The following is a 72,089-nucleotide window of genomic DNA, read 5'->3' as shown; positions in this document are numbered from 1 at the left end:
GATACGCTGTACACTCAGCGTTACAAACGTGGGGATTTTGTTCCTGCTCTGTGGCTGGGGCAGCTGGGGATACTGTTTTCAGTTTTTGTTTTATAAATAATAATAGAATGGATTCAGTATTGCTGTTCTGCCTGGGCCACAGTACATGTTTCCATATAGGTACAGCCCTAGAGCTTCTGGTCAATTGTTGGCCAGCCTTACTTTGGTGGTCCATTTTCCACAATATGGGCTAATCAATAGACTTCACATTTTTTCCTTATTGGCTAATTAATAAAATCTGGAAATTTTCCTCAGTTAGTTATTATCACATCCTCAGGCAGCTTTCCTTAGAATGTAGACAACTTGTTAATAATTGGTTACATTTTGCAGTTTTTTACTGGACACAGCCACCTTTCTTATTTCCATATAGAGTGTCTCATATTGTTATTACTTAGAAGAGTTGCCCAGTTCTCCTTTGGCCAGAACCAATGTCTTTTTATTTCACTCCACCTAACTCTAGATATCTCTTGTTTTATGTTAATACAGGATGAAGAACCTAATTTTGATTTACAAGTTAAGGATGTGAGAAATCTATTCTGTTAAATTCAATTTTTACCAAAACTTACAATGATCTTTTCCACTATCTTACTTTCTAAGCACTGTTAAAGTATCATTTTCTGCTACTCTTGGGCAGTTGCTCTTTTTCTTATCTTAGTTTAAAAAATAAGTAGAGTGAATGAAAGAAAGAAAACAAAGGAAAGCAAATTGATTGTCTTATTACTTGGGCCTATTTAAAAATCTTGTGCAACATTTCCCTTGAAAAGCTTTTCCTCATTGAATTCTAATTTTAATTAATATCTCTTGCCTAAAACTCCACAATGATACAATATCGATTCTGTTCCTTTGTTTTATTTCTACATGAATTTATCTAATACAAGGAATAACATTAGCAAAACTTTCAAATCAATGAAGCCTTACCTACATGCAACAGTGCATATTTCTTAAGAATTCATTAGTCAGGGCAAATACAAATTTATTTTTAAGGTTTAAAATCCCTAATTGTAAGCTAAGTGTTACCTATATGGGATAAGTTGAGGTTTAATTTGAGTCTGTTCTTTGGTTTATAGATTTAAAAATTGTTATGTTGTTCAGTATGAGGTGTTAAATGGATCTGATGCAATTTATTTACATTTTCATATTTGTCATTAATCTCCAAACTGGGGAAAAAACAGATTTAATTTATTTTACATTTTAGTTCTATAACAAACATTTAGTGAAAAAATAATCATTATCTGAATATTAAAGACAGTTTTAATTCATTCACATGATTGATCCAAGACACATGGGAAAAACAGGAGCACTTTTCCCTGAGGTGGTACACTGTAAGTTACAGATTATTCTATCACATTCTTGATATTGAAAGAATGAGACTTCTCTAACTTTATGATATCACGGGATTCCTCAGTATAGCAAGTATTATTAATCATATTCATTAGCAGCTGATTATAGTTGAAAAAAACAGAAATAAAATTTTGTTTTTATCAAAAGTACATTTGAAAAAAATGATACACAGGGAAAAATACTTTTCAACCTTTTTCTTCTAACAGTGTACTTTTTAGGTTTATAAAAACCAGTAGGTATTTTCTCCTAAATAATTCTCATTTGTTGAATTACTCATGCAAAAATAAGTTAAGAAGGAAGAGCTTGTTTTTTCATTCTTTCCTCCAGAGAATGACTTTTTTTTTGTTTCCATAATATGGCAGCTCAGATCCATAAGATCCATAACATTTCATTGTTATGTATGATGGGCCATCGTAGAGATTAAGTCATACAGGGAGCTGGCACCTTGAATGGATCACTGCCACCAGCAAAGATATTAATACACCTCTATATTATTTATGATTTTATAACAGTTGGATTAATTCCTAATATTTTATTATTAAAAAACCCCACACATACTATTCAATTCTATAGACCTGATTCTCACTGAAATAGAAACCTACTTTTGAATTAGGGAAACATTTTATAAAAATTGACATCCCAACCCTATCCTTCCTACTCCCCTTCTAACAGATAACAATAAGAATAGTTTCATGTGAAGACCAGACTTTCTTATACTGAACTCACAGAAAAATCTCCTATGTCTTTGTGTAGTAAAACATATTGATCGTGATCAATATGTTATTGTTCCACTTATTGATGTGTACTTTGGTTGATTCTTATATTTGCCCTGACTGGGGATCAAATCCATAACCTTGGCATATTGGGACAATACTTTAACCAACTGAGCTACCTTGTCAGGGCCAATATGTTATGATATAAAAAGGCAGATAAAAAAACATACTCCCTGATAAACTAATCAGATGAAACAAATAATCGACTGCGTACTGTTCCTTTAAGTGAAATTAGATTTTGAAAGAAAAAATGTTATACAAGTGTGATAGGAACACTATTGAAGACAATTGGGGCAAACTGTGGAATGCAGTGGATACAGTGGAAAGTAGAATAACATCTCTCTTACATTGCAGGGCAGTTAGAACATGTTATTACAGTCAAAGCATCTCATTTTGCTTGGCATCTTCATAGAAGTTTGAACAAGTTTGCCGTAGTTTATTAAACTAAATGTGTTGCTACAGAGTGCTAGAATCAGACATTGTGGACAGATAGCAAGTCTCATGGTGTGTACTTTTCTCATTCCTGTGGAGTTGTCACATTAGAATTGTGATACTGTCCATCAGATGGGGAAGTGGTCAAATGATTTTCCTCCCCATCAAATGTAATTTCTGCAAAACCATGTCAACTGAAGTATCCAGCTAAAAACTCTTGCTTTTCCCCACCCTCTCTCTGACATGCTAAATTCTTAGATATAAATTAACTTTGCACTTGGTGCCAATGTTGTCAAAAACAAATGCATCAGCAAAGTTAGCTGATGGAGCACTGTGTGGGTGGTATTTTTTTCCTTTTAAGAAGCATCTTGTGTTCTGAGACAAGTGTATATTTTTCCCCAGATCAATTCTTGGCCTCATTTTATAATTCTCCTCATGTTCATGTATTACTCTGTTTAATGGTGGACTTTTCACAGCTCTTATGTGGTAACTTCAGTGTTTTAGGACAAGTTGGAACAGTATGCAGTTTCAAGTCTTTATGGTTTTCAATGGACTAGACTGGTGAATAATTGTAAGACTGACTAAAACAACTGGCAGGAAAAATGCAGATTTCTCAGGGAGATTAATGACCATGAGGATTTTTCTTTGAATGGTCCTATCCCTGTGCCTCTGGCCTTAATCAAAACAAGTGAAAACTTTCAGCAAAAACAGAGAATCAGTGTTGGTGGCTTTATAATATAGTTGGAAAAATTATAACACAGTTTTGAGTCCCTGCTGCTTCTGATGATTGATTTATTAGTTCATTCATTCATTTAACAAACATACCTATATGAGGTACCAGGCATGGAGAGACAATGAAAAATGAAACAAAGAATTGTTCTCTAGCAACTCAGAGCTTGAAAGGAGTGACAGGTGTGTAAACACATGGCCACCACACAATATAACAAGTGACAATAAAGTACAATGGTGTTTCCAATGGAGACGATCAGCTTTTCTTGGACAGAAGAGAGGCCTTTACAGAGTTGGAAGTTTTTGAAGTATCAGTGGGAGTTTTCCATGTTGATTGAGCAGAAGAGTCTATTTCAAATAGAGAGAAGTCTTTGAAAATGGATAAAAGCAGAGAATAGCTTGATGTGCACACAGACTGCTAACAGCTTGATGTGGAGCGATTGTTCAAGGGTCAGGGAGCATGCAAGGTGGGCAGTGGGGGATGAACCTGGAGAAGGAGAGAGAGGGCAGATCATCACAAGCATTGCACACTCATGGAAGCTATTGGGAATGTTGGAACCACTGAAGGGTATTAAAGCAGACAGTGCCATGGCACTATTTATGGTTTTGAAAAGCCACTCAGGCAGCAGAAGGGAGAGTGAACTGGGGGGTCTCAGGCTGAAGACAGGAAGGTAAGTAGGGAGGAAAATAAAATAACCCAAGAGAAAAGTGAGTCTACGGTGTAGCCCTCTATACAACTTGCTGTTCTGGTAGCATAGAATACTTACTCATGAAGAGGAAATTGGAACCATGACTCATAGCTTCATGTTTGGGAGCCTTAGAAATGTTAAGAACAGTCCTTCCACTTATATGGAGTGGACAGAACCTTGGCAAAGCAAGATAGAAAAGGCTGTGTTGAATTATTAACACATTGGACTGGTTGGTTATGCTTAACCATATCATTCATGCATGAAGTTTCATACAAATAAGATCTTAGAAACAAGAACATTGATATAGCATGCATAAAAGATAATAGACAATTAGAGGGACATGAAGTTCCTAATTAATAAAATTAATTAGGTTGGTATATTTGAAAGAACTTTGTAAACTATAAAGCAGTATACAAATATTAGGTGTTGCTATTATCTTCCACATGTTCATAGAGTCTCAATATTATCCCCAGTCACAGAGAGATAGATTATTCTGTTCCATAGCCACATAATTGAAACTTTAAAAAGTCTTAAGCTCATAAATGCATCATCACAAAGCATGTGCCTTAGTAATAATATGGCATGAATTTTGCCTTCATGTATAAAAATATCATACAGGTATCTTTGAATATTTTGGTAAATTTTTATTCAATTAGACCCACTTTTCTTCATTGAGCCTTGCTCTAATGGAGTGCACCACAGATTAGTGGGAATTTCAAGTACGTATTCAAGGGGGAAAACAGGGTGTAGGCTGACTGCATGACATCTAGGGAGCACATAGCCAGTCTGAAGGGTCAAACAAGAGAGACATATCTAATCTGAGACATTAGGAGAGGCAGGAGTTAGCCAAGGAAAGGACTTGTACATTTGGAACAGAGGATAAACCTATGCAAATCCTGGAGGCATGAGAGAAGGTTTCTCTGTTGGGAGAGTAGTACTCCAGGATCAGACCATCAGAAGGAGGAGCTGAAGAAGAGGAGGACCAATGCATACAAAGCCCACTCTGTACAATGTAGAGCATGGTCTGGAGAAAACCCAGACTGCATAAAGAAAAAAGTACCTAAGAGATGATAGTGTCCTGTGTAAGTGATGGTGGTAATGGATAAAAGTGGATTGAAAGGAAAGAGATTTAGGAAGCAGCACTGGCAAGACTTGGTGACTGATGGGATGTGGGGGCCAGAAGTGAGGAAGGTGTCCAGGGAGATATGCTAGTTTTTGGCTTATGCAGCTGGGTGCAACAATACACAATTGACAGGAGAGCATCTGTTAATTTACTATAAATGTCACTCTTTCATATTACACTCAGTTTACATTTTAATAGGAGGTTTATTTTCGTTATGTAGGTGATATAATAAAATAACCTAACTTGCTCTTTAAGATGAAAGAAAAGTATATACGATATAAATGGAAGCATGGGATGAGAGAAACAAGCCATTTCCATAAATGGAGGAAAATAACGCAGGAGGAAGAGCAGGTTTGACAGAGAATGAAGGGTTCAATTGTTTAGTTAGAGGCACTGGTGAGAAAGAGGAACAGTCTCTGGTAGATAGTACAGAATCTGGGACCAGAGAAAATGCTACATATAGGGCCTCATTGTGGGGGCAGGGGAATGGCGGGGATTCTGGCTCTCCAGACTAAAAGAGGGGCTGGTCCTCTATGCTTAGCCTGTGACTCTGACTTTATCTGTAACCTGAATCTTAAGTGGGGATTTTAAATACACCACAAGATGCTGCTTGATGTTAGGAATAGGAGGATCTTGGGCATTTGGGAAGGCCCTTCAGGGACCTTCACTTAGGGCTGGGCTCAAGAGGATGTATCTATTTGGGGGCTATACGCTGCAGGAAATAAAAGCCTGTCCAGCAGGGATGGTTGAATGCCCTCTTTGGACAGTATATGTGTGGCAAGCAGTGGTAGTCTTGGCAGGTGTCAGATTCAGGAAGGACCATGAAAAATGAACATCAAAACAGGGTGTTCTAGACAAAGCCATTACCAATGTGTGTGTCAAGTTCAGGCAAAGAGCTGGGTCATCAGTCTCTGGAGAGTCCTCTAGGTCTCTGTTTCAACCCCTTCCAAATAGTTACTTGTCCTTTGTATGCTGGAAATAGTACAACAGTTCTGCAAATTAGGGTGCCTCCTCCACTTCCCATTTTTCCTCTGAGCTCTAAACCAACATATCCTAATACGGGAAGTTAGGCAAGGAAGGAAGAGGTTTTTAAGGTCAGAATTTTTCTCATGAAGTTTGAACTGAGATCAAGTTTCATTACAGAGTATCAATATTTAAGATTTAAAAGTTCAATTGCTTCAGTTCCATCTCAGTTTAGTTCATGGCCTCATAGAGACCACCTGTGCAGGAGTCAACATCAGGAGTGAGAGGACCTCTTAGTTTCTAGAGTATGAGAAGATCCAATGTCTATCTCTCTCTCTCTCTCTCTTTCTCTTTCTCTGAATGTTAGCCCTGCTGTGGAAGAGTTAGAAGTGGAACTCTAAAATTGTGTCATATTCATGGTAATTTCTATAGCAAGAATGAGGTGTTTGGTGTAGACTTAGTGTCATCAGTAACACAAATCTCTCCCTTAGCACCCGTGAGCAGAAATACTTGATGATTTAGTGAATTTATGACCTGGGAGATCATTTATTTCAAATAAAATTAGAAAACCCAAGCACTACTTTGGGATTTTGGAAAACTTTAGTGTTCAATTCCCAAAGTTGAAATACTTGAAATATAGAAAGTGTCAATTCACAAAAAAACAATGGATTAATTTGTACCTTTGAATTAGAGCCAAGATAAAGAATACTGAAAACAGAAAAGTCACTCTTGGAAGATATTGCAAACTGTTTCTTGCTTCTAGAATATTCACATACCCACCTGGATATATAAAGCCACTCAGACATTTTTTGACATCATCATTTTTTTTGTCTGTAATAGATATGTGTAATAATAATAGATATTACTAAATGAGAGTTTACTATACTGTGCTGAGGGCTATGCTCTATGGCATTTTGATTTCATCAAGTCTTCACTATAATTTTATCAAGTGACACAATTCTCTTTTACAGATAAGGAAACAGAGAGGTTATATAACTTGCTGAAGGCTACACAGCTGGTAGTGCAAGAACTAGATTGTTTTATGGTGTGAGTTCTTCCAAGAATACAATGACACCTTCACAGAAATTGTCGGAGTTAATGTTTTTGGAATGGCATACTTGGAGGAGAATGTTTACAAACTAGAAAACATCCAGACAGCAGTGAAGAGGATGGCAGTCATCTGGAAATGATGGCATAAGAGTAGAAGTTGAAAATACCAAACTTATTTAAATCAGTGAAATAACCACTTTAAAAAATAGCTTTCTTCAACTATCTGGAGAGCTGTTGTGTATAAGATTGGACATACTCTGTGGAACGAGAGGTAATAGGTAGAAATTAAAAGAGGCATCTCTGACCCAAAGGAGGTCAGAGCTTTCTGAAAATAGCTTGCCTGGAGTTTATTCTTAGGAGAGGATTGTTTCTCAAGCATGGATTGCTATATTTTTAGAAGGTTGGTCTGTATGGTACCTGATATATATTTCAATTCTAAGAACAAATAAATTCCAATTCACAACACCTTGGTACAGATAGATTTGCCAGCTCCTTCTCTATGTGATGGGGGAATACCAGACAATGTGAAAGCATTGAGTGCCTAAAGATGCAAAGTCTTGAAGACACTTTGTCTGTTCAACAATTCCATTCAGGATTGACAATTAACATTTCTCATCACAGAAGATCATGAAAATTCCCATAAATAATTTTCTCAAAAATTCTGTTTCTGAATTTGAAGAAAACTGCATTTCCATTTTTGTCATTGTAATGTTATTTTTAATGGATTTGGGAGTTCTTCTGACTAGATGTTTAATGGGTTACAAAGAACCTGGTGGGAGGTTTTCCATGGTGGTAATGGGTGCAATTGAGTTGTGACAGAATATCAGAAAGGACTCAAAATATAGGTAATTCATGGCAGATAAGAAAGATTTTCTCCATGAACTCTCAATGTTAGTAAGGTGTATATGAATCATTGGTGTTGGTATAATAATATACTCTCTTCGGATATATGTTAGAAGACTGCATTATAACTGTTTTTAAATGAATGTTATGCTCACAACATTCTTCAAAGACTAAAAGAATGACAACCCCAAAAATGCTTTAAAAATTTTGGGAAAAAATTCAGGTTTAATTAGTTTATGAGAATTGTATAACTTTGAAGCATGATTTTATTAGGTTAAGAAAACCAGCCATGACCTTTCTCTGGAATAGCTAGGGGTTGTGGGAACAGATTAACTCTCATGACACTTATTTGCTAATTTTACAAACACTTTTAACTGGTATGAGTTGATCCCTCAATTCTTGATGCATATGTGGACACATATTCCTTTTTTTCTGGTTACTCTCTTGGGTTCTTAATGTCTTCCCTGAGCTGAGGTTTCTAGAGGAACGGATCATTCTTTTTCCCAGATACTAGTGACTACCATTTCTTTTTTTCTAGACAGAGTGTCATTTTAGGTATTGGCCTACCCCTCCTCCCCGGGCACTCCCATCCATACTGCAGGGAAGCCATTACTGGGCCAGGTTCTTGCACTGGCCAGATGGTACCTTTCTTTGGGGTAACAAAGATAACCACTCAATTCTTTGCTTTTTGTTGACTATGAGCCACCAACATAGACAAACATGAGAATTTCACTCCAGTGTTCTCTTTGCTTTTCTTTGCCAGTGAGAGCAAATCTTGATTGGGACCACTCTGGTCTACTTTCACATCTCACAAAAACTTTAATCATCAAAAAATAAGTGTTAAAATGGGCCCATTCCATAAAGAAGTGATTTGCCTCTTCCTCAGTGATTAGTTTTGTCACCAATTTATGCAGACTTTGATTAATTATTTAATAAGGGATCTGCAATGCCCTATTCTTTCACCTATACATAAACAATAATACTTACATAATATACAAAATAGGCATACATGTGTGTACTACTTATATAATAAAGGAACATTCAAGTATACTTTTATAAGTAAAAAGATGTTCTTTATGGTGACTATGTTTCCATGCATAGAACATAAAGGAGGTTGACATAAATTTAAGTAGCTCCTTCAAAGGGCATCCTGCTTGTTTTAATTTTAAACATTATACATGAATAGTCCTGACTGGTGTGGCTCACTGGATTGAGTACCAGCCTGCAAGCTAAAAGGTCACAGGTTCGATTCCCAGTCAGGGCACATCCCTGGTTTGTGGCCCGGGTTCCCCTGCTGAGGATATGTGAGAGGAAACCAATCGATACATTTGTCATACATTAATGTTTCTCTCCCTCTCTCCTTCCCTTCCCCTCTCTCTAAAAAGTAAATAACTAAAATCTTTAAAAAATATTATACAGGTATGGAGCCAATAATAGTTATTGAACATTTACTGAGTACTTCTCTAATAGGCCCTATAATAAATATTTTACATACATTAAAGCATTACAACTGTTTGTCATAGGTACTATTAATACTATCCCTTTTTACAGATGAGAAACTATATCCATACGGGTTAAAGGGCTTGGCTAATGTCAGCATCAAGAATTGAAACCAGGCTGTGAGACTTTATATCTGTGCCTTAGCCACCATGAGGGATGTCTTGATTACCCTGCTGGTGAGTTTATAATGTATGATGGTCTCATATAGTTTTATTTGTATAAAAGCACACAAAATAATTCTTTTTCAGAGTCCTTTGTATCTAGAAATTCCTTTTGGTTGATTCCACACATGAAAGACAACTTGGCTATGTAAAAATTGGTGTATCACAACCTTTCTCAGAGTCCAACCATTGTTTTGTGCATGTGTTGTCAAGAAATCCATGGTGATTTTAATATGTGTTTCTTTGCAATCATGTTCCCTCCACCTCAGTTTCTACCTAATGTTTTCAGGAATTATTTATTTATTATTTTTGTCATTAACTCTTGGAGGCCAGGAAGTATTTAGGTGTAATAATTTTTTGGTTTGTTTGTTTTTTACCTGCAATTCAGTAAATACTTTCAACCTGTTGTTGCAGGCCTTTTTAGCTCAAGGGAATTTTTCTCCTGATTTTTCTTTCCTTTCATTGTTTAAAAATATTCTGGAATACTAATTATCTCTGTTATATCTCTGTTCTTGCTTCTGCATGGCTGTTTTTCTGTCTCTTCTGGTTTTCCTCTCTGTCATCTTTCTCTTCATCTTGGACAGGTTTTCAAGCAGTTACATATCAGTAGATGCTGAAAAAGCATTTGATAAATTCTAACATTGATTTATAATAAAACTCTCAGAAAAGTGGGAATAGAGGGAGAATAATACCTCAACATAATAAAGGCCATATATGAAAATCCTACTGCTACATTGTGCTCAATGGGCAAAAACTAAAAGTGTTTCCCTTAAGATCAGGAACAAGAGAAGGGTGTCTGCTTTTATCACTCATGTTCAACATAGTATTAGAAGTTCTAGCCACAGTGATCAGACAAGAAGAAAAAATAAAAGACATCTAACTGGAAAAGGAGAAAGTAAAACTGTAATTATTTACAGATGACATAATAGTGTAAATAAAAAATCTTATAGATTTCATCCAAAAAACTATCTGACCTAATAAGTGAATTAAGCAAAGTAGTGGGATACAAAGTCAATATTCAGAATTCAATGGTATTTTGTATACCAGCAATGAACTATCAGAAAGAGAAACTAGAAAAAATTCCCGAGAAGCAACCACACATTGATGTTTCTCTCCCTCTCTTTCTCCCTCCCTTTCCCTCTCTAAAAACAAATAAATAAAATCTTTAAAAAAAAAAGACACTTAGATCAATGGAACAAAATAGAGAGCCCAGAAGTAAATCTGTGTCTCTATGATCAATTAATATCTGACAAAGAGGGCATGAGCATACAATGGAATAAAAATAGTCTCTTTAATAAATGGTGCTGGGAGAACTGGACTTGTAGAAGCAAAAAAATGAAAGTAGACCGCAAACATATCATACACAAGAATAAACTCAAAATAGATAAAAGACTTAAATATAACTTGTGATACTATAAAAAATCCTAGCAGAAAATATAGGCAGTAAAATTTCAGACATCTCACATAGCAACATTTTTGCCAATATATCTCCTAAGGCAAAGGAAATAAAGAAAAAGAAAGCAACTGGAACTACATCAAATTAAAAAGCTTTTGCTCAGCTAAAGAAGCCATCATCAAAATGAAAAGGGAACTGACTGTATGAGAAAACATTTAGCCAATGATACATCTGACAAGGATTTGATCTACAAATCATATAAAGAACTCATATGACTCACCCCAGGAAGACAAACAATCCAACTAAAAAATGGGCAAAGGACCTGAACAGGCACTTCTCCAAGGAGGACATACAGATGGACTATAGACATATGAAAGGATGCTCAACATTATTAGCCATCAGAGAGGGGAAAATTAAAATCACAGTGAGATACCACTTCACACCAGTCAGAATGTCTATCATTAATAAATCAACAAATAAGTGCTGGCAAGGATGTGGAGAAAAGGGAACTGTAGTGCACAGGTAGTGGGAATGCAGACTTGTTTAGCCACTGTGGAAAACAGTATGGAATTTCCTTAACAAATAAAAAATGGAACTACCTTTTGACCTAGTGTTTCTACTGTTGGGACTATACACTAAGAATCCCGAAACCTCTATTAGAAAGAACTTATGCAGCTCTATGTTCACAGCAGTACTTACAATAGCCAACAGTTGGAAACAGCCTCAGTGTTTATCAGTAGAGGAGTGGATTAACAAACTGTGGTACATTTACACAGTGGAATACTGTGCAGCAGAAAAAAGGAATTCCTGCCTTTTGTGACAGCATGGATAGAATTGGAGACTATTATGCTAAGTGAAATAAGCCAGTTGGTGAAAGACAAATACCATATGATTTCACTTATAAGAGGAATCTAAAGAACAAAATAAACTAATGAGCAAAATAGAGCCAGAGGAATAGAATCATGGAATAGACTGACAGCAGTAAAAGGCAAGGAGGAAGATGGGGATTTTTTGAGAGAGTGTTAAGGGATTAGTCAAGGAACATATATGAAGGACCCATGCTCATGGACAATGGTGCAGGGATTGACTATGAGAGTGGGGCCCAGGGGCTGGGTGGAGGGAGAGGAAGGGGGAAAAGTTGGGAACACTGTAACAGCATAAACCATAATAAAAAAAGATAAAATGCTTTGAGGTTGTTAAAAAAATCCAAACTTTTAATTATTTAGATTTTTAAAAAGTTACTTTCTAAAAAATTCAAAATTATCCATTAGATAAAAATATAAAGTATAACTATAAATATAAAATTTTAATACAATTATTTAAATAAAACTAATCTTTTAACATTTCTGTTTTGGAAAAAATTGTCATTAATTTTTCAAAAACCTAGACCTATGTACATACAACACATAAATTGCTTAATCTGGCATGATATTACTCAGCTACCATGTTCAAATGTAGCAAATAAAAGATGAGCAAGGATATTGAGAACAAGTGGATGGATGCCAAAGATAAGGGGGCAGGAGGATGGGAATAAAATGAAAGAGCAAATAAAGATGAACAGAGAAATGGATGCCTGCTTCCATCAGAACACGACACTTTATTGTGCAAGAAACTGATGCATTCATAAGCCATTGAAAAGGAAGAAATTGGCATTATTCAGTTTTTTTCTTTACCTAACTGCTCTGCTGCCTACTTCTTCCTTGGTACCTTCAAGCTTTGCCTGTCTTGGATGAGAACAAAAGTGTACCTCACAAACCACTACGACATTCAGATAAAATTGATTTTTGTTTCAAGGACACAGGGCAAGAGCTGTAAAGAGTTTCTAGGGAGCCCTGGCTGCTGTGGCTCATTTGGTTGGGCACCATCTTGCAAACTGAAAGGCCAGTGGGTTGGATTCCCAGTCAGGGTACCTGCCTGAGTTGCAGGTCAGGTGCCTAGTTGGGGACGTGTAAGAAGCAACTGATCCCTATTTCTCTCTCCTATTGATGTTTCTCTCTCTCTCTTTTTTTTCCTCCTTTCCCCTCTCTCTAAAAATAAATAAATAAAATATATTTTTTAAAAAGAGTTCCTAGGGAGCTGTTATAATGTGATTTATGGGCAAATCCCCAGTAAGGAGCTTCTGTGTGTGTTAATGTATGAATTATTTCAGTGTGTGTGTGTGTTTGTGATACGCAGGGTCCAGGGCAAGCTCTCTGTGACTACTCCCATTTTCCTTGGCTGGTAGAGAAACCAGTTTCTGAGTTAGGCAACAGATCTCAGAGGAGTTAGGAAGCATCTTGCTACACTTTGGGAAGTTTTTTGTGTTATGCTATCATTACTATGCCCAGGGAAAAGATTTATATCCTAGAGGAGACAAACATTTGACAGGAACACAAGAAATAGGCCTTGAACATTTATTATATTGTTAATTTAGGAATAGAAATTCTTTAAAGACACAATGCTGTTTTTTCCCAGCAAAAATTTGAAAACTAATTTGTAACATCTTTATAAAGAATGGCTACAGACCTAACGCTTCATATCATATATACTTTTCTGGAATGAAGATTCACTAAAGCCTCACATTCTGATTGCCTCATATTTAAATGATTTCTTATTGCTAATCACTGATCTTCAGATGTTGCTTTTACTATAAAAATAGCAGGAAATTACAATGTGGATGCATTAAATAGAGTTTAGAGAAGTAAAAGGGTCAGCTAACCAAGCCTGTTAGGCTCAAACAAGAGCCAGTGTAAGTACTGAAAGAATACCTTTATTAGAGGACAGTGACTAATCTGAAATAACCACAAGTCTCAATTTGTGTTGGTTTTATATGTACTTTTTCAGTTTGCAGTTTCATACCTATAGCATATAATCAAGAAGTTGCTTTTAATTCAATTCTGACCAAACTGTTATTTTATGCAAATGATTTCATAAAATGGCTTCCTTAGGTGATAATCTTTGCTGTGCAGAATATGTCATTCGACCATTGACTGAGGCCTGAATCTCCACTGCAAACAGAAAGCAAGGATATGTGGTTAACTACCAGACAATAGAGAGATTTTAATAATGTAGATGCAGTGACCAAAATGCTTAAAAATTCCAGAACATAATTTTATAAACCACTTATATGAAAGACCTTCAAAAAAATGGTACTTAATACTTTTTTTTGTAGCAAGAAAAAGTCTCTGAACTTTTTTAAGTGCTTATACTATGCAGTTTTATTCTTTCTTATTTTTCTTTACCTATTTCTATGTCTCAGAATTTTAAAAAAGATAGTTGTGATATTTTTAATAGTGGGAGAAAGAAGATTGAGATAAACATTAGACTAATAAACATTTTTAAAAAACCATTCTGAAATAAGAAAGCAAATTCTACTATTTTCCTTGAGCACTTAACAGAAAAAATGGCTTGACAGTCTCAGCAGGCTTCCATAATTCATGCAATAGACTCTGATTGGTTTTCATGATTGGAAATTGATCTAATTTTTATTGTTTTCACTTACATTATGATTTAGGACTTTTCTAAGATAAATCATTCTCATGTTTAATTTTTTTCTTTTGGAGATGACTACTTCACACAGATTTTTTTGTTTTTGTTTTTTGGTATCACTTTCTTTTTCAAGGAGTGTACTGTATAATCACTGAACTCCTCTATAATTACATGGCAAAGACTATGTAAATACGTAATTATGTTCATGCAGATTACTTGATAATTATACTTCCAGTTACCAAGTAATGAACAGAATAATCATCATGCAACTTGCAGCTCTTAGATTTTCAGCTTGGTCTTTGTTTTAAAAAAAGGAGAGAACTAGGTAATTACTCTGTGGTTACATGGCACTTACATTGTCAACAGTCATGTATTTATATTGCTATTACATTGTTATTTTTTACCTTGTGAAATAAAGTGGTACTGCCTTTCACAAAGTCCTTCTCTTCTCTTTTCAGTAGGAGTTCCAGGTCTCATGATGGTGAATAGCAAAGCTGAGCTTCTTTTTTGTATATACTTTAATACATGGGGCAGCACAGAACCAGAACTGGAAAGGTCTCTGAACTTATCTTTGTCCAGACAAAAGTAAAAAAAGAGAGAAGACAAATATATATATTTATATATAAATTAACATAATAAATTATTTAATCGATTATATATATTTATATATAAATTAATATAATTGATTAAATAATTGATTATATATAATTATGTAATATATATTATTAACTATATATATAGTTTTATCAGTAAAATGTGAAACACAGTTTTTAACTCCAAATCCAGAAGACTCATCTTTAGCTAACAAAGATTTTTTGTTCGATTGTTTAGCTTATCCACAGGGCCATTTAACTCCAGTTCCCTCTCTCTGGAGTGCACGTCCTCCATTATTTCAGGAACCGACTATTGTTTATCTATCAGCAGGTCATTCCCAAACTCTTTGTGTACATCCTATGTTCTTTCCTCTAATCCTGTGCACATACCTTTAGGGTGGCACTGTTTGTGTTTTATCATAGTAAATCTTTACTCAATGTCCTGAATAAAAACTGATGAAAGCCTCTGTGACAGATTGCTTTTCATCTCATCAGATTCTAGCACATAACAGGCATAAATAGTTTATGAATAAATTTTAAAAAATAAATTAATTAAAAGATAAATGCATAGATAGAAAAAACAGATCTATACTATAGTAGTTATATATAACTGATTAATAAATTTCCAAATCATGATCTTTTGTTATTCCATTAGTCTAGTCATGTGTGGATGCAACAATGAACAACATTTTTGACAATTTTGTATAGTTATATTTAAAGTTTTTTCATAGCATGCTTTGTCTTTGACTTTGGGAGTTTGACAAAGTTTGAAATAAAAGTATATCGCATTGGATCCATGCATGCATATCACTGATCTGACATTTACTTAACACACATTATATTCAATGCACTGTAATCAGCACAGGGAGATTCAAAGATAAGTAAGGTGATTTTTTTTTCTTTAATAACTAAACTCACTACTCATGGGGGAAAGAATAACATTCATTTTAAAAAGAATTACAATATAAAGCAGAAAAAACTAAGAATTATAATACAGAGTAACAGAACTGTGAATACTGCTTTCCTTGTGATTCCAAGTAATTATGTATTTTAGCAGCCACCTTTATTTTTCCAGAGCGAATTGGCCCATGTCCGCTCAAATAAATTAACCTCTCGTTTTGCATGACCCATATGTTGAGAATTTGTAATTAATTTTGCAAGTTCCAAAAATTACAAAACATACTATTGTGTTTCTATGTCAGCAAACATTAAGTAAAAATAGCAATTTTGTTTTTTTCCTTCAGGGAATGTGAACTTGTATAAAAAACTCTCTCTAGTTTTTGAACAATAATTTTATAATATGATAATTTCATGACCATTTGAAATTTGTATGAACCTTGCTACAGTCTTTTTTTTTTTCATTGTTCAAATACATTTTGTCTCCATTCTCCTACCACCACTTTCCCCTGCCTCACTCACCCCCATCTTCCACCTTCAATCCTTCCCCACTTTGGCTTTGTCCATGGGTCCTTTATACATGTTCCTTGATTTGACCCTTCCCCTTCTTTTCTTGTTACCCCCTCCCTCCTTCCCTCTCGTTACTGTTGGTTTGTTTTTTCTGTCAATGTTGGTACTTATATTTTTTCTTTTAATTGAAATTTTAAACTCAAATTCACAATGGCATCTATAGGTGTCATATCATTTTTATTATTTTATATAAAAATTATCAAACCATAAATAAACTAAAGCCAAGAATTTGTTCATGAATCAAAAGATAGAAGAAACAATCCAAATAGACATGGGAGTTTAGTATGCAAAGTTTGCATTTAAATAATCAAAGAAAAAATAGCCACCTGGAAGAGGCTATAACTAAATTTCTATATCACTTATTCCAGTTACATAAGTTAAATATATCCCAAATATTAAATTTAAAATATAAGAATATAAAATAGCTGAAAAAAGCACTTGAAGAAACTAATATTAAATAGCATGAAAAATTCTATTATATGTTTGATTATACAAGTATTAAAATGTATTTATAGAATAAAAATAATTTTCTCAACATATAAAAGTCTTGTAACTCACTAAAAAGATAAGCAATATGAAGGGTAAAACAATAGTTCACAGAGAAAAAACACATACACCTACAAAACTTGTAAAAACTACAAAAAGATGCTTTAAAACCATGGATCTATACATATCAACTGAATGGGATGGGATAACATGCTTTATAATGAGGGTATCAAGAATCTGGTCATTCCTGAACACTGTTTTTTGGAGTGTGTTATGACTGGAATGTTCCTCATAGCCTGTCAGTCTCAGGGTAGTGAGACTTCTTACATGACATCTAATTTCCAAGGACAGGAAGCAGTTAGTTCCCTCAAAAGCTTTAGCCCAGAACAGTATTTGGTGTTCTCTGTAATATTCAATTGGTTAAAGCACAGACAGGACCATCCAGATTCAAAGAGATGGAAAAACAGACTTCACGTGTGCATGGGAAAGTAGCAAAGAATTTGCAGCCATCTCTAATCTTATCTCTCATTATCTCTCCATACATAGTTATATGAGGTGGAGAAAAAAGAAATTTTACAGTCATGAGTACACAAAGCACAGAGTTTATCCTTGCATTATTATTTGTTACTTACTGGATTATTTTCCACATGAACAACTGTAAATCTAGTTTTCCCCACCCGGAATTTATATTAGTTCTATTTAACAACCTGACCAATGACTGCCTCTGGGCAAAGGGACTGAGAGACTAGAGATTTGAGACTAGGGGGGCACCTAGTTTTCACTTTATTCCCTTACCCAAGGATATGTATTGATTTTTTTTTTTAAGAGTGAGAAGGGTAAAAGAGAGGGAGGGAGGGATGGAGGGAGAGAGGGGGGGGGAAAAGACATCAATTTGTTGCCTCTGCACACATCCTGACCTGGAATCGAACCTGCAAATTTTTGGTGTACAGGATGATGCTCCAACCAACTGAACCACCTGGTCAGGGTTATGATCTTTCATTTTTTAAAAAATAATATGCATGATTTATCCTGTTAAGTTTTTAAGAAAAGACAATTTAATTTATATGGTGCCAATATGGAAAAATCTCCAAGATGCATTTTAAAGTTAAAAAAAAGCAAAGTACAGGACAGTGTATATAAATTTCTTATATTTATCAAGATATAGATGCTGATATGTTGCGTGTATGTGTGTGAGTGTAACCATGTAATACCTTGTGAACATACACACTGACAAGCAAAGGCCTTAAGCATAATTGTATGGGAAAACAGATAAAGAAAAGAGTAACATATATCCAGTGAGGTAAGTCCTCACTATGTTGAGCTTTACTATCTTCATCAAAAGTCTTGCCATGTTGCAAAGATCAGTGAACCTTTATTTTTTAGTGGAGTGTTGCTATGTGCACACCCCAGAGGCTGATAAGAGCTCAGAACTTGCCAGACTCAGACCCACAGCTCATTTAGAACACAAGGACATAGCACACAGATATGCTTGGGCACTTTCTACAAAAATGATAAGCTTCTTATCTCCATTACTGAGAATTTTAATGTCTATCTTAAAGTTAATTCATCAGTTTGCTTCTGGTTTAGGAAGTAAATTCAAGTCTATAACAGATTCCTGAAAAATCCAGGTTGTAAAATACAATAATGAGTAAGTCATTCTCACCTCATAAATCTGTACCTACAGACTACAAATGGGTTGTGAGGAGAATCCAATTTGTGGGTGAACTTGAGGTTCCTCTTCACCTTTACCATTGGGGAGGTACTTTGTTTTAGATCAAAGACTAAAGATCAGTATAACGTTCTTACCCCTAGTCACAAAGCTCTGGTGCTGCTGCAGGACCAGTGGAAATCCTCTAAGTACTTAGGTTCAGCCTAAATAAAGAAAGCAAATCTCACAACTGGGCAACTGTTCTCTGCATTTTCTGCCATTGAGTGATCCAACAGTTCTGTTGTGACTTAAAGATGACAAGTTACAGTCCCCACTCCTCTTACTGTTATTTAGCACTACTTTTGTCTCTTCCTCCTCTGTTGTGGCTCTTAAGTGTAGCAGTTCTAAAATTATTGTTCATATGGAACATTCAAGTACTGGGGAATGAGAAGAACATCTCATTCTTTTGAAGAGCTAAAGGTAAAAGATATAGAGATCATTAGAGCTTATCCTATAACAATTGCATAAAATGAAATGTGTGTTTGATTATTTTATAATTTTTTCTTTTGGTTTGGATTCCCAAACCTTTCTAAAAATATTGATGGGTAAGATATGAAATATTTTAATGTGTTACAGAACCATAGTGAAGGTAGAAATATCCTAGAATGTTAATGTTAAAATTCTTGGCCAGGAGTCTATCATGGGCCATAGTTAGCCTGTTAAGTCTCCTATCATTATGTGCAAAGTATGCACTTGTGATTACATGTAACTTTTTGAAGAGACAATTGCTAACTTTCATTAAATATTTAAAGGATATAGTTGCCCCATAAGAGGTTAATAGAATTCAGTTCCTAAGTATTTTATGCCTCATAATAATTTTTGTTCAAGTGAAATAGCAGAGTAAAGTATTTGACAAAGTCCTCTACACAAATAAATTGTTAATACTTAGGCACAAGGTGCTGTGCATATACATGTGTATGTGCATTTGTGTTGTGTGTACGTGTATGTTAGTGGTATAAAATCACTAGTTCTTTTTTGTGTGCAATTCAGTTTGAGACGGGTCTCTTGGAGACAGCATGTATATGGGCTTTGTTTCTTATCCATTAAGTTACCCTATTTTTTTTTGTTAAAGCATTTAAGCGATTTATATTTAAGGTGATTATTGATAGGTGCGTGTTTATTGCCATTTCTTTTTCTTCCTCTTCTTCTTAAAGCATGCCCTTTAACATTTGTTGCAGTACTGTTTTGGTGTTAACAAACTTTGTTAGTTTTTTCTTGTCTAGAAAGCTCTTTATTTCTCCTTCAAATTTAAATGATAGCCTTGCTGGGTAAAGTAGCCTTGGGTATAGGTCCTTGCTTTCCATCACCTTGAATATTTCATGCCAACCCCTTCTGGCCTGAAATGTCTCTGTTGAGAAATCAGATGACAGTCTAATTGGAACTCCCTTGTAGGTAACTAACTGCTTTTCTCTTGTGGCTTTTAAGATTCTCTTGTCTTTAAGCTTTGTCATTTTAATTATGATGTGTCTTGGTGTAGGTCTCTTTGGGTCCATCTTGTTTGGGACTTTCTGTATATCCTGGACTTGTGTATCTTTTTTGTTCACCAAATCAGGGGAGTTTTCCATCATTATTTCTTTAAATAGGGTTCTCAATCCCTTGCTCACATTCTTCACTTTTGAGTATTCCCATGATGCAAATATTGTTATGTTTCATGTTGTCCCAAATATTTATTAAGCTGTCCTCATTTTTTAAAATTCTTTTTTCTTTTTGCTGCTTTGCTTGTGTGTGTGTTTTGTTCCTTGTCTTCCAAATTGCTGATTCAATCTCTTCTTCATCTAACTAAATGTTTATTCCCTCCAGTGCATTACTTATTTCAGATATTACATTCTTTATTCCTGACTAGCAGTTTTTTACGGTTTCTATGTTTTTTTTCATGCTATCAAGTATTCTTATAATCATTACTCTAAAGTCTATATCTCATAAATTGATTGCCTCCATTTTATTTAGTTCTTTCTCTCGAGAATTCTTTTGTTCTTTCATTAGTGGCCTGTTTCTTTGTCTTCCAATTTTTGCTGCTTCTCTGTATTTGTTTCTATGTATTAGGTAGGTATGCAGACTCATATGTAGACCTTTGTCAGGCACTGTCTGTGACTGGCCCTGGGCAACCTGTTTGGAGCTATCAGTGACCCATAGCTTGTGGTTTCCTCTGCTGGGCCTGTTCATGTGCACACAGAACAAGGCTGTGCACCAAAGCCAACTTTTCCAGTATTGGACCCAGGGGAGGGTTAGCTAATGTCTCAGAGCTCCCAGAGATTTGCCCTTACTATTAGGCCTAATTACTGAAATAGACTCCAGCTGTACTCATCAGCCTGGCTTAAGGTCCACAGGTTGGTAAGAGGGATTCCTATTGCTTCACCTCAGGCTGATGCCACTTGGAGGCAAGTGCTCTGCCTGAGAAACCTGGCATCTGCAGTATGGGCGATGGCTGAGCACAGGGATCCTGACAGTTGATCCTTCAGCTCTATTCCCAGAGCCACCAACCCCAGACTCTCCTCATGTTCTCTAGTCCACCCTGCCCTTCATCCTCCAGAGTATAGGGCAAGTGGCTGCAAATTAGATTTTGTGTGTTGGCTCTTTAAGAGGCGTTCTGCATCTCCAGCCATCTCTCCCTGGCAGATAGAAACCTTGCTGCTTTCAGAGCTGGATGTTATTTGGGTCCCTTTTCTGGTTCTTGTGCTCTATGCTAGGGAGGCCAGCTTAGGGTTTAGACGCCTCACTTTTCAGGGGGAACCACTCTGACCACTGAAATATCCCTCTGGAACTTTAGCTGCCCGCCTTGGGAGCCCAGCCAGCCCTCTCAGGCATCCATACTCCCTACCAGTGCCATTGTGGTGAAGTGGTTTCTTATGTATGTCCTTGGTTATAAGGCTTCTCTCAAGCTAGTATTCAGTTAGTTATTTAGGACAATTATTCTTTTCTTTAGCTGTAATTTCAGTTTGTCCTGGGAGGAGGTTAGTGTAGCTTTCACTTATTCCTTTACCGTCTTGGGTCCTACTCCTGTGTACAATTCAGTTATGTGCAATATGTGTGATTACATGCTGTAGGAACTACTATGTGATATTACTTTCACTGGAAGTCAAACTAGTTGGCATTACTGGAATGAGTGACTATTAAGGGAAAGTGGTGACTTTATATGCAACAATTTTAATGCTAGAAGAATTCCAAAGGTGAACCAGTCTGGTCAGACAAGGTTATGCTGTGGTAACAAATAATTATCAGTACTTAGTGGCTTAAAACAACAGCAATGTTTTTCCCTGTCTTACTACTCATTTACACATCCATTTTAAGTCATACAGAGCCCTGCTCCACATTGTCTCCACTCATGGATTCAGGTTGATGGGGGCTTCTGGAACCATTTGAAAGGTTGCTCATTACTGTGTTACTGGAAAGAGAACCAGCAAATCTCACACTAACTCTTAAAGTTTTCTGCCTCAAAGTGGCACACGTCATGTTTGCTCACATCTATTGTCACATCAGTGACATGGCGATCACCTAATTTTGGGAGAATGGGAGGTACAGTCAGTTCTTTTATGTGTCCAGATGAGAACACTGGAACATTGCTAAGCAGTGGAACTGCTTTAGCAGAGGAGATACTATTTTGTTTTATGAAAGGGAGAGCTAAGGATCAGAGTATGAGTAACATGGGTAAGATGGGTAAGCTAGAACTTGGGCAACATGCTGCATAATGAAGACAGATGTTACTAATAAGGAATAATTATTTGAAAATATGAAAATACTATGAAAATTAACATTGATTTAATAATTTTGATGATTTTTACTTGAAGTTATTAAATTGTTCAGATTTCAGTGTAGCAATTAATTTATAAGTGCTGGAGCATATTGTAAGGTGCCTCAGGACATTAATATTGGGTTCTTTTTTCCTTCTCACCTCCCCTAGCTAGCTCTGCAGTCTTGTGCAGTCACGTAACTTGCCTGAGTCTTAGTTTGTTCTCTCAGGTAAGGTTTGGGTTTGCTGCTCTTCCTTCCTGCACCGACAAGCTATGTAGTAAGTTGAGTGCTTAGCTGCCAATCAGCTCTGACTTCTAATTCTACTTTTTCTGTTCAATTGATCAATGTACCTGATATCCAGCAAGTAGATTAGTAATTTAAGTTGATTTGCAATTCTAACATCACTTCATAGAACTCCAGTTTTGATAGCCTTTTTAAAAATCTCAAAATATTCTCAAAAGTTTTTCCACTCCTCAAAATAATCCTCCTCATGATGATTTTCATAAATGCAATTCAAAATGAATCTGCTGTGTTTTGAAAGTATTTAGTCATTATTGAAAAATTGTCTTCTGTTCAACAAAAAATTCCTGACTTATTATGTGGAAGCACTAAATTAAGTGTGATAGTGTTGTGATGCTATGTGGATCACATTCTACCTGTAAGAAACTTAGTTCATCCTAGAGAAAATAAGAAAGTCATAGAGCTATTGATTATTTAGAAAAATAAAGCATTGACATAATACAGAGAGTTTTGACCAAAATTTTAGAGATTTAATATAGAGTGAAAGTAAATCTGAAATACACATATGGGTATATGTGATGAGGTCTATACAGAAAGCATCCAGGCATGTAATGTGAAAAATAGAGACAGTTATTGAAGACGATACAAGATACAAGAAACATTGTACATAGGACAATGATGTCTCAGTCCTCTTTAAAGACATCACCTTGGGACCTCACTCAGTTCTCCCAATCGCCATTAGCTCCCCCTTCATATTTTCCTGAACCTCATGGTCTGAAATCTCTTTGCTTTCAAAGGTGATTTTATCTTTGAGAAAAGGCAGAAGTCTCAGGGCACCAAATCTGGGCTGTAGTGGGGCTGAATCACCTGGGTGATTTGTATTTAACAAAAAAACTCTGCATAAGACATGATGCATGAGCAAGCTGTTGTCATGATGAAGCTGCCAATCACTAGTTGCCCATAGCTGCGGCCTTCTGAATCATACAAATAGTTTCCATGGAGGAATGTTCAAGCTTAACACAAAATTTGATGCAGATTAGTTGCTTTATTTGCTTAGTCATTTTGAATGTGATGACCATAAAGTACATATGCTCGCTCAATTATGTCTACCACCCCCATGAACTAGTATGGTGAAGGCATCATTGTTCAAAAAAGTGCATTCCAGTCCACTCTCCTTGGCTGCCATGTTACATCAATGTCGTGCAAACCTTTTACATTATATTAACAATGGTTGGACTTTTTCTGGACAGAACTTGCATATCTTCAGTTTTCACAGGAAATATTTTTAAAGCACAGTTGACACAGATATAGAAGCAAAATAAACCAATGATAACACTTTAGAGCAAAGATTGCATTTGGGTTACATTTAAGTTATAATCCAAGAAGAGTGTAATTCAGAATTATTTTTGGCCTTGCCACACTCCTTTGTACCAAGAGTCTCTTGAGTCAGTACTGCCTGTTAGTTGATGTCTCCTATTTTATTTGGATTAAATATTGAGTCTCCTCTCCTGTTCCATTTTCCTACATTAAAGGGTTCGCAGAGGAGCCTCAGCCTTAGCCCACGTCACTTGGTAACAGGTCAAATGATTGAGAGCCTCATGGTCGCCTGCCTGAAGGTTCTGATACATCTCTGATGAATTTTACATTAGAGACAGAATGTTCATCAGCAGAAGTACTCAGCCAAGGGAGAGTGTAGAGTGTCCTAGGGAAAATCACACAGAAGAATACTGCATCTGGCAAGCTGTCTTTAAAATGTGGCAGTTTTGTATGTGGAAGTTCCTGAAAGCTGACCAGAATTTCTAATTTCAAGACATATTTGAAGGTACTTGGCAACTTTATTGCATTTTACATTTTTAATCAGTGACTGCCAAAAGATACATAATAAAATGACCCATTCAGACAAACACATTAAGATTAGAATCAAATAAGATTAAATGATATAAAGAAGTAAAAGTACTTTGTAAACTTTTAAACAATACCCAACAGTGTATTATTTTATGATTTGACTTATAGTTTTGGTTTCCGTTGTCTTAGATAAAATACCATTTGGCTGAACACAAAATGAACCTTCTTGAATGTATATGAAAGGGCTGTTGAAGTACCCACATTCACCAAAACAAGAAAATGTATTGTCTGAGCAGAGATTATTTTTCAGAGTTGGCTATAGATTAATTTTTCAGTATTATGATGAGCATACACAGGTTCTGCATGTGTCTGGTCATCCTGTTTCTACTGCTTTGTCTTTGCAGAGAACTCTAACTTTCACTAAGTGATTTTATATTTATGGTTTGTATGTCTGAACTTCATGATAATATCTTAAGATAGATAAGACAGGTGATATTATAGCCCTATTTTATGGATAAGGAAATCAAATCTTAAACAATTAACCAAGATCTAGCTGATACTACCTGGCTGATAGGCAGGTCAGACCCCATTATGCTAAATTCAAAACATTCTCTCTAGTAAATAAATTTATTCTCCTCTGTATTTCCATGACTTAGCATTGCGATCACCCAGAGAATGCACAGTATAAATATTCACTGATTGATTATACTCAGATTGTCATTTCCCTTAATTCTATGAAATTAAGTGTCTGAAAGAAAGAAGAATCATCATCATTGAGAAAGTGCTTATCTTTAGGGAAATGCAACTTCTCTAAAAAAGGACCTGGCACTTGCATAGTTTTTCATTCCATAAAGTATTTTATCATTAAGTTATTCAGTTGATAGTGGTCTTTTATACATCTAAGTCCAGGAATTTTTTTTTCCAAAACGTATCTCATCTGTCAATGAAACATATGAAATTAACCATAAGGCTCGGTGAACATTTGCCACTTCAAAACCTTTCTGAAAAAAAAATCAATAATTACATTTAAATATGGGAAAAGAAACTTTAAGAAAGAAATGATAAGCATCTTTAAGGAATTTGGATTCATTCTCTGTCTCTTGACCTATTTGTTTTCTAGCCTTCTGTCAAGGCCACCTGACTGGCATAGCCACAGCATTTGGTCATTTACAAACTATGACACATGTTGTCTACACTGTGGGCTAAGTTGGAATTGAAACTAGTGTCACTGGTATAAGTCCTCCCTATGTCCCCAGAAAGCAAAGAACAAGTTGGTAGAAGAATCTCAGCCACTGAGAATATGAGGAACTGGACCTTACAGGGATCTGGTTACTAAATCTGGAAAGTAAAAAGAGGTTTTTATCCTACAGACTAACAGCCAGGACTGTTTTGGGGAAGTAGAATGTAAATCAAGGAAAGACAGCTTCCTTTCCAACTTGAGTTAAGTCACTGTGGAGACGTGTAGGGCCTGCAGAGGGGTTTTCCAACGTCCCTGAGTGAGTAATGAATGGTCTGTGGTGCTGAAACACAGCAGCGGGAGCGGTATTAGAGGCATATGAAACTAATGTCCTGGAAGGCAATAAAGATGGCTGAAAAAAGACAACTCTGCCCATATTCATTTTGAGATATTGTGCCTATCAAAATAAAACTGACCATTTGGTAGCCAAGGCAGATAGGGGAGGGCCAGAGCTTATTTCTGTCAGCTTGTGTGTAGGTGGCTGGTATCCAGCAGGCCTGTGGTCCTTGGGGAAATTGTGGAAAATAGATGATGCTGGACCAGTAGCTTTCTGGGGATGTTGCCATGGTCCTGGTGGATGGGCCAGCTAGGCCAGGGATAGAATGATATTCTAAGGAAGACTGAGTCTGTCTTTCAACAATGTGAGCAAGCCTAGGGGGTCTGAGCCAGTGGGAACTCCTCCTGGCTCTGATTGACCCCAGAAGGAACTGACCAGGAGCTCATGTGCAGCAGACGTCCAGCACACGAGGGCAGATTGAGCCATACAGGGCATCAATGGCCAGTGAAAATCTAGAGAAGAATATGCATGGAAACTTCTGTGTTGGTCACTGAACAGCTGTCATTATTGGGAACAGTGGAAGTGTGACACTTCAAAGAATTGACTTTCTACCTGAAAGGGACTGTCATAAACTAAGAGGAGATGGAACAAAAAGCAGGTGAGATACCATTAACTAGCAAATCTGTCTTCTGCCCTCAGTGGAGTGAAAGGATGAAGGAAGATGAGGTCAATTACAGAAAAATGCAAGAACATTTTTGTTGCACATTTGAGTATGTAAATACATTTGCATCACACTGCATATATACTCTTTTGAAACTGGAGAGTTAGGTGGAAAATTTTGCTTTAAATTGTGAAAAATATTCACCTTAATTCTATAAGATCTCAGAGAACTTTCAACCATTTTATAGATTACATAAATGGATGAAAGAGTAATTGGAGTTTGGAGATTTATTCATGTTTCTAAGGTTTCTATAGAAAATACTACTCAAACATGGTTACCTATGGTGAATGTGTGGAAACTAATATGCATGCTCTATGTGGTTATGTTTATGTTTGAATATTTGTAAATATATATGTATAAAGTATTACACAAGAAGGTGTAGCTAGCACAGAGTTGAGGGAGAATTCACTAAGCACACAGCTTTTCAACCCTTACACTGTTCCCAGAATCTCTGCTGTGATTGGAGGCTATATCCATGATCATTTTGTTTTTACCCTCTTCACAGCATTACATGCTGGATGATTAATAAGTGAATGAATTCCAATTAAGTTAATTAAGAAGCACCTGCTCAAAGAATCATAATTCCCAAGACAAAAGAAACTTTATTGATTTGCAATGTCTTCTTAAAACACTACCTACCATGCGTTAGATAATCAACAAATAAATATCCATTATGTTTGAGGAAGAAGTATGTTTTTAAGAGATTTTTGATTAATATCAATAAAAGTATCATTGTCTTGGAGCAATGTTTATGGTTTGTGAATAAAATTATGTTGAACCAACTTAAATAAATTTAGCATTATTAAGAAAGATGCATTAAAATAGCAAATAATTCTACTCCTACCAATTAAGCTAATTCTTAGGTTGATGTATCCTGAGTTTACACAGTTATATGAAGTCATACTGTTTTATTGAATTAGAATTATTCTTCTAAATAGTCAGATACTTTGAAATGGCCACTTTATTCTTATGAGAATTACTTTTATTTTCATGATTTCTTCCAGGAGGAGAAATGAAAGAATTACGAGTTGGCTTGTCCATTTTGCCCCAGAGAGATTGCTCTCCATCTGTGGTGAGGTAGAATGCTGCTCTCCCTCCCCCACATCAGTGTAGACTTTCTATCAGACAGAAGCCTGGCCGCGCAGGGTCAGCATAAGTGAAAGTGTGGAGATTAGTGAGGGATTTTTAAAAGCACTGGAGAGGTGATATTAATCCTTTGAAAGTGTGAGCCTTTCTGATATGGCAGCCAGGCTCCTGGGGGGAATAGCACGGGGTTCTGTACACTTGATAAGAAGAGTGTAAAGTAAAATGCAATGAACTTAATGGCCCAGAGATTGTTTTTAGAGGAAATTAATACCATCTTCAGGAGGTTTCCTGAACACAGCATTTGTCACTTAACATAGCATTCTTTGAGGTAAAAATTCCTTTATATCAACCTGTCTTTCATTTTAAGTATAAACATGGACATTTGCATTCTGTCATATGAAGATTAGAGATTTGGCTTTGAATTAATAAAGGTTATGTAGTGTTGGAACAGGAGCCCATGCAGAAGTTGTAGGGTGTGTTTCTGGGAGGTGTGTACATACTTGAGTTCTTTTTTAGTTCTCTTCTTAACAACCATTTTATATTTGGGGTGTAATTTTGACTATTTCCAAAGGTCATTTCAGCATTGGACTCTTAGCAGAGAAAATGTTTCAGTTGATATCAACTTCTACATGGCTACTGCAACGCAATATACCATAACACAACACAACACAAATTGCTTCAGAGAACCCCCCTGTTCTCTCCACTCACTGTCATCTCGTCTATGACATGGGAGAGGGTGATGAGAAAAGAGGATGTACAGTAGTTGAGAGAAGATTTCCTCCAGCAAGTCTTCTCCTTGTCAGTTCTACTGTTTCTGGGGCCTGTCAGTGGCCACTTCTACTTTTATCAAGAACTGAGAATGGAGATTAACTTGAAGTTATATTTGTGCTAGAGATGGAGGTCACAATCCTCTTGTGATTTTCAGTAATTGCTTATCAGCCATTGTGGGGAAGCCCTTCACAACAAACAACCTTTCTCATTCATAGAATTATGAAATTTTAGAGTTAGGAGAACCTCAGTATAATCTGGCTAAAGCTCTCCATTGTACAAAGAAAACTCAACCAGAAGAGATAAAGTGAGCTAATCAAAGCCACATGGTTATTTAGTGAGAAATCAGCTTTTTCTCACTATTAGATTGTTTTTTGTTTGCTTTTGGAAACATACCCTTACTCAAGTTTTAATTAACCTTCTTCATCTGGGTGATTAAAATTATTTTTAAATGGTAAAGTTACATTAGGTTTTTTTTTTTTTTTTTAAATCTGAAAAATAACCTTGCATCCTTTCCCTTGGAAGAGACAAATAGAAATTGGGGGAAAATAGATTATCAGGAGTGAGGTCAGTCACATTCTGAAACTTGTTCCAGGATACCTGGAAGATCCAATGGCCTGGTGATTTGAAATCTATACCTAATTCATTCTCTAGAGGTCTCGGATGTGAAGGGAGATTAACATAACACCTAATGCATCTTCATCTTCTTTTTATTTTAGAATAGTTGAGACCCAAAAGTCCAGTGAGTGGATATTGGGTCTCTGTTTATTATACAAATTAGTTAGTTTCTTCTTCATGAAATTTTGTATATTCTAGTAGTGAAGAACCCTCATGGAACAGAACCAAGTTTCTTACCAGGGAGTCTGAAGAGTGTCTTTGTCATAACAAAATTAAGCCATCATATAATTGTCATTTGCTTTATTCTTATGGAAATTGAACATTAGCATGTGTATAATTGATCTGAAGTCCAGACACATCAAAGACATGAATCTATGTATCTATGTGCTTTAAATCTAATTATAAAGAACTACATATGTTCTTACTCAAAACTTGTTTTTGCTTTTTAATTTCTTTTAAATGAAAGGAAATGTTTTTTTACTCCATGCCCCTCCCCCCAGCTTTTAAAAATCTCTTTCCTTTATTCCCTCAAATGACCGGAGCTGCAGTCATCAGCCTCTCTAGGGCTCTTGAAGTGAACACTTATTCTTTTAAAAATCATCAACACAGGGTCTGTTGCCAAGTGGAGAAGCCAATTCTCTCTCCATGCTCTAGGAAGTGTTTCCTTTGTTACCGGTTGGCAAGGAAGTGAAGGGTTTAGAACTCAATATTGAAATGGCAGTAAAAGTGTTGCTATTGGATACAAGTTTATTTCTGAATTAAAGCAAATACATCTAGAAATGTAGTCAGGATATTCAAATATAAGCCATGAAAAACTCTAAATGTGACTGTGGGTATTTCTCACTTGAGATCAATAGAAAACTAAGTCTATTTGCTTTATTATCACAAAGTACACATAGATGTGCTATTATATCAATAAGTTGACTCAAGCAGAAAACTTAGAAAATGGTACAAAAATTAATTATTAGTAATCTGACAAAAATATAGTTATCAGACCAGTATTTGTAGCCAGATACTTGGTTCCAATTTCTTATGACAATGACAGAATAGATAAAAATCCTTATTTTAAAAATATCATCATAGAGTTAGATGTATAAAGAGGGGTGCTACAGAGATTTCAAATACAATGTGAACTTTTTGGAATTCCTTCATACATTTGATACATGTGTGTTGTTTTGTGTTTTATGCATAATATAAAGTATATGTTTCTAATATTGCATATTAACATTTTGAAAAAGTAATATGCTATTAAATATGGTAAAATGTTTCTGCTTGTATATAATTTTGTGAAAGGTGAATAGATACTTGTATTTTCCAGCTACTTTTATTAGGTTTTCTAAGAGGAGTGAATTAGTATTTTCTAATGCATAAAGCCACTTTTATTTGAAAAGTTAAGATGTATTACTGGAATTACAGATGTGTTTTAGGTCATGTCTACATGAATATCACACAGTGCATATTGCTTTCACATGTAGGTGATGACTATGTGAATGCTTATATGTGTCTGTGCATACTTGTGTATGTGTATACATGCACATAAATGTGTAGGCAAAAAAAAAAGATGTTTCCTTCTGGAACCATATGCCACAATAATTTTAACAATAGCTAATATAAGAAAATTTTGCATTCTTAAGACTAATTTAAAAAATCTGTCATGGATCCCCAAGTGGATCACATTGTATATAAACATTTAAATTTTTTTTGTAAACTATTTTTAAAATTTTAAACTGCTAAAAATAAAAGTCAACATATTCAGCTATCTATTGACAGTTCTTACATTACATACAAATGTAAAATGTCTAAAATAGAGCACATGATTTTCTTCTCAAATCTGCCTCTCCTCTAATCTTCCTCATCTCAGGAAATGGCAAGAAAATTCACCAAATTTTTCTATGCATTTTATGTAGAGGGACCCCCCCAAAAAATACTGAAATTATCTTCTGGAGGTCAGGCCCCTTATAGTACAGGCTTCCTTCACTAGGTTAGTGTTCCAAGAACCCACCTATACCAGTGTACCAGCTGGCATTGTTGTTAGAGGATGTGTTTAGCTTCAGTGAATTTGTTTTGAACACTCTTTCAAAATGTTTGCCCATTTCATGATGGGTGATTTATGAGCACACCTGCCCACTCTGTGCTGGGTATTCAGCAATTTTTGACCAAAAAATGGCATGACCCCCATGCCTTACCCTCCCTGTTCACAAGATCCTACCGCAACCAAACTTTTTTTGTTTCCCTTGATGAAAAAGTCTTTCAAAGGAAATGTTTTGCCTATGTGGAAGGGATGAAATATAAAATAGAAGAAGCACTAGAAGGCATCAAAATCAATAAGTTCAAAATTGTTTTGAGCAGTGCAAAAAAATAAAGTCTTGATTAGTGTATTGCATCAAATGGAGAGAACTTTGAAGATGACTAAAGTTTAAACATGTAAGAATAAATGTACAATCTTTTTATAAATAAATTTCATTTTCTTGAGACCTCCCTGGTAAAATTTAAATTTTGTGCATATGTGTGAAGAAGAGTGGTCTGATGCATAGTCACTGAAAGGTTGCCATGTCTGATTCCAAGTTACACTATAAAGTTCCTCTTATGGGGCATCTTTGTATGAAGACAGAAAGACTAGAAAGGTTTTCATTAACCATGATGCTGGATTGCAAATTCCTTGCATAATCATGTCTACATTAATAATTATTGAATGCCTCCAAATGTTAGACAATTTTCAACACTGGGAATACATCTAGGAATTGGTATACCCTATCTTTGAAGAAACAAAATCAAATAGATCATAAAATTATAGTCAATTCCTCTACTATACTTTCCTATCTGGCCCCCCCAAAATGTTAAATTCATTTCTATCATTAAGAATGTTTTATTTATGAGAGAACCAATTTTAAAAGGTTAAAAATAAAATGAGTAGGAAATAATCCAAGCAATCTATAAAGAAGTCAATATGAGCTCGTGTGGTTTATGCAATTTATATGTATGGGGGATTAAGAGGAAATAAAAGAATATGGCAAACTGAAATATGAGTCACTTAAACACATGTGGAGAACTAGTTAACAAGTTGCATGCATTTGGTAGGCTTACATATTAGGCATACTCATGACTATTTCTTGTTTATTTCACTCAATACATGTTTAATGAGTGCTTACTCCAAGGTCTGCATTGGGCTAGGTGCTGAGATCAAGTTTGGATTATGCCCTTCTGGATTTCATACAAGATCCATTTAGTCTCATGATATGGCCATTTAAAAAAATAATAATTTTCTGCTCTCCAGAGCTTATATTTCTTGTTACTTATAGGATGATCACCTTATATGGCCAATTACATATCACCATCTGCTAAACTCAGGGCAGCCCCACTGAGGTCAAGCTCCTTGTCAATAGCCAAGCCTTATGAAATTATCTGTCTCTTCAGCAAGATCTCTGAGCCCAAGCTTGGGTCCTGAACTACTAGGTGTAGTAGGGTTTTTACTCTTCTCTGCTACGTACTAGGACTTTTGGAATTTGAATTTATTATTGCTCTCAATCCTTACTGCTTGAGACTTCAAGCCCTGCAGTGCAACAAGATGAGAGTTCCACCAGGGGCCAGAAAACCTAGCCTTGAGTTGAGCAGTGACCGAGACAAGTCTCAAAACTGGAGCTCTTACACTGAAAGGTTTCAGTACTTTGAATTTAAGGAATTTTAGGAATCTGTAGGCTCCTCTTAGCTTACATTCCTCCTCTTTCCAGACAAAAATGAATGGAAAATACAGTCTTGTGAATCTCAGATAGTTCATGTTCTTGTGTCTCCTTTGTAGGTGTGAGTAAGCGTCACATGCCCACAATGAGGAGAGTGTTGCTATTTTCAGTAAAATCCTCCCCACAATGAAATGTCCCACCTGTGTTCATCATAGAAATTTGAAGCAAAGAAGAATCTTTGCAATCAACCAATTGTCCATTATTTGATAAATGAGGAACTTGAGAGCTGAAGGAATCAATGCAGGAGAACCTATCTCTCTTGACTACTAAACAACTTATCATACTGCCTTCTAAATTTAGACCAACTGGCTAGGATTTTTAAAAAATAAACCAATACACTATACATATGAAACTAACACAAAATAATATTTAATTTTTTAAATATTTTTAAATCATGTTTATTCTATTATAGTTGTCTCAATTTTGCCCCTTTTGCCCTCCTTCACCTATCCCACCCCATTGTACGCTCCCCGCTCCCACAGTCAGGTACTACTCTGTTGTCCATGTCCATGGGTCATTCATACATGTTCTTTTTTTAGTCCCTTCTCCTTCTTTCCACCATTGTTCTCCTTCTCCCTCCCCTCTGACCACTGTCAGTCTGCTCCTTGTTTCCATGCCTGTGGTTTATTTTGTTCATTAGTTTATCTTGTTGAATAGATTCCACTTCTAGGTGAGATCATATGGTATTTGCCTTTCACCAACTGGCTTATTTCACTTAGCATAATATTCTCTAGTTCCATCCATGTTGTTGCAGAAGGTAGGAGTTCCTTCTTCTTTTTAGTGCAGATTTCACTTATTTATTTGTTCTAAATGTCAAAGTTCATGAAAAAATATTAAAAAATTTAAATCCATTATAAAGTCTCAGCAATTAAACCAACATGACACCAGCACAGAAATAATCAAAGTAGATCAATGAAATAAAATGAGCATTCCAGAAACAAATGTATACATCTAACAATGTAATATATGATTAAATCGATATTTTAAATCAATGGGGAAATTATGGCTTAGTCAACAAGTAAGGTGCATGGACCACTATTACTTGAAATAAAACAAATAGCCCTATTTTATACATTATACAAAACTATTCAGGTGAGTTAAAAATCAATATGTAAAATCTAAGGAGTTTTAGGAGAAAAAACAAAATAATATTTTTCTTACCCATGAAGTAAAATATTCAAACCCAGAAGATATTAAGTAAAATATTGACAATATGACTATATTAAACATTTAAGACTGTGCAGTAATATACATATGAAAAAAGTAAAAGGACAAGTAATAGAATATGAAAGTATTGCAACACATCTAAAAAACAGTTAATAATATTTTTTAGGGAAAGAACTCAACAAACGTTTAATCAAAAAATGGATAAAAGATACAAAAAAGTCATTTAAAGTCTTTTAAACATAATATAAATAGGCAAGAAATAAACAAAAACAAGTTTAGTTTAAACAAATAATAAAGGAACAATTAAAATAACATATTATTGTCACAATCAGATTAATACGTATTAAAAATATTGGTAATATCAAGTATTGGTGACTGTGAAAGGAACTGGGTATTCAGAGACTCTTTTTCTTCATCTTCTTAAAGCAGTCCCTTTAGCATATCTTGCAGTGCTGGTTTGGTGGAGGTGTATTCTTTTAGCCATCTTTTGTCTCAGACACTCCTTATTTTGTCTTCCATTTTAATTGAGAGCCTTGCTGGGTAGAGCAGTCTTGGTTGCAGGCCTTTGCTTTTCATTACTTGGAATAATCCTTACCATTCCCTTCTGGCTTACAGTGTTTCTGTTGAGAAGTCACCTGCTAGCTGTATCAGGGCTCCCTTATATGTTACTACCTCTTTCTCCCTTGCTGCCTTTGGGATTCCCTGTTTGTCTTTGATATTTGCCATTTTAATGATGATGTCTCTTGGAGTGGGCCTCATTGGGTTCCTCTTGAATAGGCTCCTCTGGGCTTCCTGGACTTGTGTGACTTTTTTTCTCCTCCAATTAGGAAAGTTTTCCATCATTCATTTTTCAAACAAGTTCTCTGTCTCTTGCTCCTCTTCTTCTCCTTCTGGTATCTCTATTATATGGATATTATTATGTTTCATGTTGTCCTGCATTTCCCTAAATGCCTCCTCATTCTTTTTGAGTCTTTTTTCATTTTCTTGCTCTTTCAGCAAGCTTTTTTCTACCTTGTCCTCCAGCTCACTGATTCGATCCTGTTTCATCTAGCCTGCTTTTAATTCCTTCTATTGCATTCTTCACTTTAGAAATTGTATTCTTCATTTCCTCTTGTCTCTTATTGATAGTTTCTATGTCCTTTATCATGCTGATATAGTGTGCAGTAAGTTCTTCCTAGTTTCCCTGTATATTTTTTATAATTTTCTCTGAGCTCACTGAGCTCATTGAGCTTCCTTAGAACTGTTGTTTGTAACTCAATATCTGATAGTTGACTTGTCTCTATTTCATTTCTTCACTTCAATCTTTGTGGGGATTCCTCCTTTCCCTTTGACTAGGGAGGAAGTGTTTCTTCATCTTCCCATTATTCCTGTTTTTGCTTCTGCTTCTTAAGTTGTTCTGATTTCTTGACTTTGTGGTGTGAACTTCTGTGGTAGGAGACAGCTGTTTTGTCTTCTGGATCTGCCTCTGAATATGTTAGATGTTGACCCCATCTGACCTTAGGCAGTCTGTTCAATATTTCCAGGAATCTACTGTCTATGGCTGTCTCCTTCCATTGTTAATCTAGTCACTCTGCACTTGGCACTCAGGCTCAGACACCACAGGTGGAGTCCCTCCTGGGGCAGGGTTATTGGGTCTTTTGTGCTGCTGCCACTTAGGGGAGTTGTTTGCCTGAGCCAAATGGCTGCTGCCATATGGGGGATGAGTCATCCCTTGGATCCTGCCAGCTACTCTCTCCATTCTCCCCCAAAGCCTCCCTCTCCAGTCTCTCTTTAAGTGTCTGTAGATCACTCTGTGTCCCATTTAGCCAGGGATCTACTATCTGTGGCTGCTACTCTGTACTCAGCAGTAAGGCCTTAGCACTACCAGGCCAGAGCCAAGTCCCTCATGGGCCTATTGTATCTTCTCATGCTGTTGCCACTCAGGGGGAGTGGTCCACCTGAGCAAGATGGCTGCTGCCATATGGGGGATGCTGCAGTACCAGGATCCCACCAACTACTCTTTCAGTTCTCTCTCCAAATCCTCCTTCCCTAGTCTCTCCTCAGGCTTCTCTAGCCTACACTGCTCCCGCCTTTGCCAGGAGATCAGGATTAGTGGCTGCAAATAAGAACTTATGCATTGGCCCTTTAAAAGGCTCTTTGTATCTCCAGCTGCCCTTCTCTGGTAGAGAGCAACTCTGCTACTTTTTGCAGCTGACTGTGTTCTGTGTACTTTTTGAGCTCTGGTGCCGAAGGCTGGAGATCCTTGCTTATGGTTTAGACTGTGTTCTTCTCAGAAGGATCCTACTGGTAGTTTAAATATCCTTCTAGTGCTGCAGTCTGTGGGCACCCTGTCCACCTTTTTGAGCGTCTACCACACTCCTTACTGGTTAAGTTGTGCTAAAGCTGATTCTTTTGTCTGTCCGAGGTTAAAAGGCTCCTCTCTCACTACTGCTCAGTTGTTTGTTCCAGGTCATTTCTCCACAATTTAGTTGTAATTCCAGGTTGGTCCTGGGAGGAGGTCAGTGTGACTTCCATTCACTCCTCTGCCATCTTGATTCTCCAAAATGATGTTGAATGTAAACTTTAATTGAAAAATTAAAAATTAAAAATGGTATGGCTCTCTACTTCATTTCTTAGATTACAAAGTAAATTTTGCCTAATTTCGAAAACGCAGGGATGTTATATCATTATGAACTTGAAGTAATAGTCAATTTCACAGTACCAGTCTCAGAGCTGGTATCAACACAGTTATACCACTGATTAGTTTTGTGATATAAGGCTCTCTCATCTTCAGTACCCTTGCCTACAAAATGATGGTAATAATCATTGGTGCCAAACTCACTGGGAGTTTGTGAGATTTAAATTATATAGTGTGCATGGAAAATACTTAGCGGGGTGTTTGACATATAGTAAGTGTTGGATCACTATTGGATATTAGTATTAGAGTTACTACTATTTTAATTTGAATATTTCTTGGAACTTTTCTGAATCTTGAGGACTTATCTGAAATCTAACTAGCAGTGTAAACTCAAGGATTTTTCCTTAATTTATGTTAAATCCCAGCTGCATTTCTCTTCCTTAAGGTGTTTCCATTTCCATTCCTCTATTGATGCATGCCATCTTGTTTGTTTTGAACTTATATTCTGGGCATTCATAGTGAGCCAAACATTTTGTAAAGTTATTCTTTTACTGAAGATACAATGCTTCATAGAAGAGATTACATTATACCCTACACAGCTCCTGACTTCTCAGTCCTTCCCTATTTATCTTCTCCTTCTTACAGGGCCCACATGCTAACTTATGCCTTATTAACTTAATGTAGCTCCTGGATGAGTCAGTTATTTCCCCTGAAGCTGACAATTTTTCTTTTGAACAATAGATAGACACTACTGGCAGAACTTCCTTGGTTCCCCTGGAATGTTGGTGAATAAATGTTCCCTGTGTTATTTTCAGCCCCATCATTGGACTGCATTGAATTATGATACTGTTTTCAGTATTTACCTCTACTCTAAAGGAACTCACCTAGCTTCTGTTTCAGGGGTTTTCTTGGTGTTTTGTTGCTATCAGGCCAGATTACATCTTGTAGATGTGAGTGCCATCCCTTACATGTCATGTTCCTCTATCTAAAACAATATCTTCAACTTTTGGTATTGTTACAGCCCAAAACCAAAGGCATTAGAAGCGTGTGTACAGCCTTCTGAGAAGGATCTTCTGGTCTTTCCCACAGAAGAAAATAAGGAATTTTCAGTTGAAGAGATTTGTGGTAACTCCTTTAGTGGCTGAAAAAATGTTTTTCTTTAATTCCTAATTTTCTAAAAATATCACTCTAACAAGTCAGGATTGACAGATAAATGTTGAGTTAAATATATATAGTATTACTTGTCTGACATTGTTGAAAATGAGGTGTTCTGTATAAATGTATTTTCAAGATAATAGAAGCTCATCACTTTAGGTAATGAAATGTTTTAACATTTTAGTAATATTTTATGGAATGCCAAAACATAATATGTTTCAAAATCTTGAAGATATAATTACCATATTTTTCTGTGTAAATACACATTTTTTGACCAAATTTTTGAGGGAAAAATAAGGATGCTTATTTTACATGGGTAGTACTAATTCTGTATCTATATAAGTGTTTTAAATTCTTTTATTTATGCTTATGTATTAAAAATGTAACTCTAGAAAGCAATAATGATATCTGTATGCAAAATAATATCCTGGAATACAATAATTGGTTTTGTTTCTAAATATAAATTAAAATTGAATTAAAAATTAAAATGAAAAATTTTTTTTTCCTGAAAGTTTAGGCCACGGGTATGTACTATACACATGACAAAATATGGTAATTCATGCAAGTAAGAAGGTGAAATAACAATGATTAAGAAGAGAGACTGGAGTCAAATTGTTGGGCTTTTTATCCTCCTCACCACTGATGGGAGGTCCTGCACTCAGCTCAATCATACCTCCTATTTCACTATTTGCTTTGAAGGTGAATGTGCCCCTCCATGGAAGGCACTTAGCATAGTTCCAGGCATTTTGTAAGTGTTCAGTATCTAACAGCTATTGCCGGTTTTATTCCTACTATTAGGATTTTAATTTTTATAAGTAAAAAAACCAAACAACCCTCTGGGTGGAGATAAGAGCACATAATTCAGAAAAGAAATACAAAGTAATAAGTTTCTCATCTAGTTGGGTTCTGTTTTCACTCTTATTTCTACTGAACTGGATTATGTGACTCATGTTAGAGTTATTCAGAAACCATAGTGACTATTATTGATTTTTCAAATGGTTCTCTACATTTGAAATGAATGTGAATCCTGTATTATGGGGAAATTTTTCAGTGGAGCTACTTCTAACACCTGAAGAAGTTGAGCAGGGGAGTATTTCACCCTCAAAATTAGGAAAACTCAGGTTTTGCTATTGATGAACTTAGCCAATAGAGTGTAAATCAGCTCTGTGCATTAGGCTTTGAAAAGTGTTTCTTCATGTTTGTAGTAGGTTTCAGAATTTTAAAAAATGTATAGCAAAAATACAGGATCAGTTTACTTTATTAATAAACAAAGAAATTAAATAAGTCTCACAAAAGATCATAACTGTTGGCCAATGATTTTTGGTACCAGTTTTGTCTTCTAGAGGAATCCTTACATGATAGCCTTGACAATATTTGATATGTTTTAGAACCTATCTCTGGAGAGATAGGTTTTGACTACTGAAAATATTGAATATATTGCTATAATGTGCTATTTCACATTATAGCAATTTTATTCCAGGATAAAATAATATCCTGGAATACAATAATTGGTTTTGTTTCTAAATATAAATTAAAATTGAATTAAAAATTAAAATGAAAATTTTTTTTCATTTTAATGAAATAGCTATAATGTGCTATTTCGGTATAAACTTAACATTGTAGAAAACGTCATGAAGAAATATTTTGGTTTCATTCTTCACTTAAAAGGTCTATGTGAGTCCCTTGAATGTGGATTGCCAACATAATTAAAAATATTTTCCTGTTCCTTACTTACTCATATAGTGGAAGGTAAAGAAGAACTGGATATTGAGTAGCTACATGATATTTCAATTTTTGTTGTGTTATCCAGCAGTAAGATTTATTTTTGGATCACTATTCTTTGTGAATAGTAAATATTACATAGATTGGCATTTAGTGAAGAACACCTCATGAAAAATGATTTTCCTTATACACATATATGATTCATTTATAGTAATCACAGCAAATGTTTTTTGAAATTATGCATTAGGTTATAAGTAGTCATTAGGTAAATGAAGTATCTTTTCTCTTATATTATGAGCATTTAATGAAAAAAGAATAAGAGTTTTTTGAGCACTTTTCCTTCATGTATTTGCTACACACCAGCCATGACCTGATTCTTATTCCACAAAGTGTATTCATCCAATTGTGAAGCACAATGTGTCATGGGAAAATAGTTATTCTCTTGTCTTAAATGTTATTTATATCATGTGACGTGCAACAGTATCTTCTATTTGAGGAAACATGCAGTAATTCCCTCTGCTTCCTCTCCACGCATATTTGTCATTAACTTTGTTACTGATTCTTCATGTTTCTTCTCAATTGCATGATTTTCCCCCTGTTTTGTATAAAAGTGAAAAATTTTAATTTTGATCTCCTCTGCTGTTAGCAAAATAGTTTCATACAAGAAAGCATTATTTTACACTGGTTCTATAAAACCTTGGTTGGCTTACCTAAGCTGTCACTCTGAATTTTTTTTTTTTGAAAATAACAAGAAGTTTTAGTGACTTCATGCCTTTGTTTCAATTGTTTCTTAGTAGATAACATATTAAATAGTGCAGCAAATAGATGATTCCACAGAAATTCCTACTTCTTATTTTTCTTTTTTAGCTGCTTTTATAAAATTTCAGTTTTAGACCCATGTTCTTACACATCCCAATTTATATTTCATATTCCCACTGGAATCTATCACCTTTTATGCTTATGACATTGTTCTCAATTATAGAATTTATGTTTCTACTTCTATTACTAGTATTAAACTGTAGTTTAAGCTATTGATAAACTTAATATATCTCTATAGTTGCAATTAAATGCAAATCTGAAAAATATAAAATGTTATATACAAATGATATGCAATGATAGGTGAGATGTTATGCTCTGTAATTCAACATTAGTTGAAATAGTGTAAGCAAAACCATTATTGTAGTGTGTGTATGTGCATGTGTGTGTGCGTGTGTATAATCTTTAAAAACATACTGACTCTGAGTAATTTCAAAGGATTTTTCAGAGAATCATTCTTGCCTTTAGATTGGACAGTGCATGTGTGTAAAGTAAGCTTTTCCTCTGCATCTGCCAAACCACCTACAGACATTTTTATAACCTGAGGTGGTCTATGGTCATCATGCCAAAAGTAGCTATCTGTGCACTGTTTTCTTTCTACTATCAACTGTCATTTTCAGTTGGTCACTCTCCACCTTGATTTCTTTACTTGTAGTCTTCTCTTCTTTATCACTCAATAAAAAATGAAGACAGATATCTGAGTTCATAAACTTTATTTCATATAGTAAAAATGAGTAGGTTGTGAACTAAAAAGTACAGCACACTTTCATGACACATCTACCACCTGTGCTTTGTGACCACCATTTTTCATGATGCTCAGTAGCTTACTTAACTTAATGGTCACTGTCTAATTTCATCTCAATTACCTTTTCTGGAAATCTGAATTTCTAAGAGTTTGAGTGCTACTTACTATTTGTGAAAGTGTGCAGATCTTACATCGGAGTATTATTCTGCTAAACTTACAATTTATTCTCATTTATATAAGTTTTAACTTGTTAAACTTATATTGCTTACTTTTGCTTTATAAGTATTAGCTAAATTCATTCCATGAATGAGCTTATGAGTATTATTATGATTATTTTACAGATGAGAAAACTGAGGAGTGAAATATTAAATATCGTGCTCAAGTTCATACATCTACTAGGTAGAGGAGCAAAGAGTTAAACCTGGACACACTGGCTACAGCTTACATGTCTGAATCATTACTTCATGTAGCCTTCATGTAACTTTTTGAAAGTGTGTACATAATACACAAAAATAACACAGGATCTGACCTATAAGTGGAACCTAATCAACAAAACAAACAAGCAAGCAAAACAGAACCAGAGACATGGGAATAAAGAACAAACTGTGACCAGAGGGGCAGGGTGAGGGTGATAACAGGGGAAAGAAGGGAAAGGGTCATCAAGGAACATGTATAAAGAAACCATGGACAAAGACAATGGGAATGGGGAGGATTGATGTGAGAAGTGGGGATGGGTAGGGCAGTGGAGAGTAATGGCGGGGGGGAAATAGGGACAACTGTAACTGAACAACAATAAAAAAAGAAAAACTGAGCAAGAAATGAGAGAAATTAAATATATAAGTAACTAAAATCCATTGAGGTATGGGATATGAATCATAAATATTTATATAAGCAACTGGAGGAATATGAAGCTGGAGGTATTTGAATATAGGGATTAGGAAAAATTGGTGGAGTTGATGCTTTTTTAGAATAAACAATAAAAGATGGATTGATGTTTTACAAAGACTTGTATTTGGGGAGCCAGTGTTGAAGGGAGTAGCCACTAGCTACTCAAAATAAATTATACAAGCAAAACCATGGATTTTGGAATTATAAGCCAAGACTGTATAAGGCACAGTAAATATGTGATTCATTTGAAATCATGGTGCCCAGAGTGGTAGCTCCAACTGAAAAGAAGGTCATTTGGGGCCACAGCCTAAAATACTAGATTAAAGATCTAGGGCCTGAATTTATAAACATGTTATGAATTAGCTTAGTCCTCTGTTGAGAAGAAATAAGTCATGTCTGGGTTCCCAAAAGGAAATTAGTCTATGTTTCCAGGGAGCATGGTAGAAAAGCAGGTTGATTTTTGCTGGAGAGGAAAGATGGGGAGAGTGAAGCCCTTGACTGGGGACCAGGAGAAGAGATCTGGGAGATGAAACTTGTCTACTGGGAACTTTTCAAAGAAAATCTTACTCCATGTAAAAAGATCCCTCATTTTGACCCTAATAATTCCTGTGGATCTATGGAAGACTGAGGATTTTGAAGCGATGGTGTTTCTGAAAGCCCAGGGAATGGCACTTATTTATGTCTGTGAGGGGCGATTTAACATCTTATGCAAAGGTGATGATAAAGCTAAGAAACACTCTTCAGAACCATAATGGGTGATCTTATTTCCTCTATTTTTTGTTAATAAAATAATTACTAGCTAAATAGGCCTTCAGCCAACATATACAAAAATGATTCCTAAACTGACAAACAGGAAACCTGTTCTTAGCTGATAGTGTGCTCCTGCTGCTGTTCCATTCAACCTATAAAACATCATCCCTGCATCTTTAATTCTGGGGCATCACTATGAATGTCTTTATCTCCAGTATTCTAGCAAGCATATAGTGATTTAAAAAGCCTCATGCTTTAAAACCCATTTAAACATTAAACTTCAGAATTATTAAATTAACAAAATTTCTTTTTTGGTACAAATCTTCTCTGAGAATATATGTTTATATAAGAGTGTGTGTGTGTGTGTGTGTGTGTGTGTGTGTGTGTATTGCAGAGATATTCTTAAAGAAGCCATTAGGAAAAGAAGCCATTGTTTATTATAAACAAAAGATAATTTTAATTTTACCAGCTTATATTTTGCATTAAAATCAAATAAAATGATAAAATTCATATAGCTAAATTCTGAAGCGATTCTATGAAATGATTATAAGTAAATATATCAAGCATGGCATTACGTGCATGAAGCAAGAATTCAGAGAAGTCTGGGCTAGAGATATAATGTTGTTTGTCCTTGGTATCTAAAAGAGACTTTGAACCAAGTGAATGAATTAGATCACCCAGAAAGAATGTTCTGTACAATCAGTGGACAACTCCACCCACAAGATGACTTAAGTCAGACTAAACAAATCAACATGTAGTGGGGTTAGCTTAAAAGTATCTATCTTTAAGGAAATATTGCTGCTTACTGAAAAATTTATAATTTTCATCACAACTAAATAAAGATCATTAGAGAACATTGAATAATTTGCTAAATGCTTAGCAACATTCTGAAAGTGACAATGAAAAGACTGTGTTTGATGTTCACATCAATGGCAGATGATCAGAAACTCACTGTTCTCATTTTGGAAAACACATCACCAATAGAAATCATAATATAAATGGTGTTTGAATTCTCCAGTCCTTTCTAAAATCTTCTAAATATTTCCATATCATGAAACATTTGTACTATTATTTATACATGTGAAGAAAACTAAGCTCAGAGAGGCTAAATAATTTGCCTACAAATGCAATGACATGTATGACAGTACTTTATATACAACAAAGCCCTATACAAAGGTATTGTTCTTATTACTTTGTACATGGTTTAGAGTGTCTCCCTGAAACCACTTGTGAAAAGTCTCACTGATTATTTATATGAAAATGCTCTTTTGTGGTAGACAGCATGTCATCTGCAGACTGTTCAATATAAACAGGGTATTTGTATAGAGCTTTTTGTAATAAGTGAAAGAAAAGAATCACTTGTCTAAAGAGCACTTGGACCCTGCTGATCAGTAAATGAGAAACAAGGTGAGACCTTGCTGGTCTGAGAACAGTGTGTGGGAGAAGAAAATGCAGGCATGAGTGTCATGAATTAGAAGTGAGGTGCAGGAAGATTCTGGAGTAGGATGCATGGAGTTGCTCAGTGTTTTTCAACTGCTTTCTTGCCTCCACACTATTTTCCTGTGGACAATACCAGTGGTGGCATCACTCATTATATACGTTGGCACTCAACTCCGCATTGTCCTGGGAGTGGTTGGCACTTACTGATGTTTGAAGATACCTCAATCTGGGTGTATGAAGACCTGGATTCAAGCTAACATTTGATGTGTTGATGAGAATGACTCTTGCTCCCTTTTGAATCTCTGCAGCATCATTGGTAAAATTAGAAATGCCTTTAGGTTGGAATTCACGTTAGCCACCTGGCCAAGAATGTTGGAATGATAAGTCTGCATTCTTCATGAATTAGGGAAAATGGCCTGGGCTCTGCATATGTGTAGACTGGGGCCCAAAAATGGGGTCAGCTTAGTCTGAGGACAGAAATAAAATAAAAATAAAAATAGATATTTCTCAAAGGACTAGGTCAAGAAGAGGCTGGATTCTAACAACTGGGTGGATATATCCAGAGCTAAGGAAACTCTGAGAAAAATTTTTGCTTGAAAAATCCTTAACCCAGGACATACTTGAATTTTTGCATTTAGATTGTGGCAAAGCTTAAGGACGAAGAATGGATTTGGGTGCCATGTCTGTAGGTCTCTGAAAGGCATCGTAGGATATCCACCAGGTGATGGCAGGAAGTGGAGAAAGCCTGAGATTTGGTAAAACCACTGAGAAATCCTCACCTACAAAGGCATGCTGAAAAATGCATGGGAGGCCAACTCATTCTGTCAGCTAAGTCAGTTTGGAGGCAGTAAAAGCTAATGAAAAGCATACCTGAGTATCTAATCCTGGATCCACTGCCAGGACCAGGAGAGACCTCGGTAAAGCCGTCCTCTATTACCCTTCAATTTTCTAATCTAAAATGGGAGTAATACCCATTCCTTTTTACCTGTGAACATGTTGTGTAGATTAACATGATGGAGTTTGAAAGGTGCTATTTAAATATAATATGTTATTAAAGTATTATCATTCTAGTTGCTGGTGATTATCTAGAAAGCTTTAAATCACCTGGTTATTTCCGGGATATAGTTTTCATTGTCAGTTGCTATTTCTCCTTTCAAACATGTAACATTTCTTTGTCAGATAGAATAATCTTTATAGTTTTGAGTTTTGGAGTTGTGAACACAAATCTGTGTTTCATTGAATATATTCAGAATTATGGTAGTAAGATTTTTAGTTACAGATTGCTGTAATAATTTGAAAGAGGGGATGTAGGGTATCTTCAGAATGAGTTTTTATCTCATCTGAAAATTTTTTTGGGAGGGATAAAATAAAAAATTTAGTAAAGGCCAAGAAATTATCATATCATCATTTAGCAAGAGATAGAGTGGAATATGAAAATCCAGAGATTACTGGTGTAGCAATTCAATGTGCCTGGCATATGTCTGCATAGATTCTATCTATTAATCTATTTATTTTTCAGCTTTTGAAACTGTATGTCATTCCCCAGAGGGCTGTCTTGTTTTTGCTGTTTTATTTACAGGTATTTCTCATTCAACAACTCTGACCTATTTTTTTTTTCTTTGCCACAAAAGTATATCTTTTATAAGTGGAAACTCTTATAGTCTGGCCCATGTAGAATTCTTTGTTGTTTATGTGAAGTGGATGTAGCTTTTTCTAAACCTCTCTTGCCTTTTGACCCCTATATAATCAATATAGGATTGTTTTTACTTTAACTTATTGGGTGGTTGAAAGAAATGTGATTGAATGTCTGTTTACTTCCTGAGCCAAGATATATCTAGCTATACAAACCAGTGGTTAATGAAACATGGGCTAGTAGATCGAGTCTGTGGATACAAAACCATAGCATAAACTTTCCTGAAAGTTTTAGAAACTATTTTTAATATTAATTTTTAAGAATACTCTTTAAGATTTTTCCCCTAATTTCATTACATTTACATATTTGGCAATGAGTCAAAAGACCCATTTGCACTTTTATGACTTATATTTCCCCTTCAATATTGATAGTTGCTTTTTCTAAAAATATGATTGTACACTTGTGGAAAATTCTGGTTATTTTACTTCCTCCTAGAATCTATAATAAACCCTGAAGCTCTAGTCACTTTCTTTTTATTGGTGGCAACTTGTTATCTTGAGAGTTAATGTATATACATTAGTAAGTTTGAGAGAGTTCTGTTTTAAAAATGTTACTTTCATGATTCTCCTACTGTGTCCATGTATGACTGCTTATTAACTATTTACCACAACTACATTTATTTAAAAAGCAATAGAGAACTGACAACTTTTAACTCTTGCAGACTTTTGTGTTTTCATTTTCAACATGTGGTGTGCCCTTTCTTTAGCAGAGCTCTCACTTTATTTTGCTTATAAAGCACTCAGTGAAAACTTTCCAATATGTTTTCAATTAAAATTATTCTAGTCTCCAGTGCAATAATAAATGAGAAAAAAGGGTAATTTTTGAGGACTTGTCAAGGCTGCTGTTATTTGTACAATACTTAGACACTGCCCCATACAAAGAAAGCAAATGGAGACAAGTCATGCAATTCCCATTTTCTCCACCACTGAACACTGTGCAATCACTCCCTTTTCTTATTTCTTGGGCGTGGTCTTCCTCACAGAGGTGCATATACTCCATCTCATGCAAAATTGTGGGCATGTTCATTAGGTAGTGTGTTTTCCCCACTCTTCTTCTCACATGAACAATGGGGAACTTCATTATTTCTCTCTGTTGTCTACTGTGGCATTCAAGTTCTTACATACCATCGACATTTTCAGTTCCTATGATTAGCAGAAAAGAAGAAAGCTGAGTGTTGCAGCTATTGTTGAAGTGTTTAAAATGGCTTATAGAGATTAATTTGAAATGACACTACAGAGCTCAACAATTCATGATGGCTATTTTCATTTATTTGACAATTTTGCATGCTTCTTGCATGAAAAGGCTTCCTTGGGAAATGACCCTGGTTTATTGATTGTTATTCTAAATGAAATGTGTCAAAGCAAATGATGAGTGGGCCTTAACTAATGTGTAAATTACTGAGCAAGATATATTTTCAGTAAAAAATAACTGGCAAATAATCAAGAAAAGCAAACTAATAAATGATGCAACATTCCATCAGTAAATACTTTCCCATTATTGCTTTGCAAACTACTTTTCCTTTCCATATGGGAATACCATGTCAATGAATTAACATTCACTATTTGGTTTAATTGGCATTTTCACTTACCAACTGTTGCTCATAAATTAGGATTCATGGAACATTTCTAAAAATCTATCAAACTCTCCATTTTTAGCAGGCAATGTTTGTTGAGACAAACCCAAATGCTCAGTTTACTATGTGAATTGAGATGCTGAAGAGCTTATGTAGTATCATACCAGCTGCTGTGGGTTGCTATTTATTAGAAAATTGTTAGGGTATGTGTGATTCTAAAACTGTCTCTTGTCTTTTTAAAATATACTGTTGTTTAAAAAAAAAACTAGTTTATATCCTCAGTGCGAACACTTTGTCACCTTAATGTATGACAACCTATAAAATAACTAGACCAACACCATTTCTCTTCCATGGCCTTGAATCTCACCTCTCTTTTCTCATTTATACTCTCTGTTCAAAATACAGTTTCCAAAATAACTGAGTTATGCCACTATTTTGATCATAATATCACTTCAATCAGTAGTGTTTCATTGGTTCTTTCTATCTGAAATTGTAAGATCTAAATAAAATGTTAAAAAAAATGGTCAAACACCTGACTGTTTCTTTTTTCCCCCACTTGATGCCAAATATCTGCATGCCTGGTGTTAGATACACAATTTGAATGAGTGACCCAATTTTTCATTTCATCTGGACATCAGGATTCGGGAGGGTAGAGAGATAGAATATGAACCTCTTTGCTTGTTATTCAAGCTAATTATCTCATCCTTTTGTCAGATAAGGTCAAGATCTCTTTGATCTTGTTATTAATTTCCCAAAATTACTGAATGCTTAATCAATTACCAGGTTCCAATCACTTCTTAAACCTCCTTAGAAAGCATAGCATGATAGAAATCTGTGAAATGTGGGAATCCTGACCTGGTGAAGTTCATATTTTTAGGATGCGAGTATCAAAACATCAAATGATTCAGTAACATGATAATATTGCATATTTATGGATGCAAAACAGTTTAATTTAAGCTGAATAAATAAATACTAACATGGAAGAAGGTGGGTTTTTTTTTTTAAATTTCAAATTACAGTTACCATTGGTAAAAGGTAGCTCAGCAGTTATTTAAAGTGAAACTGAGTTTTCAGCCCCTGGAAATTAGAAAGCATTATTGTTATTCAGAGGGGAAAAAAAGATGAGAGGGCTGGAGTATTTTTTCATTTTTTTCTATTTATAGTATAAAGTATTAAAATTCTATGTACTTGTTTATTGTGCCAATTGCCTGATCCAATACTATAGGAGTCATTTACTGGTCATGTAATTGGATGGGATTATCTGTGCTACTCCCTTACTACTACTATTGCTTCTCCATTAAGAGTCCAAAAGGAGAATGTTTTTACAGTTATTGTTGACCATCAGCTCTGGGAATCTTAGCATATCAGATTATAGTGAAGTATGTATATAGTGCTGGTGAACCAATTCTTAATGATGTCAGGTTTCTTGGTTTCATTTTTTACAGTACTTCATGATGCCCCCTTCCTCCCTTTCTCCCTTTTTTCCTGCCTGCCTCCTTCCCTCTCCTTCTTTCCCTCCCTCCATTTCTCTTCCTTGCCTTTGTCCCTCCTTATCTCCTTTCCATTTGTTTGTTTCACAAATTAGGTAGAACAGAACTTGGTTACTCAGAGCCATCACTGAATACCACTACCATCTTTTCTCTCCACAGCCTTTTTTCACAATCAATTTCAGTAGAATAAAAAAGTGTTGAAAATTGTCAGTTGGTTATTTATTTCAAAAGAGGGAAATTTGGGGAAAATTTTATTCTCTAAGTTAAATAGAGGGTGCTCATTTTACCTTGCTTAATACATATGATGTCTTAAGTCTGACAAATGTATCTTGTCTGCCTGTGGTACTTGTCTTGCACTTTGTAAACATTTTATAGCTCAGTTTTTCCTCTTAGGGCATGGCAAGTTATTTTTAGCTGTTAATAGTAATCCATACTGTAATACCTTTAGTTACCATAATCACAGCTCTTTCCTAACCTTTATTATCATAGTGATAGGAGCAGTTTAACACCGAGAAGGGGGTGGAATCTTCCTTGGTGACATCAGCAGTCAGCTAGATGTCACCTTACCTCCCTACCTGGGAGGAGGAAAATGTCCTGAAGCAAATCTAAGTGGGCTCCCATCTTTGGAGGTGGGTCTAGTTAAGAAAGTAGAATCCAATCTGATTTAATACTTATGCCCCGTCTGTCCTCTCCATGTGAGACCACATTTCTTTTCTTGGGAAAAGCATAACAAGAAGGGAATATGAAATCTATTCCAGTCTCAATTTTGTTTTTGTAAACCCAGCCCTTGGACCTAAGACATTTAGGTCTTTTTGCACATTATTTTAATTTTTGATAGAGCAGTGAATGTTATGGAATGGCTCATGTTGAAGACCCTAGAATATCCTTGTGACTTTGTTTCCTTTCCAATAGTCTTATCCAAAAAGCGATGTTAATTCCTGGAAGAATTTCCTATGAAGGTGGTTTCTTCAGTGTTGAAAAAGCACTGAATCAATGTACTTTGTTTGAATTATGTATTTGATTATATATATATATATAAATATAAATATATAAAAATAAAAATCAGGTTTGTAAAAGTGAGTCTACTTAATCATTCTTATTTAAGAAATGAAAGTAAAAAGCACATCTAAAGAAATGAATATATGTTTTATTTTCCAAATAATTAAATCTTTAGCAATAATCTTCCTCTAAAATGGGAGAAATAAATTTCACAAATTAAATATATATTATCTGATGCTGTGCAATGTAAAGTCAGATTATTCCTTGAGGAAAATTATGTGTTTTATTAAGACAATATTTTAATTGCTTATGTGCAACCACAGGACAATGTTCGGTTTCATCCCATGATTCTTACCTTTTTCATTCCAAGTAGCAAGTTGTTGGCTGGTGAATCATGGTACAAATAGAAGCACACAGAGAAGTTAAGTGAAATACCTGTGTTAACAAAATTCAAAATTCAGAGTGTTAACAAAATTGTAGAGTTAACGATTAACTCTACAGTTGACTTTCCTTTGTCTTTCTCCTGACCTTTCTCTCCCACATTGTATGAAGGGGTAAAGCATTATTGATAAGACCTAATGAAAAGCCTCATGAAATAAATGGGTCTAAAGGAGGATTTAAAAGGGCTTTTCAATAGCAAAATGTGGCTGCTTTAACAGCAGAAAATTCTCAGTCTTCCTTGAGTTGAAAGACTACCTAGAAGGAAAGATAACTTTCTTTGTTTTAAAGACTGATGGAGTTTACTTTTAAAGGAAAATGATGAATGCCATTATTAAAAATCCCAGCCTTTGCATTTTATGGCAGAGTAAATATATTTATAATTTGGGAAATGTTTCTATTCAGAGAGGTCAGTTTACAAGACCTTGAAATCTGAATTAAGTGAAAATGGAAAGCTTTTTTCTTGATTATTTTTTCTTCTATCTTAGTTTTTCCTAAAGTGCAAGTAGATTCAGGGACACGGGTTTATTCATTAAAGAAAGTATAAATAAAGTCTCCAAAAGTGACCTGCCACAGTTTGATATCAACCAGCAGCTCATGGCCTTCAAGGACATTTGTGCAGGTTTATTCCACAAGAAATTATCCATATGGGTCATGCTTTTTTATTATTTTGGTAATGATTGCCTCTATTCAACATTAAATTTTTTTATATATGTGGATTTTATACACACACACACACACACACACACGTATATTCTAACAAACTTTTTACACATTTAAAATTTTTGACCTTCATGATTACTTCACATTGAGTTTTAGCAGTACTAGTGAACATGACTGATTGATACTCATTTCTTTTTACTGCTGGAGGAAATCCTAACAACTTTCATACTCACCAGAAAACCCCAGTTTAGTGTTGATTGTTAATGAACGCTCCCATATGCTGGGTTTTATGGTTGGTAAGAAATCATTTCTCTCAAGGGTCCCATTTCTGTAAAACTCCTTTAAACTGGTAAGGAGATAGTATATAGGCAAAACTCAAGTTACTCCAAATATTTGGTCTAGAATTTGCTTCTGAAATCCAGTGGATATTAGAAGTAAGGATTTCAAATCCCCTGGGTACGATAGGTTACTATTAAATTTGTGAATGTTTTAAAAGGATTTAGTTCAGATAAAAATCCTTAATTTTCAATTTATATCACAGACTTAAGCCTGAAAGCTAGATAAATTATGTGATAAATTCCTTAATTATTTTTTTTAAAATGTGCTCTTAAAGTTTTTTTAAACCAAGTTCAATAACGATAACGTCTATTTGGAATTGGGATTTAATAAAGTTCCATTTTCAATTTACTATAAAGCTTTATTCTCTCAATTTGATTAAAAAGCACTTGTTTTAGTGGCTTACCAAGCTCATCTAGAGAAATTCTAGAAAGAATATAGCTTTGGCCCTGCATTTCCTGGAAACTAATTGTTCTCTTTAAAAGGTAGTTTTGTGGTCTTTGGTTCAAATTAATACCTCATAGGTAGGGGTTTACATTTGGTTTATTTTGGGTTAAGTATAAGTCTTGAGTTTGAAATAAAAAATATTTCCTGAGAAAAGCTTGTAAAATATTTTGGGCAGTCTTAATAGTGCTGTTCAAGTGAATCAGAAACATATGGGTTCAGATTTCTCTAAAAACATATGGTTATATGTATTTGGGAAGACAATTTGGGGTTTTATTATACCCCGAACTTAAGATATGTGGCTTCAGGAAAGAGCTTCAGGTGTGTGAGAGCTGTGTACACTCATCCCTTATAGAAAGCCTCATCAGAAAGGCCTCATTAATATTTCTATGTTTGGGGGAAAAAGCATGGTGTGAATTTATGTTTCATGTCACAAGTGGTCTCAATGACTGCCACAAAAATTTTAGTTTAACCAATGTTGTGCCCCTATCTTTCCAATGGTGAAATATTTCCTACTACCTCGAACTCTTTGGTTTTTAAAGACCTCACCGTTGACAAAATGAAATATATGATTTGCTCATTGAACCTCACTTTTCTGTTTTGTCACATAAGGAATGAGCTGGGCCTGACCACATGGGCTCGTCTTGGGTTTGAAGATGGGAGAGAAGAGTGCTTCAGACTCAAAAGGGTTACTTCAATTCATTTTACTATCAAACCAGCAAACAGGCAGAGTAGAGACAAAAAAGATCATGGACAAAGGTGAGTGTGTGCAACCATCTGGTGTTATTTTTCCTTTAGTTTTTTATAAATATGGTCATGAAGTCTGTGACTTTCTTACGTTTTTGAGAAGTGAAAAATCTCCAGAGAAGAGAAACCAGAGCTCGTTGCTTTTTATAGATTTACTGTATTTGAGGAGATCAGAAGAGTCCACATCAGCAATTAATGTTTTACCTTATTGCTTCTTATAAAAATTCTTGCTACACCATAGTTCCCTATTTCCTATTTTATTTCTTACTCTGTTGGGAACCTACTTAAAGACTCTATGTAGCTGACCCTTCCTTAGTTTTCTAGAGGTTGAGTTAGATTTTTAGAAAATAAAAATAAGTTCCACTACAGATTTAAACCCTTGATCTATTAAACCTGAAATTATCTCATGATATGTCCACTGAGAACTTCTTCATAAAAAATCATGACATTCACTTTGATGAACCCAGAAAAACATGTTCCAGGAGCAAATGACATTTTAATTTCTAAACAAGCTGGCAAAATGTGATTCATTGAATTCTAAGTGTGTTTTTAACTGAAGTGCTTCATTTATTTGAACAATAACAACACTTGGTTAATTTGGCATGGCAGAAGAATTGTGGTGGTGCTCCATAGAAGAAATTTTTCAGGTACTGAAAAAATACTCAAGTATCAACACTTTTGTCTTTAACTATTTTAAAAAAATATTTTTTTTTCTGAATGTATTTCCTGCTTGTCTAACATCTTAATAGATGAACGACAATTTGATCTCTACAATAGTCTCATGGTCAGTATTACAAATGTAGGAAAACCTGAAATTCTATTAAAAGTATTCAGTTATCTCATTATTCTGATGACATGTATCTTAATGTCCCAACTTTTAGAGGAAGGTACAAAAATGGAGGCTCAGAAAGATCAGGTTTTACCTGATAGTACTTTAGCTCATCTTGCCTGACTCTAAAATCTATGTTTACTCCTCTAGTCTAGACATGCTTCTTCTTACTGCTAAGGAATAAATATGTGAAATAGGTTGCAATAACTCAACCTAAAGTTTTTCTTTGTGGCTTTAGACAAATGTCTTCTGCCCATTTTTTGAATGGTGTGTCTCATTAAGAATGAAGAAAATACTTCTTTTCCTAGCTAAGGAGGGGAAGCCAGAATTTATGTTTCTAAGGATTGGGGCATCATTGTGAAGAGACATCAAATTCTATTTGATGGTCATTAAATACAATTTTAAAGAAAATATTTTGTTAAAGATATTCTTTTTTTAAAGATCTCAAAGAGGGAAAGCAGAGACAGGGTCAGAGACTGGGGCACTAAGAGGCAGTATGAACAATGATAGTGCTAATTTGGGAGCTTGTGTTAGTCTTCTTAGGCTCCTATAACAGAAGTAGGCAGGGTGACTTAAACAACAGAAATGTATTGTCTCACAGTTTTGGAGTCTAGAAGTAGACTCTAAATCTAGGTACCAGATCTAGGTACCAGCAGAATTGTTTTCTGGTGGCCCCTCTACTTGGCTTACAGATGGCTGCTTTCTCACTGAGTCTTCACACAGCCTTCACTCTGCATGCATGCACTTCTGGTGTTTCTCCTCTTCTTTGAAGGTCATTAGTCGTTTTGAATTAGGACCCCATCCATATCACCTCATCTTACTGTAATGTCCTCTTTAAAGTCCCTATCTCCAAATATATTCCCATTGGCAGTTAAGGCTTCAACGTAGGATTTTGGGAAAACAGAACTGCTTCAGGAAGCTGGGACTCCAAAGAGAGAATGGTCTGATAGTCTTTCTCTAGCAGATAAAGTGCTAGAACCATTAGGACTACCATGAAGGGTAAAGTTTAAACACCTAGCAGTAATAGCAGATGAAAAAGGAATAGTCAACAGTAAAGTCCAGGCATTTCTTGCAGTAGCCAGCTGTCAGTTGAATGCATAATTAAAACCCTCATAGCCTTCTACAGCCTGCGCATTTCATGGGTGGGGTCAAGGAGCTGATCACCCTTTAACTCCCTATGTGTCAAATTATTCAGCTACCTTGGGAAGATGCCTGCTTTTAGCACTCCAGGGAAATTATTGTAGGGATTTTCTGCGTCTATGCCTTAACATGGGTATCCAACATTTTGGTGTCTCTAGGCCACACTGAAAAAAGAAGAGTTGTCTTGGGCCACAAATTAAATACATTGTGAAACTTACTCATAAAAAAAATCTCATAATGTTTTAAATAAATATATGATTTTTGTGCTGGACTGCATTCATAGCCATACTGAGCTGCATGCAGCCTACGGGCTGCAAGTTGGACACCCCATAAACTGTTTGAAACACTACACTACATCTTCAGCTAGGGACAAGGGGAGTGGCTTTCCAGAGATTGTACTGCTATTAACAACCTTAACCATATAGAACATCCTCAAAAACTTGGAAGTCAGTGAAAATCCAGTATTGCATTGGAATATGGTAGTACTATGAGGGGCTACTGAAGTGTTTAGAATTGATTACATCTGAGCTACATGTCCACAAAAGACATTCATTTTAAAGATCTGCTGGAAACTGTCACTGCATTCTTCTGCTTCTGTTGTGCTGCCTTGTTTTACACAAAATTATTCCCAGTAAGTTGAGAGATAGTTCACATTTTTGTGCAATAAAGCAGGTGGATTTAAGTACTGCAAAAAAATTTTATTCAGATTTTTTCAATGTAACATTTAATGCAAAATAGCAAAATTTGCTAAAAGGTCCAGTTACTCTCTAATAATTTAGAAGTTAGTGAAAACTCTTCATAAGTTTTAAAGCATATATATTTTAAATACATTTTACAATAGCTTTTTGCCTTCAGAATGTATCATACTTACATATATATTGCTCTATTGTCAATTCATTTCTCATGGTGGCCAATCATAAGTAAATTTTTGTGCCAAACTGAAGGGGGACAGTGGAGACTGCGAGGTGGGTGAATTCTAAACTTGTCTTGATGTCCTTAACCACTTCTATCAAAGTGGAATGGATTCAGACTTATTTGTCTAACATAGTATCATTGATTCCAATACCTGTATATTTTTCCTTTGAAAAAAGCCTTTAAAGATTTTTTTTATTTAAAATATATGTATTTTCTAAAATTATTTCACAAAAGTATATGAAAAATTAGAATCTAGAAATTTAAAAGTGAATAAAAGTGATATACATATTATTCTTTCAGTCGTAGCTCCTTAAAGGATCACCACATAATTTTCCTGCCAAATTCATCATGTCGCTTTTCTCTGTAAAACCCACTGACAGTCATTGGTGATGTGCCAATTTCTACTCAATGATAGTGAGTCTCTCTTGTTGGCTTCACTTCTACCAGTTTAGCTGTTTGGCCCAGCTTTCCCAGACTTTGTATAGCTTGTATGTGGTATGTGATTAAATGTTTTAATCAAGCAGGACATAAAATGATAAAAAACAAGTGGGATAAAAGGCTATCACTAAAAAAAAAATGCTGCTCATTAATTGTAGACAAGTCAACTGAGAAGAAAAGTCACAACAATCTAGAAAGACTCTACACTCAGATGCATTCAAAACTATCTTTGTGATCTTACTTCACTTCAAAGAAATAGAAACCTAGAAATCACAAGTGATGTGTTAAAATGAGTTCTAAGTGAGAAAGATAGCATTGAACTCTAACTAGAGGACCCATATTTAAAGAAGGATTCTTGGCGTTATGTTTATTCACTGGTAAAGAATATTCATTTGCATGTTTTCAGTTAAAATGCTTAGAATAGGCATGTGCCATTTTTATCTTACTATTCTTTAATATTTACTTTTCTGCTAAGTATAGGTGCTAATCCTATCACCTAGGAGTGCTTTCTTCTTCTGTATAAAACATTCGTTAATCAGGAGGTATAACTTGTGTTTCAAGACAGGAAGAAAATTCAAAACGATATTGATAATCTGCAATTATTGGCTAAAATTAAATAAAGTTGCAAAATAGAGTTGCATAATTATAGGAAAATTAAAACTGGCCTCTGAGCATTACAAGCTAATATTTGCCAGGGAAATGGGGCACTGGGTAAAAGAGGAGTTATAAGCAAAGAGGTTTAAAGTGCATGGTAGCTTTGGGGAACAAGGGCATTTAATCAATGGGGTTGATCGTATTGGCTACAGGTGAGATAATACATAGATTATCCTGTAGGAAATGGAAAGTCATTAAAGATGCCGCCAGTGAATTTACAATAAAGCCAATTTCAATTTAACTTAAGGGTGCATGTGTGTCCAATAAACTTTGTTTGAGAATACACATAGGCTTTCTTATGAGACAGTAAGTCAAAAAAAGAGTTCAGATCAGGAGTTATTAACCAATTTTAATTAAAATTGGATCCCCTTTTTTGCAAAACCTCTTCAAAATAAAATAAAATACTTAGGAATTCAAAGAAAATATATTTAAAATAATTGTAAAAGTAACGACAAAAGCACACATTTTTGACCTAGTAGTCTTTGTGTTTCATTATCAATCCATGAAGTACAAGCTCTAGCAGTGGATTTATTTAATGAGCATAGTGAAGATTTAGAGATATCTGATTTGAAAATATGGATAATTTCATTAGCAACTAAGTATCAGCTACTGCTAGTGCTGCTGTGGTTTGCTGCTTACATCATTGAAGGAAGTGAAAAGGAAGGTACAATTTTATTTTTTTTCCTACCCAAATTCAAGGATTTTCTGAATTTCATCCTTTAAGTAGAAGACATTCTGGATTATATGATTCTATGGAGTATCCTGTAAAGTTTTAAGTGACAATGACTAGAAACATTCAAAAGATTCAATAATGTATATAGTGACTAATATACATTTTTTTCTCTGAAGTTTTCAGAACATTTCAGGAAACAGGATTTATGAGAGACTTTCTTTTCCTAGACCATATTGTACATTTCTAAAATGATGAAAATTTTATAATAAACACATATTCCTATTAAAATAAAAATAATATGAAAGATAAAAAATTAAAAATCATGTTTAGTAATAGCATGCAAGAAGGAAAGAAAAAAACAAAAACCACAATGTCTTTCTATCAATAGGGAAATAAGTAGATTACAGTGGTTCCTACCTATATAATGCTAAAGATTTTTGTTAAGATTCTATTTTTTATGAACTTTAAAAAAAAACCTTAATGGTATATACATATATATTCAGTCTACATTTGATATGTTTATACTTCATTATATGTAGATTTTCATTCAATAAAAAAAAGTTAAACACAAATAATCAAACTTGAAGGAAACAAAATCAGAGGAAGGTAACCAGGATGGCAGGAGGTCTAGGAATTGATGCCACATATGAAAAGACAGGAAGAAATGAAGACATTTATTAGAGGAGAAGAAGAATTAGGAGCTACAGGGTTATTTACAGGAATTGTTGAAAGGTTGATATGCAAAATTGGTTGAAAACTTAATGTCAAAGGACCCAACAAACATTGCAATGCAAGGATGACAATTTGTGCTAAGGTGATTTCCTCCCAAATTAATCAACTGCTTCGGTGGAAGTATTCAAGGACAAACTAGAAGCTTGGACTTTTAAGTTTTTGATGATCCCCTTAGATAAAGGGAATCTTGGAGATCCTTTCCAGTTTTAGCAACCTCTGGTTCTTTGGTGATTGGTGTGGATGCTAATATATTAAGATTATTGGGACTTATGTTTCTGGAAAAAGACCAATGTACTCTATATCTTAACTTCAGAATGATCTGTGTGAAAGAACTCCATACTAACACTCTCCCTGACTCCCAAGCTTGTAAAGAAAGTCAATAATAAATGTCTAGATGTTACAAACCTTGCTCACAGCAATCTGTAAACAAATATGTGTTAAAGAGTGAATATAAAATAAGACTCTAAAGTATGAGGAAATTCAATAAACAGTTTTATAGTTATTATCTTGTGTTCAGGAATAGTCAAACATTTATACATGCAATTTTAATAATTAATAAAAATTTAGTGTTACAAGCCAGTTTATCATAAAATGAATTGTAGTTGCAACTGAAAACTGCTTAAATATAGTATCAGCTCTGAACTCCCACAATTTTAGGTAGAATATGCATAAAATGTTCATCATAATGCATGTATGCAGTATTTAGGTTGGTTTGTCTGATCTGGACTATTAGTATTGGCTGTATAGTATAAGACCCAAGATAATTTCATATAACAACTACTCAGTTGAACGCTGAATTTATCTTAGGGTTGAACAAGTTCAAGTTTTTGATGATTTGATTACAGATCTAGGCATATTGTGATTTATTTGGGCTAGGTTTTTGTAAAGTATATTTTATTGATTTTGCTATTACACTTGTCCCAATTTTTCTCCCTTTTATTCCCTTTCATCATTTTCTCCTTCCCCCAGCATTCTTCTGTCATAGTTCATGTCCATGGGTTGTACATATAAGTTCTTTGGCTTCTCCATTTCCTATGCAATTCTTAACATCCCCCTGTCTATTTTGTGCCTACCAATTATGCTTCTTATTCTATTTTCCTTTTTCCCCAGGCTTCCCTTCCCCCTCCCCACTGATAACCCTCCATGTGATCTTCATTTCTGTGATTCTGTTTCTGTTCTAGTTGTTTGCTTAGTTTCTGTTTTGTTTTTTAGGTTTGGCTGTTGGTCACTGTTATTTTGTTGTCATTTTACTATTCACGGTTTTTGATCTTTTTCTTTTTTTTAGATAAGTCCCTTTAACATTTCATATCATAAGGTCTTGGTGATGATGAACTCCTTTAACTTGACCTTATCTGAGAAGCACTTCATCTTACCTTCCATTCTGAATGACAGCATTGCTGGATAGAGTAATCTTGGATGTAGGCCCTTGATTTTTGTGACTCTGAATATTTCTTTCCAGCCCCTTTTTGCCTGTAAGGTTTCTTTTTAGAAATCAATTGATAGTCTTATGGGAACTCCTTTGTAAACAACTCTCTGCCTTTCTCTTGCTGCTTTTAAGCAACAATTGTTGCTTAATCTTGGTTAATTTAATTACAATGTGTCTTGGTGTGTTCCTCTTTGAGTCTGCCTTATTTGGGACTCTCTGAACTGCCTATACTTGTATGTCTATTTCCTTTGTCAGATCGGGGAAGTTTTCCTTCATTATTTTTTCAAATAAGTTTTCAATTTCTTGCTCTTCCTCTTTTCTTTCTGGCACCCCAATGCTTTGGATGTTGGAATGTTTAAAGCTGTCTCAGAGGTTCCTCAACCTCTTCTCATTTTTTTTGAATTATTGTTTCTTCAGTCTGTTCTGGTTGGATGTTTATTTCTTCCTTTTGTTCCAAATTGTTGATTTGAGTCCCAGTTTCCTTCCCTTCACTGTTGGTTCCCTGTGTATTTTCCTTTATTTCACTTTGTACAGCATTTGATTCTTCCTTTACATTGTGGCCATACTCAATCATTTCTGTGAATATCCTGACTACAAGTGTTTTGAACTCTGCATCCGATAGGTTGGCTATCTCTTCATCACTTAGTTATTTTTCTGGGTTTTTCATCTGTTCTTTCATTTGGGCCACATTTCTTTGTCTCAGTACACCTGTTACATCATAAGGGGTGGAGTCTTAGGTATTTGTCAGGTCAGGGAAACTCATTTCATTGCACTGTGAGGCTGTGTGTGTGGGAGACATCAGAGAGGGAACAATGCCACTTGCTCAGCTCTTGACCCACTTTCTGTCACCTCCCTCACTTCCCACAAGTGGAGTGTGCCCTTTAAGGTGCTGATTCCCAGGTGGATGGACTTGTGTTGGTTCTAGGATCCTGTGGGTTTCTCAAGTGGACTCTCCTTTGAGATTGAGAGATTCTTCTGCTGCTGCAACCCCTACAGGTTTTTACAGGAAGAGGTTTTGAGGCTTTATTTCCCCCTGCTGGAACCCTGCATTGCGAGGTTTGCCTCACTCCCCAGTCATTCCTCCTGGATTACTTGTGCACAAATGTAGGAGGCTGGTCTTCCAGCCTCCACACTGGCTGGCCAGCAGCCGCCTTGCCACATGTCCTCTCCACCCCAGCTTCCTGTCTCTGCCCCCCCTACCAGTCTGGATGAATGTTTTTTCTTTAACTTTGTGGTTATCAGAATTTCTTGTAGTCTCATTTTTCTGGCAGTTCTGTTTTTTTTGTTTGTTTGTTTTTAAATTGGTTATTATCCTTCTTTTGGTTGTGTGAGGGAGTGAAGCATATCTACCTATGCTTCCATCATGGCCGGACTGGTTGGGCTAGATATTGATGGAAAATAATGGAATATTTTGAAATTCTACTAATGTCAGTATTATTTGCTTGTCTTTTCTATCTTTTCAGCTCCTTAAATAATAACTTAGTATTATTTCAATAGCAGTATTTTGACTCTATCAAATGCAGGCCAAAAAGTAAGGTCACAATGCTGAGATTCAAATGTATCAGATGTAAAATCATCAGGGATTTGGGCAAGAAGAAAAGATGATGTGACATGATGTAGCTGAATAACTTACAAAGTCACAAGTCAGTTCCTGACTATAAAAAAGACATCTGATCAGATTGTCATGCTCTATGTTTAATGGACTGTTGAAAGAAGTTTTGACACAAATGATTATCCACTATTTACTTATTCAAGGCAGAAACCTACTGGAAAATTGAGTGAAATTATCCATATTTTAATATTTTTGAACAGATTGCCTTGTGATCAAAATTTCTAAAACACACCTTTCTGAAGACATAAGTATTATAGTATTGAGTTCTGTTATAGTAGTTTAATTGTCATGTATTACAAGATTGTTTATATCCTCAGAAAATGAAGTAACATTATTTAATTGTGGGAGAATTTAATACCTACAGTTGGATCTGTGATTCATCAGTAGCTGTGCTATTTGGAAGGATATTGTTATCCCAGAAGGCTAGTTAATTCCCATGCTACTTTTTTTTCCCATCAGTCCTGTTTTATTTCCAAATTTCTAACACTTGTTCTTAATTTGGGTTCCTTCAACAGAGTTACATAGTAAACCAAACATGAACTTTCCTGTGTTTTAGGTTAATTAAAAGAAAGCTTTTCCAATAAGACAAAACAAAATTCTGAAACCCAGTGGACAGTTCAGGTACTATTTGTTTTTAAATTAGTTCTTAACATTATATGTGAATGTGATTTGCCTGTGGCTATTAGGGCTATTGAAAATAAATTAGTTATGTTTATAATTATCATTTAAGGCTAGCAAAGTCACAATGAACAACTAAAATGAAATAAATTATCAACAAATATGAATGTGAAATTGTAAGAGGGAAAAAATGTTTTCCACATTAAATGTTTTCCACAGACTCTTTTAGCCAATAGAATTAAATAAACTGGTTCACTGACACATATCTTATGCATTCTATATTATATCATCCTTTAATAAACGAGTATAAGATATAACAACAGAGTTTTATAAAGTTTTCCTGTTTTTTTCTACTAAGTATTTTAAACTGGACACATACTGTAATTTGCTTTAAATTATTTTAAAGAAGAGTATTCCTAAAATAAGCCAATTGAATAACAAAGACTTGCCCATAATGTAAAATTTAATCACTAATATGATGATCATTGTCCTAATATAATCCTTTGTTTCCAGTTCCCTTATTATTTGAAAGTCTGGCACAGACAGATAAAATTAATTTTTTCATCATACAATCTGGTATCATTAAGATAGGACCTAAGGTTAATCATATCAGTCAAATACCCAACTTAAGAAAAAATTCACTGGAAAGCTCTTCAAATATCAGCAATGACATTTGAAGTAATTGCAAAACTCAAGTACCAATTTAAATGAAAGGCTACCCCCCTCTGCTATGTTCTCTTTTCACTAGTTGAATACTATAATGTTAAAAACATCAAAGTACTATAAGGTGAATTACTAATGTGGTATTTTATTGATTGCTTATATAGTTATTGAAAAATTGTATTTTCAGCCTAGAGATTTAATGGGAAGACCATTTCTAAACACAAAGTGTGCGAAATTCTGAAAGTTATTGCTTAAAAAAAGTGCTGTTTAGAGGACAGCACTTTCTGAAGGGCCCTAGGTCTTGTTTGAGCCATATATTCTGCTTCTAAAGTGATAGTCATAACAAAATTCTTCAGACAATGACCCCTAATGAGCCTTCAAACAGTTATTAAAGCCATATTGTGACCTGGATTGATAATCTAGGAGATTAAAAATAGACTATCTCAATATATTATACTACACTGAATTGGAATGGATAGGAAGAAATTAACTGAAATATGACACAACTTTAGGCTTTTCATATTAAATAACTTGATAGGTGTTTAATAGATATGACATTATACAAGGTCTTGACAAAATAAACTGTTTTTATCCTTTTACTATGTTAATAAATTTCAGTAGGGATTATATAGCATTTTATGTATTGACCAATGTGAATAAGACGTAGATACAGAAAGGAAGACAGATAATCCTGGAGCCAGATATTTAACAACAAAATAGAGAGGAAGAGTGAGAGGTATGGCTTTAAGGATGTGGTGGGGAATATGCTGGGTAAATATGTACCTGTAACCAGTTGCTCTACCTTGCATTCTTATGGTAACCAGAGGCTGGGAAAACATACTTTCAAATTAGAGTTTGCTGGCTAGCCCTACCCTATTTTTGGCTCTTGATTGGTTTTCAAAGCCAAGTATTACAATGATATTATGGGAACTATGCCTTTATTTTATAAACAATATTTGTTTTATTTTGTATCATTAAAGTAGTACATGCTAAGGATATAAGAGATTAAAAAGTGGAGGAAAACAAAAAGGAAATTCAGTGTGACCATAAGTCTACCACAAAGGTTATATATTGCTGCAAGCCATATATATAATTATTCTGTGCAAATATTTCTTTTAAAAATGTATTTGGATTTTAGTTGCCCAAAAACTTGTTGCCTCTCTAGGACAGTAATGAGGGCAGTGAGGAGACTTTAGGAGATGGCATTCTGTTTTCTCACTGTTCTCTCCAGCTGTGAATCCCTTAGAAATTCCTTAGGTCAGAATGCCTCTATACTACTTAAAATTCTTTCAGGTTTGAGTATAATACCTAATTAAGGAAAGTAAAAATAAAGAGGGTTTCCTTGAGAGGGGTGGTTTCAGAGCTCTGGATTAATTTCTTTTTCAGCCTTCTTCACATAGTCTCAAAAAATGACAGTTGCTACCACTATCATGAACTTCTACACCACATATAAAGGCAGGAAGACAATGCAGCTTGGAGAGAAGGATGTTTATTGGGTGAAACAGAAAGCCCCTCTGCTGGGGGTAGTGGCAGGGGGGGAGAGAGAGAGAGAAAGAGAGAGAAACATCCATTGGTTGCCTCCATCCATTGGTTGCTCATGATGGGGGATCAGACAGGCAACCTAGGTATGTGTGCTGACAACTTTTTAGCCCTTGGCATTCAGTAACCTTCTCTGTCACTTAGCATTATTGGTCACTCCCTCCTTAAAGCCCATCCTTTCCTCATCTTCTGTGACATCACACCCTCTTCTTTTACTCCTCTTTTCCTAATTATGTCTTCTGGGTTTTTCTTCTTAGATTTCTTCTGTCTGTCCTTTATGTGCGGTGTTCAACTCAGTATGGATCAGTACAGCTTAGTGGTTATAGTGCAGACTGAGTCCAGGCCATTCGAGGTTGGTTTCTCACTGTGACATTTATTGCGTGTGTTGGCTTTGGCAGAATACTTCACCTATCTGGGCCTCAATTTCTTTAACTATAAAAACTATGACAACACTGTATTTATCTCATATGTTTTTTGTGAAGATTAAGCAATTTAAAATATTGACGCTCCTTGACTTATGATGGGGTTATATCTTTAAAAACCCATTGTAAATTGAAAATATTTTATGACAAAAATGTGCTTAATACACCTAACTTGCTGAACATCACATTTTAGACTAGTTTACCTTAAACATGCTCAAAACACAAAATCCAAAAAAAAAAAAAACCAAACCAGTGGCAACACAGTACACTGTAGAGTATTGGTTGTTTACCCTCATGATAGTGTGGCTTACTGTGGCTCCACATACCGCTAGCCTGGGAAAAGATCACAATTTTAAATTCTAAATGCAGTTTCTACTAAATTTTTTATAGCTTTGCAACATTGTACAGTAAAAACAAAAATCTTAAGTTGAACATTGTAAGTTGGGGACTAGCTGTACATAAAGCACAGTGTTCTATAACCTATTAGTTTAAGAACAAACAAAAAATACCCCCCAAAACTAGGTTTTCCCTCCTAATTCTCTTTTCTTGGTTTTGAGTCTTTCTAGATGAACTTAATTTTCTCCAATGGCTCCTTCTATCAACTATATACTGATATCAACTATGCTGATACAGCTTGCGCTAGCCTACACCTCCTTCTTGACATAGAATCAAGCTGATGAATGGACATTTCTACTCACCTCAGACTTAATCACCCAAAATGAACTCATTACCTCCCTCACCAGAACATTACTCTTCTTTTTATTTTCTTTTCTGCAGAAAGGTGTCCAAATTCACAAACTGGGATCCTGGGACTAATTTTTCATTCTCTCTTTCCCTAGGTCCAATTAGTCATCAAGTCTAGTCAAATTCATGACATAATATTTTCATTCCCTGGGTTCCTCCCTAAGCTGGAACATTCACTAAGTCATGCCTGAATTACTGATTCAGATCCTCATTGGTCTCCTGGCTTTCCAACTTACTTATTCCTCTGCAGTTCACTCTCCACAGAGCTACTGAAGGGATTTGACTTGACTGAAGAGCTGCTTAGGTTACTTCTTTTTTTAAACTGATTCGTAGATTCCTGATAGTCTTCAGGATAGAGTCCAAAGCCCTTCGTGTCTCATACCTGATCCCTCATAATCTATATACTCCTACTCCTACAGTTTCATTTCTGATACTTCTTCCCTTGAAATGTATACTCCAACCAAATGTATGTACATATGGAATCAATAGGTTCTAATCTTACTGAATTAACATCAAGGTGAATTTTTATAGATAGAATGGTGCCTCTATCTATACAGTAAGGCCAATTATTGCTTCCCCAAATGTTTATGTAGTGTAATTGAATTTTATACAGTTTATTTTGCATTTCTTTAATTAATATAATTTCATTGGGAAACTATGTTGTCTATTAATTTTATGCTTGATATTTGATTTATCAATCAGGCATCTCTGTACCAGAGTACGTACATTATTTTACAAAATTAAAATTTCTACTTCAATTTTCTTATTTTGTAAGATTTATGTTGTACCTTTCACTTCAACAGAGTCTGCGGTCTGTGTTCTCTCAGTACAGTTTTGGAAATTAAAATTTTACATTCTAGATTTAGCCCTTACTAAAATATTTATTTTTATTATGATTTTTAATATTATTTATTATAAATTAATAAAGAACTTATTCCATATATCTTTATTTAGTTTAGGAGACCATAATATGCCATTCTCTCATGTATTTTAAGATTGTCCAGAATGGTCAGATGATCTGTTATGTGGATAATCTATTTTTTTTTATTTATGTCCTATCATTTTATCCACCACATGGTTGTAATTCATATTTTGGTAGGACATGGAACAAACAGCAGGGTTAAAAAGACAGCATCAACAAAACAAAATAATATGGTCAGAATAGCAGGTTGAAATGGTTGGATGCAAATGTGCTTTTTCTGTATTTGCTGTGCCTTGGATGTGCCATGTTCTTGCCATCAGAAGTTTTTCTATTCCTAGAGTGCCTCTGTACTAGTCAGGACTCATTCAATTGTGAATGAATAAAACACAAGTCCAATAAACTTAAGAAAATGTACATTTATTTGCTAACATAAGAACTTTTCTCTCCCAGTGTCTGAGGAGAAAATCTCAAGAAATGTTTTGGATTGTCATGTGCCCACTGCAGACAAATCACTATGGCCAGGAAGACGGGGCATTGTGATGGGCCTTTCCTGTGTTACATGCTCACCGCTGTGGCGGAGAGGGCAGGATGTGGGAGGGCTGGCAAGTGGGAATGGTGGAGCAGCTCTCCAATCAAAAAAAAAAAAAAGTGCTGACTCCAGAACAAAGAGGAACGATGCCAGAGACATAGCAAGAATTTGCAGCACCTTCTGCTTGCCTCTCTTATTTGACCCCAAACCATTACACGTTTTCTGTAACGATGAGAAAGTATACTGTAATTCTTTAAAATTTGATTTTAAATTTGACCTCTCACACTGGAGAGGGACATCTATAAGTAAGAAAATTTCTTGTTTACTTTTCTGCCCCCCTGTTTACTTGATGAAAAGTGAAAAATAGCAAATAAATAGTAACATGATAAAGAACAAGTAATATATAATATTTGTGGAAAGAGTGAACAACACAGGGATATTTGGAAATTCACTTCAGAATAATTGATATCTGACCCATGAAACCCTGCTCTTAATCAACCAATTCCACTTTGGAGATTTTTTTCAACTCAAACTCACCTTGCCTATTTGCATTTAATTTTAAAGATAAGGATCACAATCATGAAGTGAGTTAAGATAATAGAAAGAAAAATATGAAAGAAAAGCATTTGGTTGTCTTTGAGTCTTAGAGAAAAAGTAACAAAAACAAGGATGCTACAAAGTAGAGAAGAAAATAAAAATTATTTTTCTTTATAATATTGTGTACCATGGGGACACTATCTTTTTGAAAGATAGCCTAGTAAAATGTTAAATTTAGGGAATAAATAGGGATAAGTTATCACTAGGGTTGATAAAATGCAATAACTATCAGCCATTTTAGACAGAGATAACATTTTTGCAACCATTTTAAAGTCATTGCCACACATAAGGTGAAGGCATCTATGGAAATCACGAACCAAGAAATAAACCAGCCACCTCACAAGATTTACAGCACTGCCAGGCAATGAACTCAAAGGTCACTTCTGAATTAAGTTACCTTTGTATGACTTTCTGTTCTGGGTGTGAAAATACACAGGATGGTGAAATCTATTAAACCACAGCTGACAGCAAGAGGGGTTCATTAATTCAGGAGTGGGAGTAGGTTTGCCTTTCTGCAAAAGCGTTGTGGGAATTCAATGGGCATAGTTTGGTTCTCGGAGCCAAATGGAGCATTAAAATAGAATATGGCTGTGGGAATAAAAACAGAGACTAGACCCTCTGCCTAAAAATAGTCATTGCCTGAACGGGCCATGTGGTAGCCAGGGAGAAATCACATTTGTCATAGTGCATGAAGGCTTTGTGATAATTACATGACTACAGGAACTGGCAGACCAGTTCCAGTGTACACTGGAGAGAGACCCAGGATAAATACAATATAATGGCCACTGGGGCCATTGCCTCAGGCAGCAAATAAGCAACTAGTAGAAGCTGGCATGGCCCTGCTTGTAAGGCTGCAGGCTGCAGGCTGCAGGCTACAGAGGGCAGAGGGCAGAGGGCAGAGTTCCTTAGACTAAAAGGAATTCCTTGAAGCCAGAGCTTTGATAGTAGCAGAAATATTCCATTTTTACCCCAAAGTAGAATTAAGCAATGCTGCCTCCATGGTTTAATGTTCTAAGAGATGTGCCTAAGTAATAGATTACTAAACAAGAGACTCAGGGGCTCCAAGCTGTCACTGGTGAGAAAAATGACCCAGAATGGGAGGACCCAATAGTCCCTTGTTTATAGGAAGACCTCAGTTTCCACAGGATGTCACTGATACCATACAAAGGCAAACAGTAGTGCTCATTTGAACATGTTCTAGGAGCAGCTTGAGACTGATGACTCAGAAAAAAGAAAAAGAACCAAAAACAACAATCAAAACCTCTCTTGTGAATGGTATTTTCTAGAAAGAGGGTGAGATTTTTCAGATGGAGAAGATTAAAGGAGGTGCATGTGGATGCTGGATCAACCTGAAAGTAGGAGGACAAGATTAGCATGATGGGTTCATCTGTGGACATCTTTTAGTGCAGTTCTAAATTTCAGGGTACAGTTGTTTTGTTGTTGTTGTTTTGACATACAAGAAAAAGTTCAAATCAGTTAGAACTTTAAGTTCATTACCTATTCAAATTCTGACAAACTTCAGGAACTAATCTTGGGCGTGCATCATGATCTCATGCAGGCTTTTTGGAGTCAAGAAAGCATGGGACAGAGATACAGTAAAGATCTACAATCCAGAAGGGGACTAAAGAGATCTACAAAAGAAAATTATTCTGGTTATTAGGTATTTTGTAAATTAGCTAAGTTTATATTTGGAGTAAACTTTATATGTAAATATATATCTTTAACTTAGTAGACTTAGTCATATTGGGGAAAGTGGAAGAAATAAGCAGAATAAAGAAAAACCTTTGATATTTTCTGCATCTGTTGTGCCTCTTCTGGCTGGGTCAACACGTTGGGAAGATCTCCCCCTTCTAGTCATGGGCTTAGCTGGCATTCCCCATGTGCTCTTGATCCCTTTCCCTCCTGCTCTGTGAGAGACTTAATTAAGTCATTTCCATCAACTTCACCACCTCCTGGCTTCTCTGTGTTCTTCTGCTTAACATTCAGACAAATTTAAAGGTCTCTCACTATGAAAATTCTCTCCTAGTTTCTATTTTCCTTTTCAGCTACTTCTTATAATGTTGCTGACACTTTTTCTGACAACTGTTCTTCATGTGTGTGTTTTGGTGGTGGTGGTGGGATATTTTGAAATCTCAGAGATAATCCTTAATTATCTGCTCATTTTAAAGCTGTTTACCATGTAAACATGTGCATGCACTCTTCATCTTCCAACATGATATATATTCTATATCCATATATCCATTTGTAGCAATTTTGGTATTATTTATCAGTCATTTTATTGATTTATTTTAGATTTATCAGCCATTTTAACTTTTGCCAATTAGATTGAAGGAAATAGATGTATCATTTAAAAAAATTTTTTTTATTTCTCTGATAGCTGAGAATATCTCTTTATAGATTGCTTATTATTTGTAGTAGTTTTTTCTGTAAGTTGCCTCTATATTTTTTGTCCATTATGTATATTGAGCTCTTTTTATAAAATGACTTACAGAAGATGCTCTCTATTTATTATGGATATGAATTCTTTGTATTTTTCATATATATGCATTTCTACATATCTTTTGCTGGGTAACAAACTACTTTCACACTTAGAGGCTTAAATCAACAATGTAGTATTACCTTATATGGTTCTGTGAGTTGACTGAGCTCAGCCCTGAGGTTCTGTTGCTTAGTGTCTTTCATATGCTACTTACATTGAAGTAGCAACTGGAACTAGACTCATCTAAATGTTTGACTGGGTAGAACATCCAAGAGGACTCCCATATATCATGGCAGCTCATGTTATCCACCTTTGAAAACTCTGCTGGGGGCTCAGTTGTGGCTTTTGGATGGTATTTCTACATGTGGCCTATCCATGTGGTTTGAGCTCTTATAAAGAGGTAGCTTATTTCTAAACATGTGTACTAAGAGACAGGATACAGACCTGCCAGTCTCTTAAATCCTGGACATAGAAGTGGCACAACACATCTTCTGCTATAATATGTTGTTTAAGGTAGTTAGAAGGCCCACTCAGATTCAAGAGAAGAGACAGAAAAAAATGTTTTTTAAAATTGTGACCCTCTTTAGCCCCCTACAGTCCAATCTCTTACTACAAATTACTTGTGTTTACATATTTTTCACATGTAAATTTACACTGTCCCCATCCCCCAGGCCCTAACACTTGCTCCACACCTAAAATGTCACACTGTGATAACTTCAAGGTTCGGGGTTTTATCATCTAAATTGGTCCAGGTGTGGTTGAGATTCCTTGAGTTATGAGCCTTCTTTATTTGACAAACTCTGAATCAAAGAAACAAATTATCCACACACAAATGCATTAGACAGGCATAGAAAAAACATAAATGACATTTCAATTTAAAAATAAGAAAAATGGGAGACACTTGGCAGTCATTCATTGGTCCATAGCAATTATGAAATCCACCTGGTCACATATTGACAATTCTTTAAATTGTTCTTTTCCTGAAAATGATTCTCTGTGGTTCTTGGCTTTGGGCCTTGGTTTCTTGTTTCTTCCTTCAAGTTGTCTTTCTTCTTCTATAAAATATACTCTTCATATTTGATTGTTCCCTCTGCCTTCATTCTGCCCATTGTAACTTGGGTAAAGGGTACTCAAAGGTCCTTTAAATTCTGTACTATCTCTGACTCTTTCAGTCCAAAATGATATATTGTTTTAAAAATTTCATAGAGTCCTTGTATATCACATTATAATATACTTCATTAGACAAAAACCATTCTCACATTTTTCTAATATAGGCTCTTTTTTTTTGAAACAAGAGTCAGAGTACTCTGGGATAATACCCCTAAAATCTCAGAGGCTTATTTTGATTAGATGAAAGGGTCTTTGAGGGATGCAGTTAAGGTTATTTGAGTACCTATTGCCTAATTTAGAAGATCTAAGAGTAATGACCATAAGGTTATTTGAGGTCATATGAGGCACACACATAAAACATTCTGAGGGATTATCAAAATGTTGTATAGCCAGAGAATCAAGATGGTTGGGGACTGAGTGGAAGTTACACTGACATCCTCGCAGGACCAACCTGGAATTACAACTAAGTTGTGGAGAAATAACCTGAAACAAAAAACAGAACAATAACAAGACAGGAGCCTTATAACCTCAGAGACAGAAGAATCGGCTTTAGCTCAATTTAACTGGTAAGGAGTACAGAGAGACTTGAGAAGGCGGGTGGGGCACCCACGGGGGGCAGCACCAGAAGGATATTGAAATGGCCATTTGGATCCCCCTTAAAAGAGCGAGGCCTAAACCAAAAGCGGGGATCTCTAACCTACAGCACCAGAGCCCCAGAAGTACACAGAAAACAGCCAGCTGCGAAAAGCGGCAGGGTTGTTCTCCGCCAGAGACAGGCAGCTGGAGATGCAAAGAACTGTTTAAAGGGCAAATACATAAATTTTTATATGCAGCCACTTACCCTGGTTTCTGGCAAAGGCGGGAGCAGGGTGGCCTAGAGACTGCTGAGGAGAGACAGGGGAAGAAGGCGGTGGGGAGAGAACTGAGAGAGTAGCTGGCGGGATCCTGGTGCTGACTCATCACCCATGTGACAGCATCCATTTTGGTCAGGCAGTGACCACTCCCCCTGAGGGGCAGAAGCTTCAGAGGACCCAATAGTCCTGCCCCAGGTGGGATTCCACCCTGCCTTGGTCTGTCTAAGTCACCTACTGAGTGCAGAGTGGCAGCCACAGAGAGTAGATCCCTAGCTAAAGGCGGTGAAGAGAGGTCTGGAGACACTTGAGGAGAGACTAGGGATGGAGGCTTTGGGGAGAGAATGGAGAGAGTAGCCAGCAGGATCCCAGTGCAGACTCCTCCCCCATACGGCAGCAGTGGGAGAGGACCCAATAACCCTGCTCCCAGGAGGGACTCTGACACACCCTAAGCTGTCTAAGGTGGCCTGCTGAGTGAAGAGTGACTAGATTAA

This window comes from Pteronotus mesoamericanus, unplaced genomic scaffold (genome assembly GCF_021234165.1).
Source record: "Pteronotus mesoamericanus isolate MK-2021 breed Mesoamerican mustached bat unplaced genomic scaffold, CSHL_Meso_final contig_26, whole genome shotgun sequence".
Lineage (NCBI taxonomy): Eukaryota > Metazoa > Chordata > Mammalia > Chiroptera > Mormoopidae > Pteronotus > Pteronotus mesoamericanus.
Note: the sequence above shows the minus strand (reverse complement) of the source record.